At 43.2% G+C, this 72089-nt stretch overlaps 2 protein-coding genes across 2 annotated transcripts; one reads left to right on the top strand and one right to left on the bottom strand.

The window, feature by feature from the left end:
• Positions 1 to 39935: 39935 nt before the first annotated feature.
• Positions 39936 to 50246, bottom strand: rassf9 (Ras association domain family member 9). The gene is made up of 2 exons (XM_041939482.1): positions 50111 to 50246; positions 39936 to 42430 (listed from the first exon to the last, which is right to left on the bottom strand). The coding sequence occupies exons 1-2, from the start codon at positions 50155 to 50157 to the stop codon at positions 41164 to 41166; spliced, it is 1314 nt and encodes a 437-aa protein (XP_041795416.1). The 5' UTR covers positions 50158 to 50246; the 3' UTR covers positions 39936 to 41163.
• A 2318-nt stretch (positions 50247 to 52564) lies between these two features.
• nts (neurotensin) lies at positions 52565 to 57429 on the top strand. The gene is made up of 4 exons (XM_041939822.1): positions 52565 to 52625; positions 53569 to 53630; positions 56318 to 56509; positions 57286 to 57429. The coding sequence occupies exons 1-4, from the start codon at positions 52565 to 52567 to the stop codon at positions 57427 to 57429; spliced, it is 459 nt and encodes a 152-aa protein (XP_041795756.1).
• The last annotated feature ends 14660 nt before the right edge of the window (positions 57430 to 72089 follow it).

Here is a 72089-nt window from a genome sequence, read left to right as displayed (position 1 = left end):
GTTCCGATCTGACCCCTGAACCCATGGAACACTTACCTGAAAGGGATGAACCGGAACCTTCCAAGGAGTTGACTGCTGTTGAGCAAGATCCTTCAGACGTAGCTAAAGCTTTCCCTGAGGATTCTCCAGTAGAGACTTATGATCTGAACTTACCTGAACCCAGAGATAAAGACTCACCTGATCCCGCAGTTGATGACTTTTCTGACCCTGAAAAGACAGACTTACTTGACCCTGCAGACTGTAACTCACCTGATCCTGCAGACTGTAACTTACCTGATCCTGCAGACTGTGACTCACCTGATCCTGCAGACTGTAACTTACCTGATCCTGCAGACTCCGACTTACCTGATCCTGAAGAGAGCAACTCAACTGCTGGACAGGAAACTGGAAACCTACCTGAGGAAGACCTGGAAAATGTCCATCCGTCTACTCAACCTGCTCAGGAGAGCAAAGAAAACACAAGTGATCTGGACCAAACTGACAACCAGGACGCAAGCGACTGTTCAGGAAGACCTGTCAGAGACAGAAAAGCGACTAAAAGACTGACTTATCCTGAGCTAGGAAACCCGTTGGTTACAATAGTTCAGTCTTTATTTCAAACCTTGAGTGATGTGTTTACAGACTCCCTTGAAGAACCTAGCTTTCCAAAACCCCTTAGAGTTATGACAGTATAAATTAAAAATGCACAGGGACGTGCATTAGGTAAAGGGGGGAGGATGTAACCCATGTTAAAATATCATATAAATAAAAATAAATAGTAAATAAAAGCTGCATAAATAAGTTTAAAAAAAAAAGTTTAAAGTGATTCATAAAATGTCAATTCATCATCAGAGTTAATTAAAAATGTTAATTCAGCAATCATTTAATGTTTAGGATTAAAAGTCTGTAGGCAGAAAATAATGTCGCTCCCCTTTAAGGGACCAGCGACATAGACGCAGCACCTCAGTGACGCTGCAGCAGAGACCTGAGGGAGAGAGCAGAGGAAACGAGAGGTGATCAATTAACAGAAAAAGTAGAGAAAAAGTCGATAAAACAGTCGCGAAAACATAACTTATCTGGTCGGGAACTGACGGGGATTTTTGTGAGAACTAAGCCACATCGGTTTTGGTCAGGTTTTTTGCTCGGTCGGAGCAAGGATTGGTCTGCCATGTGCAGGCGTGCACATCCACAGACGGGATTCAAGATGGCGAGCCAGACCCAGACCTTGAACTCATCTCCTCCATCGCATCATTGAGGAAATCCTCTGTGTGTGGTAACTCACTGCCAGAGCGGTAGGAGTGTCAGGAACTAATTTGAACTGAACTGAACAGAACTGAGAACTGAACTATTTTTTTTGGACTGAATCGAACTGAAACTTTCCATTGAACTGAACGCTTGAACTCACATTAGGATTTGAACTTAAATTTGAAGTGTCAAAACTTTTTATTTTCATATGTTCATATTTTGAATGTGATTTGAAAAACTGTGGTCCACTTTGATTCACTTGGGTTTTGAAAGTATTTTCTTACCTGTAAAAGAAAAAAGGGTTAACTCAGGAAGAAAAATAGGAATCCTAAAATAGGTACAACCTAGGAAAAAGAGACTGGTCTAATTAAATTAGATTAGCTTTATTAAAATAAACTAGGTGAACCAAAGAACAAAAACAAAGAGTGAAATATATATATTTTTTATTTATACTTACCTCATTTTTGGGAACCTGCAGGGTATTTTTGGTTCTATGTATTGTGTTTTATATGTGTGTTTGCATTCAGTAAATTGCCGGCCTTTTCTACTAAAAGCAACGGTCTCTGGTGTAATTATTTTTGCTCCCCACTCCTTAGAGCCTAGAACTGGTCCAGTGGCGCAGTTAGTGGTGTGATACCGGTGCTACACAATATTTTCACTAACATGCTCCCTGTGCCAGTTCTCTGCAGGTGAAAGTGTGCCAGTGTGCATGTGTTTACAGGTTGGTTCACTGCTCCCAGCTGGAAAAAAGGCTCAGTGTTAAAGCATAGATCAGCAGCCCCTCAAACTGTGTTCATAAGCCAGCAGCGTGCAACAACGCTGGTGTGTTCCTCTAAAAGGCTGCAGTGGTGTTATTAGTCTAAACTTCAATGACACACCTGCTGGTGTGCTGCAAAATGCCTTACATTTGATTTTGATATTAAAAAAAGAAATGCATATTTCTTATTGTTTGGCATGCATTGGTAGCATTTGTACCAATTTACCATTTATATGCATGAAAAAGTCGTTTCAGTGCGACTGCAATGAGACCATCTGCAGGTTTAAAGTCCATGCAGTACTTGCACCCAACACATTCTGCTCGTCACCGCAACTGAATGGTTTTCACTGCATGACATTTCTGACAGTCATGAAAATAGTTCTTGTTTTGTCTTGTCCATCTGTTCCGTGCTGCGTTTTATGTGGAAATTTACACTTCAGATGAGGCTCAGTTTTCCACTGTTTTCGTGTCAAACAACACAATTATTCTATTTATCTGTGGTCCATAATGGTCTCATCGGGGGCTCTCGACGACAGCTGGTGGTCATCATTTTTGCTGAGAGCTCACTGACGCGGTGCCATTTCTTGCTGAAATCTCAGCTATAATGAACACTTGCTGGTCTGGAGGAACCTGCTTTAGATGTAATTTCACTGAGAGATAATACATACAGTACATTTTCAGCACACTTCCCATCTCCTCATCCACAGCCAGGAGTACATTTTAACACCATTTTAGCCCTGCGAGGCCGATAGCAGCAGTCTTCTCTCTGAAGATGAGTATCTGAATACACTTAGATCTCAAACAGGAGATTTAGCCAGTGTCTGAAATGAGAATTAAAGAATTCGTTTAAAGGATAAGCTTGGCGATATTAACAAGATAGATAAAACCACAAAGTACTGTTGGTGTTCCTCTGTGCCATAGAGCTCTATTATTGTCATTATAAAACAGTTCTGGTCCTTGATTGTGATTGGCAGAGCCACATTTTAAGCTGTTGTAAAACTCTATAAACACACACCTGTGACTGCATTACGTGAGTATTACTGCTTCAAACTGTCGGATTTTGGTGTGAGTTTTGATTTACTGGTTGGGCAAAGTGTGGGTGAGTGGTGGAAAGACACGGACAGGACAGAGGAGGAAGATTAAAAAAGAAAGGAGACATGATGAAAATTATTGAGGGGGAAATTAAAGAGCTGGAAAAGTCCAGAAACAGAGCTGGCACCGCTTTTGGTTCTTAAACCAGGCACCACTGTGAGAGGTGGGAAAGGTGAACCCTATGGTTAAGGAGCTTTTAGGCACTCTTCTCCATGTCTTGCCTAACGACGCCCCTTAGCTGCTCTAAAATCCCTGTAAACCACGGCTTCTTGGTGCTTATGGCTTTCCTAAGCCACACTGAAGCACCAGATGACATGCTCCTTCATGGCAATGAACACACACACTGTAGTTTATTTTGTGTCCTGCTACCATAAATACTCAAACCGAGTACCAAATGTGTATTAATCCGCTGCTGAAAATAGTCCCAAACAAATGCAGTTCATTTTATTTATGTAGTATCAACAGAACAGAAGTTGTCTCAGTTGTGAGGAGGCTGTGTGAGACGGTGGGTGTTGTCTTTTTCCCTCACCCCCCCTGTGGATGTACAAGTCGTGCCTGATCTTGTGATGTTTGCTGGAATAACTTCAGTGCCCAGCTGTTTTTGGAAAATTACTGTGCTGTTTGTTGAAATGAAACTTTATTTTTGTGACTTGATTTTACAGATTGATTTCAGGCCTGAATGTCACGGATCAGGTTCAGAGGCCCAAACGTGGACAAAGACACAGCAGACCGTTGCGTCCAAATGAAAATATTTATTGACAATCACAAATGTAACACAGGGAGTGGTGGTCAAAACTACAAAACAAAGCTACCTGTGCTCACTAGCAACTAGGCGAAAAAACTACCAGAACACAAAACTAGAATGGAGAACTGAACAGGTAACAAGGCTAATAAACTAAGGATCCTATAAAGTCGGAACTGAAACAATCAACAAGAGATCAGAGCTTACTGACAGACAGATACGGGGAATGAGAGGGAGTACACCCAGGGCTGGGTGGCGTGGCAGTGTGGCTGTTGCTGGCTTGTGATACAAGGTGGGTGAAGGCAGTTTCCAGGCAGGTGAGTGTGGCAGGAGGGATCTTCAGGTGGCAGAGAGGGTCGGCATGGAGGTTGTTTACGGACTGGCGTCGAGTAGTGGTCTGCAGGAATCTTTATACAGGCTGGAGAATGCTTCAATGAGGTGACCACTCCCCGCCGCGGCTGGAAACAATCCTCTGATTGGGATGAGCTGCACCTGCCCTCCACCAGCGTGGCAGTCATGCTCACACTGCCAGGGAAAGAAGGGAGGGAGAGGTACTGCCACTAGATGGTGCCAGAGGTGGAGGGCATGACAGTACCCCCCCCTCTACGTGCGCCTCCTGGCGCACGTTGGAATCGATCGGGCCGTCGTCTCCGCAGGTCCCGAATGAGACCAGGGTCCAGAATCTGACGTCTGGGAATCCAGCTTCTTTCTTCAGGTCCATATCCTTCCCAGTTGACTAGAAACTGGAGGCCGCGACCCCTGCGGCGTACATCTAATAGGCGACGGACTGTAAAGGCTGGAGCATCGTCCACCATCCTGGGAGGTGGAGGGGGCTGGACAGGGAGGGCAAGAGCAGAGTTCTTAACAGGCTTGACCTGTGAGACATGAAAGGTCGGGTGAATTTTCATGGTGGAAGGGAGTTTCAACCGAACCGCACTAGGGTTCACAATCTTTTCTATAGAAAAAGGACCAACAAATCGAGGAGCCAGCTTCCTAGATTCAACCTTAAGAGGAAGATCTTTAGTCTTTAACCAAACCTCTTGTCCCACAGAGTAAACAGGAGCAGGGGCACGGCGACGGTTGGCCTGGTGCTCCATCCTCTGGTTGGAGCGAAGTAGTGCTGCTCGAGCCTTAGCCCAGGTTCTTTTGCTTTGCCTGATGAAGGCTTCCACAGAGGGGACAGAGTCTTGCTCCTGTGAGGGAAACAGTGGGGGTTGATAACCCAGGGAACATTGGAAGGGGGATAGACCAGAAGAAGAATTAACCAACGAGTTATGTGCATATTCCACCCAGGATAATTGGTCACTCCAGACTGAGGGGTTTTCAGAGACTAGGCACCTGAGGAAAGTTTCAAGAGACTGGTTAGCGCGCTCAGTTTGACCATTAGACTGGGGATGAAAACCAGATGTTAGACTCACAGTAGCTCCCATAGCTGAACAGAAGGATTTCCACACCTGAGAGGTGAACTGAGGTCCTCTGTCAGAGACAACATCTGAGGGAATTCCATGCAGCCTCAACACATGATGGATCAACAGGTCTGCAGTCTCTTTGGCTGATGGGAGCTTCGGCAGGGCAACGAAGTGGGCAGCCTTAGAGAAACGATCCACAATGGTTAAGATGGTGGTTTTACCTTTAGAGGCTGGGAGTCCAGTGATGAAATCCACAGCGATGTGGGACCAGGGCCGTGAGGGAACTGGCAAGGGCTGCAAAAAACCAGCACTAGGTTGGTTAGAGGTTTTGTTCCGGGCACAGGTGGGGCATGCAGCTACGAACTCCCGAGTGTCTTGCTCCAACGTGGGCCACCAGAATCTTTGTTTCAGAACATCCAGGGTCCGGGAGGCACCTGGATGGCAGGTGAGACGGGAGGCATGGGCCCATTGGAGGACCTGGGAACGGACAGAATCTGGAACAAACAGAGCATTATTAGGACCATTACCAGGATCAGGGTGTTGGTCTTGGGCTTGGCGAACCTTGTTCTCTATCTCCCATGTTAGGGAGGCAACCAGACAGGTTGGGGGCAGGATGGGTTCTGGGTCTCTGGAGAGTTCGTCACTAGAGAACTGGCGAGAAAGAGCATCAGGTTTAATATTACATGAGCCCGGGCGGTATGTTAGTGTGAATCTGAACCTTCCAAAGAACAAAGTCCACCGGGCCTGTCTAGAATTCAGTCTCTTGGCAGAGCGAACATATTCTAGATTTTTATGATCTGTCCATACAATGAATGGTTGCTCTGCCCCCTCAAGCCAGTGACGCCATTCCTCTAAAGCTAGTTTCACAGCTAATAATTCTCGGTTTCCCATATCATAATTTCGTTCAGCCGGTGATAGGCGGCGGGAAAAGAAAGCGCAGGGATGAAGCTTATTGTCTGTGGGGGATTTCTGCGAGAGTACTGCTCCTACTCCTGTGTCAGAAGCGTCTACCTCAACCACAAACTGAAGATGGGGATCTGGCTGAATCAGGATGGGGGCCGTGGTGAACCGCCCCTTAAGGGAGAGAAAGGCCTGGTTAGCTTCAGGGGTCCATAGAAAGGGACAGGATGTGGAAGTCAAGGCTGTGAGGGGAGCTGCGACCTTACTGTAGTCTCTGATGAACCGGCGATAAAAGTTAGCGAAGCCCAAGAACCGCTGCAGCTGTTTCCGTGTCTCGGGCTGAGGCCATTCAGAGACGGCTGACAGCTTAGCAGGATCCATCTTGATTTGCCCCTGAGAAATGATGAATCCTAGGAAAGACACAGTGGATGCATGAAACTCACATTTCTCAGCCTTCACAAAAAGGCGGTTCTTAAGTAGGCGTTCCAAAACCAGATGGACATGTTGAACATGCTCCTCTTGATTCCTGGAATAGATCAGGATATCATCCAAGTACACAAACACGAAGCGGTTTATCATGTCTCGGAGTACATCGTTGATTAGGCTCTGAAAAACAGCAGGGGCATTCGTGAGTCCAAACGGCATGACCAGATATTCAAAATGTCCAAGTGGGGTATTAAAAGCAGTTTTCCACTCATCTCCCTCTTTGATCCGAATGAGGTGGTAGGCATTTCTTAGGTCCAATTTGGAAAAGATGGTGGCACCGTGCAAAGATGTGAAAGCAGAGTTTATGAGAGGAAGTGGATAAGTGTTCTTTACCGTTATGTCGTTCAGTCCCCGGAAGTCAATACATGGCCGAAGAGTCTTATCCTTCTTGTCTACAAAAAAGAAACCGGCTCCAACAGGTGATGAGGATGGACGGACAATTCCTGCTGCTAGAGAGTCTTTGATGTAGGTTTCCATGGCGGCCTGTTCAGGTTTTGACAGATTATACAGTCTACTACTTGGCAGAGTAGCTCCTGGTAATAATTCTATTGCACAATCATAAGGTCGATGGGGGGGCAAGGATAAGGCATCCTCTTTGCTGAACACAGCAGCAAGATCATGATAAACCTTCGGAACATTAGTCAGGTCAATTGGCTGGGGAGGAGGTTTTGGGTTTTCAGAGGCTGGAGTTAGTGCAGAACGGAGGCAGTTAGCATGACAAAATGGACTCCAGGATTTAACCTCTGCTTTGCACCAGTCAATAGAGGGGTTGTGCTTAACTAGCCAAGGATAACCCACAACTACTAGAGGATGTGTATTTTCAAGCAAATGAAAAGAAAGTGTCTCTTGGTGATTACCTGCCATTACAAGATTAACTGGAACCGTCTTCCTCCGAACCATGGCTAGGGACAAACTGTTCAGAGACCGAGCCTCCAGAGGTGTCTCCAGGGGAACAGAGGGTATCTGAAGTTGTCTGGCAAGCTTGCAGTCTAAAAAGTTCTCCTCAGCCCCAGAATCAACCAAAACAGATACAGGAACAGAGTGGGCCTGAAAACAGAGAGAAGCAGCGAGTTGCAGCCGTTGAGGGGAGGTTGTGGAGGTTTGGCTCACCTGTATGCTCCCCGTTACAGGTGAGCCGGGTCTTTTGCTGTCTTCTTGGGGCAGGAAGAGATGTAATGTCCTGCTGCTCCGCAGTAGAGACAGGAATTTGTTGCTCTCCTCTGGTCTCTCTCCTGCTGCGTAAGCCGTGCTCTGCCGATCTCCATGGGTTCAGGGGTGGACTCGGGTGGTTGCAGGACCTGGGGATGCAAAGAGGTGGGACTGGGACGCCGAACTGGGACTGGATCTGTTCGCTGGATGCGCTCCCGTCGTCTCTCCCTCAGACGATTATCCAGACGAATAGCTAGGGAGATCAGTTCATCCAGATCCTTTACCTCATCACGTGTGGCGAGTTAATCTTTTAAACTTTCTGTTAACCCTCTGCAGAACGTTCCTTGGAGGGCTTTGTCGTTCCACCCACTCTCCGCCGCCAGGGTCCGGAACTCCATGGAATACTCCGCCACACTCCGTGCTCCCTGTTTCAGAGAGGTCAGACGATTCCCTGCCTCACGTCCGTGAATTGGGTGGTCGAAAACCTTCTTCATCTCTGAGATGAACTGAGGATAGGAAGCACAAACGTCACCTTGTCTTTCCCACACAGCAGTGCCCCAATCTCTTGCAGATCCTTTCAGTAGCCCAATTAAATAAGCTATTTTTGCTTTTTCGGTGGCATACGATAAAGGCTGAAGCTCAAAAACCAGAGAGACCTGTGTTAAAAAGGCCTGGCAAGAGCCTAAATCTCCTGCGTAACGTTCAGGGACTGGAACAAAGGGTTCACGGAGTAGCTGAACTGAGGCCTGTGGGGCACCGGCAGCTGCTACGCCAGAGCTACTAGCGGTAGCGGGGGGATTAAATGGAGAAGCTGAGGGCGTTAAGGTGGACAATTTACCTGTTAATTGTGAGACTTGATTTATCAGTGTGTTAGTAGTTGTGATGAGGTTTTTAATCAAATCATCGTGCTGACCTAGTAAGGCTCCATGACTATCCATAATATTCTGAACCACCTCATTAGTGGACGCGCCATCAGCGCTGGTCCCATTGTCCGCTGAGCTCATCATGGCCAGTCCGTACTGTCACGGATCAGGTTCAGAGGCCCAAACGCGGACAAAGACACAGCAGACCGTTGCGTCCAAATGAAAATATTTATTTACAATCACAAATGTAACACAGGGAGTGGTGGTCAAAACTACAAAACAAAGCTACCTGTGCTCACTAGCAACTAGGCGAAAAAACTACCAGAACACAAAACTAGAATGGAGAACTGAACAGGTAACAAGGCTAATAAACTAAGGATCCTATAAAGTCGGAACTGAAACAATCAACAAGAGATCAGAGCTTACTGACAGACAGATACGGGGAATGAGAGGGAGTACACCCAGGGCTGGGTGGCGTGGCAGTGTGGCTGTTGCTGGCTTGTAATACAAGGTGGGTGAAGGCAGTTTCCAGGCAGGTCAACCAGAGGCAGATGAGTGTGGCAGGAGGGATCTTCAGGTGGCAGAGAGGGTCGGAATGGAGGTTGTTTACGGACTGGCGTCGAGTAGTGGTCTGCAGGAATCTTTATACAGGCTGGAGAATGCTTCAGGTGACCACTCCCCGCCGCGGCTGGAAACAATCCTCTGATTGGGATGAGCTGCACCTGCCCTCCACCAGCGTGGCAGTCATGCTCACACTGCCAGGGAAAGAAGGGAGGGAGAGGTACTGCCACTAGATGGTGCCAGAGGTGGAGGGCATGACACTGAGTGACATAGACGGGAAATATGTCATGACCTGTGCTGTGCATGCCGGCTTTTTGTTAAGTTTCCCCTTGTGTGTTGTCTTTGTCTGTTTTTTGTCACATCCTGTTTTATTTTGAAGGTTTATGTTATGTTTCTTTGTTTACTTTACTTCCTGCCCTTGTGATTGTCTGATGTGTTTCACCTGTGTGTCATTAGTGTTCCTGCCCTGTGTATATAAGTCCGTGTCCTCCCCCCAGTCTTTGTCGGGTCGTTGTCTTCGTCACCTTGCTGTCTGCGTTTCCCTTGCCATAGCCATAGCCATAGCCATAGCCCTAGCCCTAACCCTATAGTGAGTGTTCTTTGTTGCATTATCTTCGTTCATGTCCGTGTTATCCCTTGGTTTGTCTGTGTTCATGTCGTGCCGTGTTCCCTGTGAGTTTTCCTAGTCTAGTCTAGTTTTGTTGTTTTGTTTCCGCTAGTTCTAGCTGATTTTCAGTTCTTTGTTAGATTGTTCTTTGGTTTTGTTTTATTTCTTAGTGATATTTTCCTCCGGGTTTTCAGGAGTGATTTTTGTTTCTGTTGTTTTGTTAAGTTCTTAAGGTCTTTGTTAGCCGTTTGTTTCTTCCTCCTTCGGGAGTGTTTTCTGTTCTTTATTTTATACATTGATAGTTGTTCTTAGTCTTGTCTTTGTCTATAGTCCTGCCACAGTTTATGTAAGTAAGTTTCTCATCTAGTCTTTGTCTATAGTCCTGCCATGTTTTGTGTTAGTGAGTTTCTTGTGTTGTCTTAGTCTTTTCCCCTGCTCCGTTGAGCTTGCGTGTTTTGTGTTTATTCATCATTTCCCGGTGTTGTGTTCGTTCTCTGTGTGAACCCATTTACTCTAGTGTGTCTTTATTCATAGTTCCCTGAGTTTTGGTTTACTTGGGTTTTCTTTGTGTTAAATAAATTTGTTAATTTATATCTACACCCCTTGTGTCTGTGTTTGGGTTCAACCCCTTAGTTCCCCTAAATTCCCACCTTCCCTGACAAAATATACAGCAATGCCACAATTATCCCTTAAATGCAAAATACTTGAATAAGTAAGACTTATTCAAGTATTTTATTAGCTTCGTGTACAGTGTTAAAAATGACTCTCCCTTAGCATGCAGGAGCTGTTGTGCAGACAGATAATAGTGCCTTTAAAAACAGTCAGATTTAGTGGTTTTCCTCACTGGAGCAGACCGGCTAAAATGCACAACCAGCATGAAATGTAAAATATAAATGTGGCCATTGTTGCACAGCTGCTTTAGAAGCGCTTTCACTCTGTGACAGATTTATGGAGCTGCTTTATAAACCTCTTGGAAGTCATTCAGGAGCAGCTTTTGAAACCTGATGGCAGAGAGAGACACACATGCAGAGAGAGAGAGAGAGAGAGGTTTATATGGTTTCTATCTCATCTCATCTGTGGCTGACCTCATTGTTTTCACAACATCTCCACTGCATCTTTAAAGACCAGCTGCTCGAGCCAGAAGAGGCCTGCATCCAACTGCGGTGGAAGTCAGAGGCTGTAAAACCTGCAGAACATGAGCTCCGACAAAACGACAGAAAAACAAACAGTGATGCTGCTGGAGAAAAGCAGCTAAATTAAGTTGAGTTTGGAAAGGAAACACTTGAGATCAAGGTAATGACTGTTTTTTGAACCAATATTACTGAACTGAAAGCCTCTGATGTCGTCTGTCCTGACAGGAAACTTCATTGTTCCTCCATTGGGGGGAACTAACACTTAGTACTAGAATTTACATTTTACAAGCTATGCAGTATTTTTGACTACTGTTCAAAACCACCACTGCTTTTTAGGTGTTTCTGTGCAGTGTTAGTATCAGCATATGTTGAAACTTGCTAAGGTTGAGTAATAAATCACTGTTAACATCAAGTCTGCAGTAATTTTTGTCAATCTTAAATTATAGTTGCACAATAAAGCTCATTACAGTAAGTGCTGAATAATTTGAGAAGTCCGCACCTGGTTACATCATAACAATAATGTCATTTTGACCAAAATTACACAGCTAAAGCAAGTGGCTTAGATACTGTGGTTCACACATGAATGGAAGTCAATGAAGGCCCAGAGTGGTGGAAAAATATTTTACGGATAACTTGCAAAGTGGTTTTCAGCATGTATGTAGGCTATATGTGATCTGTAGTAAGTAACATGGCTGAGAGACCTCAATGCACTGGAGTGTGTTTGTTGAGAAACACCTGCAAAAAGACGAAACATCTTCATCACATGCATCACATTTAGAAAAACTGCAGCAAACGAATAAAACGAGCACATTACAAAACAGACGGATGCTAAAAGCTGACAGCTAACAATGCCCTAGTTATTAATAAATGCAAGGTATTAGGTGATTACGTTCAATAATCCAGAAGTCATGCAATCAAAGTGTTTACAAGACATAAACGTCTGCAGTCATGTGAGGCTGTAGGCCCAGCAGTGCCTTGAGCTAAATGCTATCAGGCTAACACGTTCACTATTAGGATGTGAACATGCTAATGTTAACAAGTAGGCTCGGCTACATTTACAGTGGTCACCACTGAGGTTTAGCGTTTTAGCACGCTATCTCTCATTAGTTACCAAGTCAACACAAAGTACAGCCGAGACTGATTTTTTATGCGTTTTTGTCATAAATATTGCACAAATGAAAAGGCTTCGATCCTCTGTGAACAACTAATTTCATGGCAACACGTCCAATACTTGTTGAGTGTTAAAGTGTGGAACAAGCCAACAAACCATGTGTGCATCAGTGTTAGATTGCACATACCTGGACGTTTGGAGAACATTACCCTCCTTTGGGTGGGACTCTTTAAGAGGCTCTACATTAAGACTAAACTGTCTCCAAATGGACATGTTTAGACTCCACATGTATGACACGTAAGCGCCTGCAGAGGAGCCGAGACGACAGCGGTTACCGAGCTATGAATTAACACCCTTTCAGTCTTGACACACACTGAAAATTACAACGTAATCACATGAAGTGTTTCCTCCCCTGCCTTTACTACTCAGCAAACAATTAAATGAATTAGCAGGAACGCTTTGCATAACGCACATCTGTGTGCTTTAATTAACCTAATATCTGACAAAACACATTGCCTGATTGCTGCTCTGATTTACGCGCAGCCTTTATGAGCATGGACACAAACCTGTGAGCGGAGGAGATCGGGAACACGCTGTCGAAAACCCTTTTGATTCCAGTCGTCCTGTTAAATCTAAATAATTAGGCTTTGATGAGAGACGCTCTGGTTTTATCCCTCAGAACAACAGAAAAAGTTGCCTTTATCTTGACTTTGATCCTGATTAACTGACAGTTTCCTTTTCAATGGCAACCACGATGAAAGTAGATACCATCTATGGCCAGAAACATGACAATTCTTTCCTCAAATATAGTCAAATCCACCCAAAAATGAACTAATTGACTTTGTTTTTGGCTGTGAATTGCTGTTGATAATAAAAGCATCACAAGAAATTTGCCTTATTGATGTTTACAGCCCACTAGTTTCTCTAGCGAGCAGCTGAGAGACATTAAGCTTGACTCACAGTGATTCATCAGATAATCTTGTATAATTTAACTTCCTGCAGTTACGACACTGCTGATTGTTTTCTCGTGTCTTAACCACCTTCACGTGAGATATACGGAGTACTTCCTTGTTAGCCGATTCACAGAGTAAGAGTTTTTTTTACTGTGAATACAGTGAGAGAGTAAAGCGGGTGCTGTTGTGTAAATTTAGGCTGCACATGTATCCAGAGTGAGACCTCGCCTGAAGCCGGGTTGTTTCACCTGAGACAAACTGTCAAGAACATTTACGGCTGTGGTGGAAAGGTTGCAGCGTGATGAGGGGGCTGATGGTGCTTTTCATTTTAAAAATGACTCCTGAAATCTTATCTAAAACTCATGAGATCGCTGACTGCCGTGACTGTTGGAGAGAAGGAAATCTATTTCATCGCGGCCTCCATTTCATCCAGTCTTCATTACGTTGAGTGTAACAGTCGCAGCTTTAGCATTTGTCTCGCTTTTTAAGATAAGCTCCACGACAGGATGCCACGGAATAGAACAGCGTATGCGTGTGCGCACTAACCAGATTTGTCAGGCAACACTCCATTTGGATAATTCCATATTTTCATTTAACAAAGAAGAAATGAGCATCTGCACCTCTGGAGATATTTTGGGAAGAATAAATCTATTACCGAGACATCTTTCACGTTGAGTCAGGGTGTTATGAAGTGAAGTTTCTGCCGTTCTATCTTTAAAGGTCTGTTAATGTCATTTTTTGTGACTGACGTCTTGATGTGGCAGGAAAAGCACTGATGATATGTGAAGAAAACGATGATGCTTCTGTCCCAGTGAGCATGCACATTAGAAGAACTGGATTATTATTCTTATTATTAATTACATCTTTGTTTTCCTCGCAGTCTTATAATGTCATGGATGAATTGTAACAGCATGACTGCAACCATGTGACTGTGAAATAATCCGAATGAGCTGCAGACATTTACTCTTGGATTATTTTATGACATTAGGTTATCAATTTGTCTGTATTTATTCATATGATTACTTATTTCTTCACGTCATATATTGGTTTTGAACACTTTAAGCACAGGAGCAACACAAATCAATACCTTTTCTGCTTAAGAGAAATAGAGACAGCATAGCTGGATTAGCTCTGAAAGCAGATCTAAACACTTCTTTAAAATCTTAAAGACTTTAAAGCGCTGGGAGTAGTTCAACCTGTCATGTATCCTGCACACTATTATACCCATGAAGTGCTTCTGTGTGTTAGTGATGATGTGACAAACCCAGATGAAGAACTGACTGCACCAGAGGAACACCTTTAACGTCTAAATTCACCCAAGTGTGCTTCTATAATACACGTAAAAGTATGCAGGTCAGAGCTGGAGTGATTTAATGCTTGGACAACTTTAAGTTACCCCTGAAAGAAATGTGCAGTCGTGCATTCATGAAGCCGGCACTGAAGCTTAAACAGACACCTACATTAATTGTTTGCTCTGCGTGAATTATTAGGCCTATTGCTCACAGGTGATGGAGTCTTTTGATTAGATTTAACGGGGAGGTTGTTGTCGGCAGTCAGTCTGCAAAACTTGACGTGCACAAAGTTTATTGTCCGAAGCAGCAGAGGCTTTGATATGCACATGCCTCGATCGCATCTCAGTGCTCCGAAATTTGCCGAACTCGGAGCCAAAACAGAAGAAAAATGACTGCAGTTCGTCCAGAGGGAGGAGAGCGAGGCTGTCGAGCTGTTGTTCACGGTCAGACCTTGAGCCTTTGTTCAGAAAACAAAAGCAGGCAGTTTGGTTAACAGCTCAGGACAACGTGAAGGGCATCAGAACATATACTATTACAGAGCCACTTTTGCTGAGTGCGCACAGTGTTGCTCTTTGGGTCGCAGTCGTGCTCAGCAACAAATTGCAGGCTTTCAAATCCAACACCCTCTGCCTGCAAACGTGTGTTACAATGCATTGATCAGACGCCACATCCACAATGATGCAAACACAGAGCAGTCTGATTTCCAGCTGTTGAAGACTGAATGCCAATCAGTGATTTACAGGCTCTCTGGTGTGATCGAACATTTGCCCCGCGTCACTCAGCTGATAAACCTCGAGAGACCTCAAAGCGGCTGCGAGTGAAGAAATTCTCTCTTGGCTGGCATCAGCGCTGAACGACTCGTGCAACCCCCCAAAGGCAAATCAGAATCCTAGAATATGTCTGGACCTGCACACCAGTTGTGTGATCTACTTGGGCCGACTCCCGGCTGATACACAACGCATGTTCACACGGTGAGGCACGCTGTGTTCCATGTGCTTCGCAGGCAATGCCTGATTCACACATTCACGCAGCTCGAACATATTTTCTGCCTCTCAGACTTTAGCGTTTGCCGAGGACGGAGTCGAACGAAGACAAAGCCAAAACTAATTTGTCACCATAACACCGAGTTAATCCCACCACTTAGTATCAATTTTCTCCTACAAGAACTGCATGCGCTTTCTCAGGTTGCTAATAAGGTGGAAGTAATAAGCTCCTGGATACTGTTTTAGCGTGCCAGTCGTGCGTTATGAAGACACACTGCATCAAGCTTTCATACCCCCGAGTGGCACAGAGAGACGCTGAGAGCTCCAGTCGCACAGGCAACCGTAAAACTTATATGCGCAGTTGTATAATTAGAAAGATGTGCTGTTCTCTGAGTGTGAACAAACGTATAGGAGGAAGATAATTCTCGGTGGAGTTCAGAGATGCTCAGCCATAGTGGGATGATGATCACTGTAGTATGTTCATTTCTGATGAAAACACAGTGATAAGTCTTGAAAATAAAGACCTTTGAGGCTGTCCAGACTCAAAAAGACGCTTTAACATGAAAAATAAAGGTGCAGGAAAATGCTTTTGAGGTGCAACAATATACTTAGTTTGACTATTTTCCTTTAGTGCTATCCATCCACCCAGTTTTGTGTGTTTTGGTGTGAGTTGCAGAGTTTTGCCGATCAGCTATAGAGATGTCTGCCTTCTCTTGAATATAATGGACCTGGATGGCACTCGGCTTGTGTTGCTCAAACCGCAAGAAAATAAATTAAAAAAAAAAACTCAGCAGCAGTTTCATGCATTGTAATGTAAGATAGCAGTATCTCTTAGCTATAAACTAATCTCCAAAAGCTAGCAGTGCTAGCTTCTGTGCAGTGACGTGGCAGGTGACTGTAGTTCACGACTCCCTTTTGGTTTCAGGATTGAGACTGAAAGCTTGTTATTTGGAAACTCCAGCTGAGAACACAACTGTGAAGCTTTCACAGCGTCACTGCAGCTGAAACCTCCTCGAAAAGTCAAAGTCAAAGTCAAAGTCAGCTTTATTGTCAATTCTGCAGTATGTACAGGACAAACAGAGAATCGAAATTGCTTTACTCTTCAACCCTTTGTGACAGGACATATATTAGAAAAGAGATAAATAAAAACTGTACAATCTAAATAAAAACAGTACAAACTAAGTAAGTAAAAACTGTACAATCTAGATAAAAACTGTACAAACTAAGTAAAAACTGTACAAACTAAACAATGAATCATTGAGAATGTAACAGTGCAAATGTAAACGGTAGTGCAAAAAGAATTAGCTTAACAACTGGTGGTGAATAAGGTGACAGTGTGTTGTTTTCCTGAGGGGAACAGAAAAGAAACAATTTAAAAACTTACATGACACAGTCGACTAGTTAGAAACCGGATTTGACCTAAAAAGGTTGGACTTCAAATATTAAAATCTAAGATGATGCTTCCAGGATTGGCTTTGATTTGTTGCCACTGTCATCATCAACTGCACACTCAAAAATCAAGCAAATCCACACCTAATTGAGTCACAATATTACTCAAAACCACATCTGAATTAGCATGTAGTGAATTGGGAGACGCAGCTTTGTGAACACTGATGTGAGTCAGGCCTAGCAAACTGCATCAAACTCTATTATAAAAGTAGGTGTTGAACTAATCCTCTGCTCAGTGCAGTCGAGGGGAACTGGGTACAAAGTCGCGCTCTCCAGCTTTCTGACTACAGGCTCTAATGCAAATCTCAGGGTGCTTCGGTCAAACGCTGTTGCAGAAAAGCTGGAAAACCATTAATTCCTGTTGTAGACATGCTGTGGGAAGCTGGGATCTCAGTGCAGACGGTGTAAAATGAGGCCTCTGTCTTTTTATGTGCGATAGAGTTTCTCACCTCTTACTGCCATTCAATAGGATTAGAAGGCGAACCGGTCGGTGGTTGCTTGTTTGCCCCCCACCCCCCCCCCCCCCCCACCCCCCCGTGGAGCCAATTCTCGCTCTCTCCCAAGACGTATGGCCACTCCAAAGCCTCGGGCTGAAACATAATCTGGAGCTCTGCACAGCAAATCACACGGGCTCTCCGGGAAACAATACACCCAGGTACTGTGCGGTGGGGAGGGGGCGGAGGGGCAAACACGATAAAGTGGATGGTACGAACTGTAATGGATACATGCAAGATTTTGACAATTTCAGGATGGAAAGGTAGGAAGGACCATACAGTCACGGATCAAGTGGAATTATCAAACAGGCTAATAGCTTTCTGCAGACGCTCCTGGAAGCAGCTCCTTCTCACAGCAAAACTTAAAAAGTGTGTTCGGTTTCAGGCCAGCATGATGCAGTAAATCTGCCTGTGCTTAATGAGTCTTTATTTTTCTTTGACGAGCCTTTTAACATTGCAGTTCAGAGAGCTGCTTGCTTGCTCACAGCTGGTCAGACTCTCTGGAACCTGCTCTGAAGGTGGGGCGCGCAAACAAGGATTAACTTTAAAACAGGGGTGAATCGTAATTGATCGTACAATTCTGCTGTCACACAGCTCTAAACCTAGTTTTAGGCTGCGGCTCTTTCTGACAGGACCTGTCAGTAAGCTAACAGCTCGCTGTCACGCTGAAGAGAAGGTCGGCCCTCGGTCTGAAGAGCTCCAGGAGGAATACTCCTTCCGTCATTACCCACCAATGAAAAAGCTGCGTCCATGACGTTCATGGTGTTGAAATGTGCGCTCCGTAGGTGTGCTAATCACTGAAATAATGATGGAGATGCCTATGGTGTGTGGATAATCACATACATGTGCGCGTGTATGAACCTGCAAAAACACTTAAGCGTTCTGGTTCAGGCTTTGAAAATCCCCCTTCTGTTCCTTCTGCAGAAATGTGTCTCTTTGTTTTGCAAAGTTTAGGTAAAAATGTGCTAATCTTGATTTAAATTAATGCCTCTTGGTGCAAACAACTCCTAAAATACTGTATTTTTCACTATCATAAACAAATTATGCTTTTAAATTGATCAGTAACACACATGCAAAACAATCACAGTACCACTCAATGCATCTTTGGATGTTCTTTTCTTCCTGTTGGATGGGATTTTTTCTGTTTCGTGCAGTGGTGGCAGCACATTTATCATGAGAGGTGACCAGCAGGTAAAGCACAGAGCAGCAGATGTTTTACAAATCACCACCCAAAGGAAGGCTTTGCTTCCCTCTCTGATGAGCAGAGGCTGTTTTTGTGGTGCACTATCTTACTTAGCTAGACATCACAGGGACAGAGTGCGTAGGGGTTAGCTACAGAAAGGAGAGATAAGTAAGAACAAAGCGAGCTGTCCCATGGTGTCAAAACAAGACCTCTCACTTCACCCCTATAGACGCCGTGGCCGTGAACCAGACACCAGATACTCTTCAGTCTCACTGAGATTAGGAACAGAGACAAAACTATCACACAGCCTGCTTTGGCACCAGACGGGGCCTTCGGGCATGCCGGGGATGTGTTTGTTAATATTTGGGCAAGATTCTCTGCATTCCAGAGGAGGTGGAAATTTGGGAAAGAAAATGAAGTGACCTCAATACTGGAGTTAAGCAAGATGCAGCTTTCTGACATCACATGGCGGCATACATCATAAACATGACAAGAAACACTACAAATTCTACCACAGTTGAACCATCCTCCCTTTCATGAACCCTCTTTTGTGGTTTTCGGATCCTTTGTAGTCAGCTGTTGTCCTCAGGTTCGCAGTATGATTTGTTTTTCACACGTAGGACCTGTTTGGTGGAATGCAGTCTCAAAATTGGGTGCAGTAATTAGGCCAACGGTATTTTCACTAATCATACAGTTCATCTGAGTGTGCACGTTTCCTTCTCTCTGTATGTCAGAGACAGAAGACCACATTTGATGCTTTTAAATCCAACAAACAAAACAAAACAAAAAAAAACAGGAGAACGTAAATCTGACTGACAATTTAGTCGTACTGGTTCCGACCGGTGATTTAAAGTGATGTGTCAACGCAAGCAACAGCGTATTGTCAGAGACAATGGAGAAAATTCTGATTAAATCTCCTCGCCCTACAGTCATTTCATCAGGCCTTTTATGGTTATCGCCGTCTTACAACAGTGCAGTGATCATATCCAGCAGAAACAAACACACGGCTCTTTAATCTCGATCAAGCGATGCCTGCGTTTACTTGAATACAGACGTCTGTCGACAAGTGACAATATTCAGGCATGAACCGCATGCTGTTTGTGTTTGAAAACCAGATACCACTGACTAATCACAGTTGAGCAGAGGGCAGGTGTAGCAGTCTGTGTGGATTTGATGTGAAAATACCTTTTTTAAAAATGTTGCCTGTTGTTCTCTACATGCCTCCACTGTTTCTCTCTCTCTCTCTCTCTTTGCTCTTGGTTCCACCTCTTTATTTTCTGCTGATTCGCTCCTCCTGCAGCTTGTTGATGTTTAAGTTACCTCTGATGGGCACTCCAGGTGTGGCTGATTAGCCAATCAGTGATGGGAGGTATAAGAGAGACCCATGACCACTGTTCAGTTTGTGTTTGAATGCAGAAATGAAACAAGCCCTTATAACTTTGTGGTGTACCAACTATTTTTCCCCCCCTCCAAGTCAAAACTAAAGGCTCTTTGTACTCATGTTTCCTTCTAAACTCTTCTTTTATTGCTTGGTACAAACACAGCTGTCTGGATGTACTTGGAGTAAATGGAGGCGCTGGAGAGAAGAGAGCATTTCACAATTCAACAGTCAACATTCCTCGGCCATATTTATTCTCCTTCTCCAGAATTTTAACCCCTTGCACCTCATTATCATATTCTTCACTGCACATGTTGTGGTGAATAAAAATTCTTGAATCTCTGACCCCCACATCATTAGAAATCCCATACTGTGCAGTCAATCCCACAGAACTGTATTTTAAATTCTAGTGGAGATCCCAAAGTTTCCAAGGATGCCAAATAATTATGGGAAATGTGTCAAAAATGGTGATGATTGGTGCAACCGTACAAATGAGTCTTGGGTTTTGAATATTTCAAATCCCTGCTGAAGAGCTGGAGCAACACACAGAATATATATGAGACTGTAAGATGATTTTTTTTTCCAAAAGCCTGACAACCTTAAAGCTATTTAAAAGCAAAAAGAGGCAAAAATGAATGTGAAAGGGGTTAACCAGCTACATATTCGTCATGTCTACTTTAAATCTAGTGCCGCCTCCAGTTAATTAAGATTTTATACAATCTGAATATCCATGAAGCATGTTCACCCACTTACTGTAAACGTACAGGAATTCAACAGTGTGATGTGAATGTGATTTTGTAATAGATGCCTAGTGTGGGCGCTCTGTCTCTAGCAATCTCCATCCGAATCAAGCTGCTGATTGGCCAGACCTCTGGAGGATGTGCTCAGGATGTAGATTAGCACCTATGAAAGATAAGTGTGGAATGCAAATGCAAACACCCTGTGATCAAAAGACTATATTCCTTTTTTAGTATATTGAAATCCTGTGGAAAACATGAAGGAGACTGATTCATAATTTTTATTTTTACATATTGGAAAATATCAGATAAATGTGAATGTTGAATTTAATTGTGTATTTTTTTTTTTTTTTTTGGCTAACGTATAAAAATACCAACCCAGTGTCACGCCAAAGCCACATGGGTCCACCGTGCAATAATAACTATGCACTTTCAAAAGACAGGTTTGGCTAAAATTAGGCAACAAAACCACTTGGTTAGGTTTAGAAGAAGATCGTTTGGCTTAAAATAACTACGTCCTTTACACAATCAACACAGACTATTGGTTTCACACGGGGATCGAACCCTGGTGTGAAAGTTATGGACTGGCTTGCTCTTTATCACTGCATTTTTCCTGTGCTTTTTTCATTATCGCCCCCTGCTGGTACTGCACCTACATACAGGTGTGTACTTTCACGCATAATGATCCACCGGACACGTTGTCCTCTAGTCGATTGGCCTACTGAAATCCAGTAGCCTAATGCCAATGTGATCTCTGCAATAACTGGATTTAATCCAAAAAGCAAAGTAAATCATTCTTAGCTTTTCCGAAGTCCCATGTCTGAACTTCCTGCCTTTGTTAACTCTGTTAACCAGCTGCAAAGCATTTTGGTTACAACATGGTACAAACATGTCTTTTGAATAAAATCTTAACTTGTCCATTTAGTGACCAAATTAAATGCGTAATTCATTGTTGGCAAGCATTTCAAAGTAAATGGGAAAGAAGCTAAAGCCTGCTCAACAAGTTGCTAGATGTTTCCAGATGATGTTGTGAGCTAATTTGCTAACATGTGGCTATTTTATGCAGCCATTTACATATGCAAGATTTAAAAACAAAAACAAAACAAATGAGGTCAAGCTAAATGTAGCTATCTTTGGCTATATTTATTTTTAGCCTAGCTTTGGATTGGTGCTATTTTTTGAGAAAAAACAGCCGCCGAGCTGGTAGCTTGTAGCTAGCTAGTGCTAGCATGTTTGCAGTCCACATGCTGACAACAGCAGCTTCCCAACAAGTATATCAATGGCAACTAGGCCTTGTGGGTAGTGAGACCAAATAAAAAAATCTCAAAATTGGATTTGGACAAACTCAGACTTGCTGCGTTTGTGTGAAGTGTTTTTTTCTGATAGCGTCAGCTAAGTGCCTGAAGTGGAACGTAATATAGGAAAACATAGGCTATATTAAAGCACAGAAGCCCGTCACAGCAGTGAAGGATGGTGTAAAAATGACGTTTTAATGCGAGGCCAGTCTGTGGGTGTGGGTTAGCTACCAGTGAAGAACAATGGAGGGTGTTTCCTGTTGGAATCAAAGCACCTCTGCTACCAGTTTCCTCTGATTACTGAGGGAGTGTACATGCAGTGTTTGCGTGAAATAGACTGAAGGAGCGCTGCAGAGAGGCACTTCACACCACCACAGCGGTTAGTTACTTACAGTGGCTATATGCACCGAAGAGGCTCAGCATTGAGCTTCTTCCTCATAAGGGCCAGTGGGGGCCGTGAATCTGTCAGCTCGCTCGCCGCCTTCGTGCGTAATTCCAGAAACAGGTGCTCCCTACGTCTGTCCTGACATCATATCCCAAAGAGCAGCAGCATCGGGCTGCGCTCCAGCCAAAGAAAGCAGAGCAAAGACAATGTGAGCGTGAGAGGTGAAAGCACATGTGGTGGACGGTCTCATTAGCAGCTTGATTCCACATGCAGAGTGCCAAGATTATTTGAGTTAGTGTGAGTTGCATATAGATTAAGAAGGTTTATTTGACATTTCACAGCACAATCTGTGGTGTGGTAGATTAGGCTACTAGCGAGAAGTCAGATTCCTCAATTATAAACTGTCTGACAACACCGGAATTTAAAGAGTCAAGATTCATGATTGCCTTTATTGTCATTGAGCATAGCATGCCAACGAAATTTGCATTGCAACCCCCATGTTAGAAACAAGATAATAAGAAAGATAAGAAAGATAATAAAGACAATAGAATAAAATAAACTAACATGCTGAGAAAATATGCATAAATGCAATAAAAAATATACCAGAAATAAAAATTATACTAAGACAATAAAAAATATACTAAAACAATAAAATATACCAACAACAGCTGAAATAAACTAAAATGTATATACTGAGTGCAGCTGACAATTTAGGTAAACGTGTGTGTACTACATTTTGACATCCCATTATCTGGTGTACTATCAAATTAATGTTAAATGGCTAAATATAGGTCAGCAAATCAGTTTTGGTCAAATTAAGACTGTAAGACAGTTAACTTATTGGTTGTTTTTGTCTGATAAAATAAAATAAAATTTGCTTCTTGCAAATAAATGGCCTTCAGTGTGAATTGCATTTAATTAGCTGCACATCTTAAACCAGGGGTCACCAACCCGGTGCCTGCGGGCACCAGGTCGCCCGCAGCATCCACATTAGTCCCCCATAAGCCAATTCTAAAAATAGCACTAATCACGAATTAGCTCTGTCTAAAATTTTATTTAATTGTGTTGCTATTCTTTTTGAATTACATTTACAGTGATGTAAATTTAAAAACGAATACATAAAAACGTAAAAAAAAATGTATATCATAAAAAAAGTAAAATATACAAACTCTACGAACCGACGTAGTCTGGGTCGGAGGTCAGTCTAGTGCGCATGACAAACCAGCTTTGCTGAGATGAGCTCGTGAGCGCTGCAAAGATGAGGAGACGAACGCGTTTTCTACCCACAAAAACAGCAGAAAAAAGAAAGAAAACTTCTCATTTTCACAGTGAATGGGAGGAAGAGTTCTTTTTTACTAACGTGAAAGAAAACTGCGTGTGTCTCATTTGCGGTGCGACTGTGGCGACGGCTAAGCGGCACAACGTGGAGAGACACTTCAGTACATGTCACAAAAGCTACCATGCTAACTACCCAGTCGATTTTTGTTAAATCTTACATAATTGATAATTTGTACAAACATGGTTCAGAGTTTATGATTTGATAAAAACTGTTAGTGGCTAGTAAAAATTGAAAAAGATTTCCTGCAAAATGTTGTGGAAGTGATCATTTGAAAATGAAACAATTGGATATTGCATATTGAAATGTATCTGTTTCCTACCTTGTTTAATCATTCTGAATAACTATTGTGATGGATCATATGCGATCAGTGTCTTCACATAGAATATCATTAATAATAATATAAAATTAAAGGTACACTGTGTAACTTTGTTATTTATGTGTATTATCAAAGTGGTAGCCCTTTGCATTACTCAGTGCCCTTGAAGTAGCTCTTAGTTTCAAAAAGGTTGGTGACCCCTGTCTTAAACGTATCCCATACGTTGTATGTTTTTCACCACTAGTAGTATAATGGATGGACATGTATGGCTACGTGGACACAGTGATTCTGTATATACATTCCTGCTGACCTTTTCATTAATGAAACCTGTTGACCAATGAACAAGCGGTTTGCTTCTGGTGTACGTTTCGATCCAACAGCACCACCGTGTGAAAGCTATGTAGCTATATGTCTAAGCTCATTGCACCAAAAAATAAAAGACTCTTGATTCATTTGGGTGAGTCTCCGTATATATGAGCTGTCCAAGTCCACCTGGGTACCGCTTCAGCATTGTTTTTCAATGCGCAGGCTTCTGTGGTCAAGTTAGCAACAATAAACATGCAACATCCAGAACAATCAGAACAATAATAAACAGTTAATCTACGTAAATAACGTACGTTATGTCACTTAAATTAAATCAATCCTCACTTTTAGCCCTGTTCTTGACCCGTCCAACCATCCCACCTTCCTCCAAATGTGGACTTTTTCCTTTACAGTATGTGATTTAATGTGCTTGGAGTGAGATCGGGCTGTTTATAGTATATAGTGAGTATATCTGGCGTCCCTACACGTTGAAAAATGATGCTAAAGGGGTACCCAGTGCTTTAAAAAGACCAATCATCTGTTGGGCGTGAGAACAGCTTGTAGAGAGCTCAGTGTTGAGAGGCATGATCATGGATGCAGTGGTTGCTCTGTTTCTGCTTGATAGGTGGGTGGGATTAATGCTGCAGCTGTACGTATCAACAATCTGTCTGCAGAATGACTCACCCCGCCTTAAAGCAATTGCCACATGTGCAACGTATGTAATTATAGTTTCGTAATTGTGCTTTGGTGGCGAAGCAAAATGTTCATGCACTGACCGCATGAAAGTATGCAAAATACACAAAGTGATGCATTGAAAGGAATGCAGATAGGCCTATACCATGCGCATAATGACCAGCTGTTTCACCTGTGCACCTTTTTTATGTCCGTACATTCACCGGCAGTGCTGTGCTGAAGGCTGCGCTTCATCATGCTGTCAGAGCAAGAGCTTTAAACAAACAGGCGACGCGTAATGCTCAAGGCCAAACACACAGAGGTACAAGCGAAATCAAACTTCTCGCCGTACGAAAGGGCCTCTGTGCCAGAAAGTTCCCAAGATTAATCTGTGTACTTGTCACGTTATCAGAGCGGCCGATTGCATTCCACTTTTAATTCCTCCCGTTGTGATAAACAGGCTTCAGGCGACTATAAGGAGATTTTCTGGCAACAGGAAAGGGTTATGTTTTAAACCTATTGTTCACCAGCAAGCAGCTGGCTCATATTGTTCTACTGTCAGGGGGGTTTGGCGTTGTCAGCCCAGTGTTTAAACTCCTCCTTTGTGTTCGCACAGGCCAGCAGAGGAAGTGTTTACATCTCCTGGACGGTTAGCTTTGTCTACCATACATGGTTTTTCTCACTCCTCCGGCTCTGTTTATCCGACTTCTCCGACCCTCTCTGACACGTTCTGGTGTGATCTCTGCGAAATCAAATCAATAATAAACTAGTCAGAAAGACCGTTGCGACTCATATTTACAGACACATTAATACAAATGAAGCTTTTGTGGAGAACGAGCTCTTGAATTGTATGTGTGAAAGAGATAAAAAGCCTTCGGTGCAGTAATTGCTGTTTACTGTTAGCAGCAACCAATTTTGCGAGGCAATCAACTTTTGTGATGATGCTTCATGAAAGTAGCCCACTTGTTTGTTTACCGCCCGCAGGGGGTGTTCATCTCCGCTGTGAAATGGCTTCAGCAAAGTGGTAATTAAGACAGGAGGTTTTGACTGAAGTCCAAGGGAGGGGACGGACAGACAGGGAAGACAGTGATGTCGACGGTCCGGCAGGGGCTGATGTTTTCAGCATAGCACATCTCCCCGGGGAGATGCTAATGGAAACACTGAGGACACCGCTGCATTTAGAGGGGGAAAAGCCACATTCCTGCAGAGAGCTTCCAGGAAGACAAATCATTTTCCGCAGGCCTCATGGTAATAAAGGTCAGGAAAGTCTTTCAGCACAGTCATAACATTTGGTCCCTAAAATAATTACCCTTGAAGGACGTGAAAATGTTTGAATTGAATGGCTCTGCTCATTTTTTATTCACCGCGGTAGCATGACTCATGTCTTTTGTCTCTGCGCTTAGTTTCTTTGACATCATCACCTGCAATTTAAACAGCGTGGCATCAGTGTAATGACATTTTTAAAGACTCGGGACTGAGAATTAAAGGAACTCATCCTCTAAAGTAATGACGCTCCAGCTCGCAATGAAAATGCATCACTTTCTGCGTCGCGCTGGCGGTGTAGTGTCACGTCAGGCACGGCCGGTCTTTCAGATGGTCTGAGTCTGACTTAAGTAGCTTAATAACTACAGGATGGATTGACGGGAACTTTTTTACCAGCGGTCATGGTACCCAGAGGATGTATCCTGATGATCCCGTTGCGATCCCCTGACTTTTTTCTCAAGCGGCACCATGAAAATGACATTTGTGTTAAATATCTGACAAGTACTTGATGGACTGCCATGAAGTTTGATGCAGATCTTCATGTTCCTGCCACGGTGACTTGCTGGTCCCCTGTTCATCAGGTCAAAATTTGAATTTGTATAATCGTCTGTTTATGACCAAATACTTGCAAAACTAATGACTGAACTGTTTGCTCAATGCTAAATAGCAAACTAAGATGGTGGTAACATAACTACAACATCGATTAGCATTTAGTCAAAGGTGGGCTAAGTAGAGCCTCACAGAACTGTTAGCATGGCTTTACTCTTATTCTTGCTTTTGAGGGAACAGAATGATGCTAACGTAAATGTTTCTTGAGCTTGCTGTAGATTAAGTATGAATTCAGTAGTTGGTCATTAAATCTTCACCTTGTTCCACTACTTTTAGCTTGGACTCCACCCTAAGCTGCTTATCTCTCATGTGCAATTTTCCAGTTTTTCAAAGTTGAACTTCTTGCTCTTCTGTGGTAATTTAATTCCCTGTTGTTCTAAAGCAATGTTCAGCCCATTGTGTCAAAGAAACATGTCACAGGCCCGATGCAGGAAATGCCTGACTGAAATAGGTGAACGTGAAAGGGGAGTTTACGCTGTTCCATTTCCTCCGTAACCGAATACAGTAATGAGAGTGAACACACGCCAGTGAGAGAGACAGAGGATGTTAATCAGGAATTTTAAAGGGCAAAGATCATCAGTAAATTATAAGTGCACAGCCTTTTTCAAACACAATGGACATTTTACTGACGTGGTGTTACTGTCATTTCATGTTGTGTATCCAGTGCAGGTGGTTAAAAAAACAGCGATCTGCACCAGTGCAGAAGATCTGAGCAAATCACTCATCAGAATAAGAGTGAACCGAGTGAACAGACGCACGTTTTGTGTAAATTTCTTTATCTGTAATGCCTGTCAAAAGACTGTTGTTGATAAAGTGAGTTTAAGTGACTGTGTGGGATTTTTGAGTTCTTGATGAATGCATCTGTCAGTCAGACCTCTGCTGCACTATCATTTCATAGTAAATCATTTTACCACAATAAGAGCACTGGCCTGATTTGTTCAAACGTTTTTGACCGATTTCAGAGTAATATTATTCAAGACCATGACACTCAAACCAACACCACTAACCCAAACATACATCAGCTAACCCAAAAACCAGATGACAACCAACAAAACCTCAGATTATTCGCCTTCCACAACAAAGGCAAGGCAGCAGTTTGTTGTAATTCTTGTCTTATGACTGAGACATTAGTAAAATCAGTTTCCTATTGACGTCTTTACGCATATTTTTAGATATACAGGACGTACCACAGTTTGGTCTTGGTCCAGATCTCTGCCTTGGAGACATTTTTAAATGAGGTTAACGTTCAGTACAACACAGGCAAAGACACAGTGATATAAGAAGACAGTCAGATGGCGCTCAGGCATGTGATCACTAATCTGATTTATGACAGACTGAAGGAGAGAGACGAGATGACCTGACCTGTACAACGTCCTGTAGGACCAGTTTAATGGTTAACGCACCGTTCGTCCTGCTGGTGTCCCCACACAGTCTGATATTCAGCTAGTTTTTTCTTTTCACCAACACACACTGATGGAGATAATCCACCACAGCAAATGTGAACCAAGCGTTTGGTTTGAAGCTCTTTTTTATTGCCTGTTTTGCATTGCAATAACCTCTACTTCCTGTCACCTGACATCGCAGGAAGTAAATCCTAACGTTTGTTTGGTGAGGTGAAACAATTGCAGTGAAAGCTCATTGTTTGCAGAAAAAAAAGTCAACATGAAGCTTCAAAAACACTCTGTGCTTATTATTGTAAATCCCAAAGAAGGTCGAATGAAAGGCGTGTGTGTGTGTGGACAAAATACCATATAGTGTGTATCTATTATGAAAAAATGCACATTAGTTAAAAGTGAGCACTGATAGAAGTGTTACACATCAAACATGGGCTCTCACCAGCTGTTTGTGTTGCCGATCATCTTCTGATCTGGTGTTTTTTATTCATCATCATAAAGATTTTCATAGGTTTCATCATAAACATTCTCATAACTAAACATTTTGAAATAGATTTTGAGAGCAAAGCTAACCTTGGCTTAGTTTTAGTTTGAACAGAGGTAAAAAAAAAGTGTGGGTTCAGCCTCAGTTTAGTTTAGGCTGGGTCCTGAGCTCAGACGGGAGCCTTTGAGACACTTGAGAGGCTGAGGCTGTTATGGCCATTCAGTGAAAGTTTGCAGTGTGTGTGTGAGGGGGAGAATAAAGACGCAGGAGAGAGCAACATATCAGTCTGAATCAAAGGGCCGCTGTATCTCTGCATCTCATTTTCTCTGGAAAACACTCGTATGGTTGAACAGGGAGAAAAGACTCTCTGTGGAGGCTCCTCTGTAGTGTCCGAGTGTGTGTGATGGCTGAACCGCCTGATTTACAGTGACCCCCTCCAGACGACATATAGCCAGGCCCCATTGTGAGCACTGACCTCTTTCTCTGCACAAACACACCACTTCCCTCGCTTCCTGTGCCGCCTGCTACCAGTCTCAAGGTGTGAGCCCACAAAGTCTGATTTTTCTTTTGAAATCAGCCTATATGCAGAGCGAGTTTGCAGTTTTTACTTTTCCTTGAGAAAATATGCACGATGAAAAGGTCCTTTGTTCATCAATATACAGCAGTTTCATAGAAAAATCTACATTATTTTTTTCCTTAAGTTGCCCTTTTGTGTCTCTACAAGGGGAATAAATTAAAGAATAAGAGCTGGAAAAAGGGATTTTGTACCATTGTAGGACGGTCAACTTCAAAAGTAGGTGTTGATGCTTCCTCTCATGCAAGTTTAGCACAAAATTTACAATACATTCATAACACACACACACACACACACACACACACACACACACACACACACACACACATTTGTATAAATACAGTCAGATATACTAACGGATATACTGCGTTTATCCTTTATAGCCATGCTAGCGGCATGGTTCTGAGTATGGCGCTGCAGCTCAGCTTTTCTGTCCATGACTTTGGTATCTCAAATTTTGTACACCATGATGTCAACATTTTTATCTTTTAGTGGATTGCCTTGACAACCACTGTATGGTACAGATCCTTTGTCCCTAGAGATGAACCCTAATGTTTGATGATCTCCTGAGATTTAATGTTTCCCCTGAAGATTTCACTGAAATTTGGTTCCAGGCGTCCATGTTTCCCTCGGGATGAGCTGTTATCACCTCTGTGGTGCCTTAACCTCTCATCTCACCACACCATCAGCTGCTCCTGAGCTTGGTGCTAATTAGATAAAATGAACATGCGGATGTGCTAAACCGGGCATGTCCACATTATCCCACTGAGGGCCGTGTGGCTGCAGGTTTTTGTTCCAAACAAGGAGGAGCACACCAGGCTGGACTCATTTAATCAGCTGATCTCAGTCTTCAGCTAATAATTGGATGACCTCTTGACTGGCTGGAACAAAAACCTGCAGCCACACGGCCCTTGATGGAATAGTTTGGACGTGCCTGTGCTAAACTGAAGATGGTAGCTGCTTATACATCAGCATCTAACACACTAAGTTTATCATTCTTCCAGAGGATGTAGCTGTGATTCATTCAACATTTAAATATGATGACTATGCAGTTTAACTGTTTTGTTAATCTATATATCACTATGGAGACAATAGAGCACAGAGTACAAACGATTACACGTCGTTAGACATGAAGAGCTTATTATCAGCCTACAGAGTCATCATGCTGCAGTTGCACCCACCTGACAGTCAGACTGGGATGAAAAATGACTAAATGATTACAATGCGTTGACCCCTTTCGCTGAGTCAGAGTTGGTCCTGAATCAGTCAGGTGAACTATCATCATGTGGTGCGTTTCCTGGAAGGTCGTATTTCTAAATGCCGGGCTGTGAGCTGTAAAATCCCGGTGACTCATTTTTCTGCAGTATTTTAAATATATTAACATAGAATTGTTCTAAGCGTGTGACCCTCCAGGGTTTCATGCTACCTGGGTGAAATCTGTTTGAAGTAAAGGATAAAACTTTACTATTCTCTGGCAGTACTTTCCCATCGAGCACATTTCACCAACAACAAACCATAAAAGGGACGATGCACTGATACTTGTGAGCCCAGCTCTTTCACATTCCTCCCACATGGCTACAACTGCTGCCCTGCAAGCCCTTTTTGACAGAGGAAACATCACAGGAAGCCACTGCCCATGAGTGCACAGGAGCAAACTGGAAAGAGACCCCAGCCCAACGGGCCAGGCCGGGCCAGGCCAGGCCAGGCCCCGCTCCGTCATAGGTCCAGAGCCAGAGGAATGCCGCCTTCTTTGTGTCAGAGTCAACACAGCCTCGGCCTGTGCTGTAAATCCAATGCGGCCTCTCTGCCCGTCAAGACAAAGAGACAGAAAAGCAGAGTGTGCAAAACAAAGCACTTTTTATATGATATTAAAATGAATTCCGGCGCATCCCGTCTCGTTTCTGGAAAGGCGGCACGGAGAAACTTCAGTGTGTGAGAGGGAACACGGTTGCCGAACGTTTCTCTGCGGGCACCTTTTTAAAATCCACAGAGAGGCTTAACTGCCAAGAGGCTGAGTGTGCTTTCAGCTACCATGGCAACAGGCGGCGAAAGACACAGTGGCTACGGGTTGTAAGAAGGGTGTGTGTGTGTGTTTTGTTTTTCTTGTGCACATAGTGGTCTACCCGTGTGTGTGTGTGAGTGTGTACAGTATGTATTTACTGTACAACCCTGAATCAAATTAATCTCACAAACAGACGGGGGCCTTCAAAGTGCCAGCTCTGGAGGGGGAAATGCGTCTGGATTAGTGCTGTCATCTCGCCTCGACATGGCACAGGAAACAAGAGAGCCTCTGCCCACCATCAAAGGCGCAGCAGATCTAACGCAGAGCATGTCGGCCTTCAGTAGTCTGCCACTTCAAACCCTCTCCGAGCCGAGCTTTTTCTTCAAAGTCTCTTCTCTCCGGAGAGGAATATCCGAACGTCGCCGCGCCGAGGACGAGCGGTGATCTCTCAGCATTTGTGCGGCCGAGTTGCTGTCAAGATGTTTTGTTTGTTGTAGAATATGAAAATAGGGTCATTGTGTGCTTTGTAGTTGTAGGAACATAGAAGATGCGCAGGGGGGGACAGCTAAAACTCCAGCAGGGCCTCCACACATGAACTCAGTACAGCTTTGAATATGTCGTCTTGTTGTCTGACTCGGCTGCGAAGGTCGATGTAAAATCACTAAAACAAAGAAAAGCATAAACAAGAGTAAACACCTGGTGACACCTCCCTTTCATATCTCTTTTTTTAACAGGTTAAAATGTTTACCACATTCGGCCGTGAAGAACTTTGTCTGCATAAAATTGTTAAAAATGAATTAAAATTTTTTTTTTCTGTCCCAAGAACCTCAAAAGAAATTGGTAGACGTGCTTTCATATATAAAGCCCCCTCTGACTGGAATAATTTACCGCCATCTATTAGATCTGTCACTTCCCTCCATCTGTTTAAGACTTCACTATTATCTTTGTTTCAGACCCCCTGCTGTTGCTATTAATTTTTTTTGTTTTGTTTTTGCTAATTAATTAACTATTATTTATTATTATTTATTTTTACCTTTTCCTTTTGCCCTTGTGATCGGATTAGGGGCTGATGGGATGTGGTGGGGCGGGCGGGCGGGATTCGGGAGCTGTTGTGCACACTGTAAGTGTATGTTCTGTGTTGAGTGTAAGTGATTGTATTTTATTGTTTGATTGTTTTCATGTATAGGACCCCCTGGAAGACGAGATGATGCATCTCAAGGGGTTATCCCTTAATAAAATTTGTTTGAATTAGGAACAATCTGGTCAGATAATAAACAAGCTAATACAGGGGTCGGGAACCTTTTTGGCTGAGAGAACCATGAACACCACATGTTTTTGAATGAAATTCCAGGAGAGCCATACAATATGTTTAAAACTAAAAATACAAGTAAATGTGTGCATTTTATGTAATTTCAACACTTTTTAAAGTAAGTCTTAAGTCTCTGAATTCTTTTTAATAACATTGTTATGCTGTTGCTAATTAATGATGAGTATTTCTTTAATAATTACTAATTAGTTAGCTGACAGCGGGATTAAGCTGTAGTGCGCCCCTTTGCGCATGCGCACATCGACCGCTATTTTCGACAGCAAAATACGGCAGCCTCACTTAAACAGTGCCTGTCACTACCTGATCTGCGTTGCCTCATCTGCGTTGCCTTTGTGATTGATGGATAGATAGATAAATAGATAGACACAACGACATGTATGTTTGCCACTTTCCCACTGAAATGACTGCGAACCGGCTTTCTAGTCGCTGGCTCGCGCGTGCGCAAAGGATTTGTCTGCGAGCCAGATGCGGCCGTCAAAAGAGCCACATCTGGCTCGCGAGCCATTGGTTCCCGACCCCTGAGCTAGTGAATCTGAGCAAACATTAGCTACGTGAGATGGAAAGGACATGTTTAATCTGAGGCCAAAAATGTAGGTTTGATACCCAGTCATACACCACAAAGATACACCAGGTGATTAAAAACAGTGAGTGATTGGTCTGTGGTTTGTACTAAACAGTCCTTTTGTTAGAAGTTTGTTCTAACGGGACTAGGTCTTAAGGGCAATTGATAATTGTATTGGCCTTTTTGAGGATCTGCTCTTGAAATGAAAATCCAGGAGACAGACCAGACCCACTGCTGTGATCTTATTAGCTAGATTAACCTGACTGCACAGACTCTTCAGCAATGATGCTATAATACAAAACCAACAGTAATTGGATGAAAACTAGAGAAGACTCATCACAGCAGCTTTCAAAGGATGAAAAAAGAAAAGAACGCTGTTGCTCGTTGAGATGCTGTAGAACAAAATCTAATTTGTGCAGAATGTCACGTGTGGTCGACATGCATGTGCTTTTTTTTTTCTGTCCTCTGGTGCCCAGTGAATTTATCCCTTCATCAGCCGTAAATCACATGAGCACAGACCCAATCAGGATTCCTACGCTGGAGAATGGAGGTGAAGACGGAGAGGACCGCAGAGGAAGTCTGGAGGAGCGTGGAAGTCACGCCGCAGGTTTGTGAAGGGACATAAACGAATTCCATGTTTACTTAAGTAGCTAATCAGAGCGCCACAGTCAGGCAATCAGAGAGAGATGGGAAGCAACAGTCAGGTCCTCGACCTCCGCAGGTACAACAGCGTTCAAACGCCATCAAGTACCATCATCCTCGTGCAGCCTGCTGAGCATAAAATGGACCTGAAGAAAGCACCTGTGTGTTTCATGGGAATGTAAAAGAGGTTTGACGATGTGGACTGCTGTGTGAGTCATTTCATTTCCTGCATGGTTTTGAATATATTTTCTTGGTTTGTCTGGGAAGATTCTCCTTTAATGTGATGAAGCACGCAATCAGCCAAGAGCTGGAAGACTCACGAGAGACGGAAGAAGAGGTAAAAAACCGATGGTGCAGAGGCCGAGAGCTCCTGGAGTCTAGTCCCAAATATTGGTCAGGCTCCACTAGATCCTGCATTCACGTCGTTCCACCTCCACATCTCCGCTTTGGAACGAAGGTGTTGCAAATTTTTAACGGAACCTCGATGCCGAGATCATGTGACAAAGGTCCTCCAGAGCAGCACAACACGTTATACTGTGTGACTGCTCTCACAGGCAAATAAACTGAATTAGATATGAGCAATATTCACATTGCATGACACCCTGTGTCCCCTAACGGAGAGGCAGGGAGATATGTTACCCATAATTTCAGGCAAACTATTTGTCCCCAAGCTAGATAACTAAAATCATATGGTGGACCATAACTCCTTTCAGGTATTTTCTAACATAATTAGAATGAAGTAAGCGTGTATAATGCTGAGTCATGATTCTGAAGACGCATGTGAGCTCAGTGCCTCATTCTGTGTGAGAGCTGATCAGAAATGACCACAAGAATCAGATTCACGCAGGAAAAATTGGGAATTGAAATAAAGAGAAATGGAAGTGCTAACAAATTGAAATGTAAATTAAATATTTTTGTCTATTTTCGTCTTTATGAACTTGCTCTTTCGCCTGCAGTGGATGTGAACGATCATGTGACTCACGCTGGTTGAGCGCTCCACCCAGGCGCCCTGGAAAATACTTGTTTCTTTTTTTTTTCCTTATCATTGATGACCACAGCTTTTAGAATACATGTAAGTCAGCTAAATGTCCTGCGTAAATACACAACAGCAAGGGCGACCTTCTAAAGGTCAAGAGGGCTAAATGGTTAACCTATAAACTTGGCGCCATCAATTTGAATTTGTATGAAAGTCCCCACAAATGACTCACTGTGCTGCAGCTCTTAAGAGATTTTACAGAATATACCTTTTTCACAGATCTGAGCACATGGAAATAACCTTTATTGTTTACTACAATGAAGCATTTTAGTGCATCCTTCAAGTGGAAGGAGGCTGCTTAACGACCAATCGGCCAGTTGTTTTATCTTACACGATTACTGCAAATGGTTGTTGCCTTGTCCTCTTTTTAGAGTGGATGAAAGCTGTATTTTAACACCACGCTGAGGAATAAGGCGATAAAGGCTTCCTCTTTATTCTGTGGACAACTTTCCCTGGACATTAATGTAAAGCAATTTAACCAGAGACACTGTGTGACTCCACCCTTTGAGGTTTAGTTCCTCCCGTCCAGCTTTGTCTCATAAGCTTTTATATATATATATATATATATATATATATATATATATATTTAACCTTCTAAACATCAGTCTGTGTGTAAGTGTCTTTCCTCGCTTTGTTTCTGTCTGTCTGCACAGACTGAGATCACCTCTCCTGTCTGTCTCTGTCTCTGTCTGTCCGTCTGAGCGGCGACTCCACCTTCTCCTAATGAAAGGTTGACAGAACACCTGTCGGAGAGCAAACAGTGTCAGCCGTGACAGCAGTGTTAATTAAGAGGAAAATAAACGTCCATGCCAAAAATCAAATGTGTTTACTGGAGCTGGCGGGGAGGGAATCACACACATTAAAGAGCGAGCATCTGAAGTGTGTGTGTGTTTGCATGGAAAGCATTCATTTTGACACTGATGGTAATCTGAATTAGTAAACACATCATGTATAATAACGTAAGAAACCGCATGACCTGGATCATATTTCTAAAAATTCCCCTTTTTTAAATCAGCAGCCAGCAGCCTTACTACCATCTGCAACACACACACACACACCTACACACACCTACTCTCACTTTTCCGTGTTTGCGCTCTCGTTGCTGCCTGGCAGCAGGGACCGCTTACGGCTCCTCGGGCTCTTTTACTATGTGATTCATGCCTCTTGGATGGGATGGCACTCCAAATGTGCTTTGATTGAAGCAATTAAGCCCAAGGCCCTTGAACTACTTTTTACAAGTCCCGACTCGTCCCGCTCGAAGGCAAACGTGACTGCGATTGGCTGACGGGACCGTCGCAGGGCCGCTGCATTAATGTCATTTATCGTCACAGGTGATTTTGACCCATTTAAACACAACTCGCTGCCAAGACATTCAGTGTGGCATCCTGAGTTCAGGAGCAGGGAGGTGAAAGTTACATGAGGAGCAGAAAGGCTGATTTTTGCTTTCAGCGTAATCGTAAAATAATCACATATAATCACAAAGTTAACTGTTGGGCGTGCTGTGGGAACACTACCGAAACAGATGCAGAGCAGGAGTTTGGCACATGCATAAGCTGATGTGTGTTGCTCCTGAAAAACATAATGTGTGAGGACGAAAAGGAGTGTATGCAGCTCTACTGCCACTGCCAGAGTTACTGCAGTGACTGATAAAACAAATGAATTCAGCTTCAGTCCAAAGCTCAGATAACGAATCGTCTAATCAGAGTTTGGAAATTGCTCCGAATGTGATTGGTTGGCCCGCATATTTACAGAAGATATTTCAGCCAAATGTATTTGACCACCTGAGTGGACTTTTATAATAAATATCCATTAACCCTCCTGTTGTCTTCGGGTCAATTTTGACCCGTTTTCAAGTGTTTGCATATCATAACTATGGTTTTCTCTCATATAATTGCTTGAAAATGACATGGATGGTTCCATACTATGCTCTTTGCAAGTAAAATTAATTATGACTATATTCTTTGAATTATGTGTGTTTTATTAAAATTTATAGCATCTGTGGTCTTCCCGGTCAAATTTGACCCAGCCACAATAAGTGGTATAATGGATCATACTGTTGTGCTTTCCAGTACAATAAACGCACACACACACACACGCACACACACACGCACAGACACACACAAACATTTATACTTCATGCTTTATAAACAGTCAAACCACACCGGGTCAATTTTGACCCGGGAGGACAACAGGTGTGACTATTTGCTGCCATCAAAAAATTTTACATTATTTCAAAACAGTGTCCTGACTAAACTTTGACATATGCCAGTCTGTGATAATACATCAATTTATGTGCCTCAGATCATAACCATAGTCAAAATAATCAGAATTTCTGTTTTTTTTAATCAAAAATGAAGTGTAAATTTTTATAAACTGCATCTATTTTATCACACATTACAAAAATAAGTGTAAAATATATGTTGATGTGTTGGAAACAAGTTGACTAAAAAGGTTCAACACAGAATTTGATGATTATTTTATACTTCATGCTTTACAAGCAGTCAAACCAGACCGGGAAGACAAAAGGTGCATAGTAGATGGGAAGACAATACGAGGGTTAAAGGATAACTTTCGTTTTTTACAACCTGGACCTTATTTGTAGCATTAAATACGACCATTTACTCACCCAGACAACTTTGGTGGCATTTGGAGTCGTTTTGAAGAAATTAGCCCCAGAGGAGCGGCGCGTATATCTGTATAATGCGAGTACTCGGGGCATCCATGCGCAGCCTCTATATAACACATAATCTGTGGCGAAACTCGTTCATATTCCAATATTTTGTTATGATATGCTGGTGCTATTCCCCTCTGAGCCGGCGGTCGGCTAGTTTAGCTGTAGTTTGGCACAGCTGTGGTTCGTTATTGCGTATTCGTAGCCGACCGCCGCAGAGTCAGCCGTGTTGTGGCTGGCTGCTTGCAGCGCGCGGCGTTCGGTAATGACATCATCCACGTCAGAGGTAGTTGTCTAGAGACACTGGATGTTGATAACATGCCACCACGGGCTCAGAGGGGAATAGCACCAGCATATCATAACTAAATATTGGAATATGAACGAGTTTCGCCGCAGATTATGCGTTATATAGAGGCTGCGCATGGATGCCCCGAGTACTCGCATTATACGGATATACGCGCCGCTCCTCTGAGGCTAATTTCTTCAAAACGACTCCAAATGCCACCAAAGTTGTCTGGGTGAGTAAATGGTCATATTTAATGCTACAAATAAGGTCCAGGTTGTAAAAAACGAAAGTTATCCTTTAATAGGCACATAACTTGAAGCAGACTTGTCGCTCCAGTTATAGTTAATTATGTCCCTAAACCAACAGATGTGTTCTAAGACATTCATAAGGTCAAATGATGACAATCTCTTTAAAAAAAATCCCCCAAATGATGCGAGATGGTGTTAACTCAAGGCTGTTGAAGCCTGTTGATTTCCAATTAGGTCTTGTCCCTCGCTGACGGTGAAAGCAGCCCAACCCGATCAAACACATTATTCCACACAGCAGCCTTCACGTCACGTCTTCCTGACTCTTATCGAGCTGCTTCCTGCGAAGGTCTGCGCGAAAAGATACGAGTACAGCAAAGGTTGAGAAAATAACAAGATTCATAAATCTCTCTGAGACAATGTGTCTGTGCACTGCGGCCAGTTTGCAGCATATTAAAATATGTCTCTGAGTAAAAACATACACTGTTTAAAGCTTCAGCTCTTCCTCTTCAGCACCACAGCTGATGGCAAATTATGGTTTACTCAAGCTGGCCGGTCACTGTAACTGGGAGGGCTGCACAGAGACAGGTTTGCAGTCGCTCTAATTGTCATTTTGGTCTGTGTAATTATTGTTGTCGGCAAACACACTCGCGAGCTGGCGAGTCTTTGAATTGCTGATCTGCAGCGGAGAGAAAAGGTAAACATTACCTGAGACGATGCAGTGAGGTCACACTGCAGAAGGGAAGCACCGGTTTCTCCTGTTTTTGCTATAACAGCATAGAAAAGCACTGTTTTTTATTCTAAGTTTTTATTTAAAGGCCCAGAATATTCCAAAGGCGCTGTGACACTGAATGGCGGAGAGTTTCTGCTCCTGCCAAGGATTGTAAATATACACCCTGTGCTTTGTTCAACTTCTTTTGGTGCCTCAGCTGTCTTACCAGCGACTAATCTGAGAAAAAGCACAGGGAGATCCTTCGGAAAGACCAGCGCCAAAATCAGCTCGTCTCATTATTTACTGTCATTTGAGAACGGCAGGTGCCTCAACATGTCTGCCAATAAAATAATGAGGTGAACTGAGTTTCCCTCTGGTTTTTAAGGCCCCCCCCCCCCCCGTGCTCCGCCCTCCCCAACCTGTGACGAATAAAACTCTGAATCGCTAATACTCCATTAAAAAGGTGGTGATCCTGTTGGAGAATATTGTTCTCAGGTGGCATAAAAAGAAGAATGTTTGAGACAAAGCCAATATTAAAAACCTTATTTCACTGAAAATATTATGAATCTGCCTTTAAATACTGGTGGAATAATTAGTTTTGCTGCTTAAACTTTGCACAAAGACGACTGGTATACTTTAAATTGCTGGCTGGACGTCTGAACAGCAGACTCAACATTCCTCTCTTTCAAAGTCTGATTTCCATTAGAATATAAATCGCAGCTCGGCGCGTTCCCATCAGCAACAGAACATGCTACAAGTGCCGTAATAAACCCTCGCTCCGTCGACAAGCGCGAGGCGCCGGTGCGAGCGCATTGTAAGATCTCTGGCCTTTCATGCTTGGTGGAGTTACTTAGTGGCTCGAAGCAGTGAAGGAGGAGGGGGTGGGGGTTAAGCAATTAGTGTGTGAAATAGATACCCCCTGCTTTTCCAGCGGCCTGCCCCACTCTGCCCCGAGTACAAAGTGTTAGTCTGTCAGCAGTACCTTGACGAGAGGAGAGTGCTCGCTGTTGTTTGTGCTTGCCTGGCGACCATCTTGTCTGATTATATGCTGCAGTGACTGGAAGGGTGGTGGTGGTGGTGGTGGTGGGTGGGGGGGTCTGTGCTAGCTGTGTCATTTCTCTCTGGTGACTCAGAGCTTTGAGAAATCTACAAAAGTCAGTTCTGTGTTTCTGGCACCTCCTCCCCCCCTCATGGTTTTAGCATTAACACCCTCTAAAACAGCAGCGCTGATGCTAATCCCTGTTTAACGACTCAAATCCTCGATGCTGGGCGCCGACAAACCCAACAATGGAGTCATTACTCTGTGACATTAACAGTATTAGTGTTTATTATGAAAACTGAAATATACATGTTGCTGAATCATGAGCTTTTACACAGATGTAGCCCAGATATTAGAGTTATTTTGGCCCTGGGTATGACGCATTTGATCAAACCAGTGGCAGATGAGCCTCAGGTGGGAGGCGGTTATAATAAAATCTCATCAGTAAAATACAATTACATGATAAATAAATATAATTTTCTCAGTTTTTTTTCTTTTCTTATCAAGCTGGCTTTACAAATTGTGCCTGTGTCATAACAACAATCATTTACGGTGGTTACAGCGGTATATTTACAGTGTAGTCTACATCCGAAACAGTTAGCTGTTTGTTTTAATATAAAACATTGTTAATAGATTTACAGGTGTGTACAAAGAAGTGCAGCTTAATAAATAGCTTGAGAACTTTTAGAAGCATACATTCACCATTATTAAGAAATTAAACAAAAAACACTAAGTCTGGTACACTGTAGAAATGGCCGTGCTAAGGAAATAGTCATCGCCTCTTAAAGGGGCAAAAATGTACACTTAAAAGTCAGAAAACCTAAGCAGTGATGGACTGTTGTGTACGTTGCTCCAGTTCTGTGCATGTGCTATCATCACGTTTGAGGCACAGACAGCATCCGTTGGCCTCTCAGAAACCCAGACGGCTCTTTGAAAACACTTGACGGTATTTCCTTTGTCCATCTAGACTCAAACAAAAACATCATCTTCACCGAACAGAAAGTCTAAACCTGTTTGCCAAGCTGTCACTCATTTCCCGAACCAAAAGTGACTGTCGGCTGCTCAGTTTGTACAAAAAATAGCAAATGTTTTAAAAATGCACATTATTACGTATTAAAATAATGGAAAATAAAACTGCAAATACATAACTTTTAAATTTTGGTTAGCATTGTATAAGTAGAGACGGCTAGCATCTCTTTTTTTGAATGAGGAAATACCTTAAAGTGCAAAAAATGATTAATGTCATTACTGATCAATCTGTTAAAGGATTAATCATGCTTTTCCATAAAATTAAAATATTCCTATTATAACTTCTCATAGTCCAATATAGCGTCCTGAACAGCCAAAATAACTGCTGATTGAACGACCTCAACGCTATAAAAGATCTCCAGGCATTTATCCTTCAGAGGAACCGCTGCTTAGCTCCGTGACTCAAACCTGATGACAACACACGACAGGCACAAACTGCGTACACAACATTCAATTGCAGGGTCATCTGGGTCGCTCAAACGTCTGTGTCCAGTGGGGGAGGGAAGTCGAAACATGGTGACAGCGAGTCCTGGCTGTGTGTGGAGCTAATCCCAGTGTCTGAGTCTGTGTCTGTAGCGTCTAGAGGGGACAGGCTGTGTTTGAGTTTCACCGTCTGGGAGACGCTGCACTGAGTGTCACTGTTCAAAGGGACGGGACTGGACGGCTCCTCTTCTTCTTCGTCACCAATCTGCAGTGAGCTCAGGTGGGCAGCGAGCTGCCAGCACTCCTGGTCCTTGGAGACCAGCGTAGCGTCATAGTGCTTCAGCTGCTTGTCTATTTCCGCAGCTTGGTTGTGAATTGACACACCAGTGAAGAGGCTGCGCTTCAGTTCGTTCCGCAGCCTCTCGAGTTCAGCAGCGTAGAACATTTCGTCCGTCTCCGCAGGGGTCCAGGAAGCAGCAGCGGCTCCCCCCTGTTCACTCGTCTCGTATTGGCTCATAGGGAAGTTGGCCCTCCTCAGCTCAGCGTCAATATCCCGGGACAGCTGGAGGATGAGCTCCTGGTGCCTCTGAACCTGCAGCTCCAGCTGTTTGACTCCATCGCTTGTGTACAGGTACTCCTGCAGCTGCTCGTCGCTGTGAGCCTCCAGACTCAAGTCACGAGCCTGACCCGGCGGACGCTCAGACTCAGGTCCCTCCTGCTCTTGAAGATCAAACCGCTTGATCTCCAAATCCAGCTCCCTCATGCGCTGGATCTGCTCTCGGATGGTGTGGTCCTGGTTGAGAATAAGTTGCACCATCCGGTCGATCTCGTCGGCACCTGGGGAGCTTTTGCTCTCCTTGTGCAGCTTTTCCAGCTTCCGGAAAGCTTTCTTCACCATGCGCTTTTGCCTCTCCACCGGCAGAGACTGGGTGTACTGGGCGCGGCTGTGCTCCCATCGCTTTGGCTTGGCGCCCTTGGACTTTCCGCTCTTCTTGGTGGGCTGAGGCACAAAATCACTGGTTTTAACTAGAATGAACTGGATGAAGGGTCTCTGGTCGCCCCAAGCATACCAGAGTCGCAGGATTCTGGTGAGAGGAGGCAAGGCTCTCTCAAAACCCTTCCAGCGCTCAACGAGACAGAAGTCTTTGGGTTCTCCGTGCAGGAGCCGCTTGCTCTCTGGGATTGACTTGTGGTCCTCCAGTAAGGCCTGAATCATATCTGCACATGTTGTGTGCTTTGTTACTCCACAGACAACTTTCTCCTCGTTGCAGACAGTAACCTGAATCTCCTTTCCGACCACAGGCTCGACATCTTTTGTCCTGGGAAAGAGACAGAAAAACAATTTATATCGTAACTATGACCTTAGGATGAAACATATGGAAGTCTTATCCTCTGAACATACAGGCTTCCCCTCATGTTGCTTTAAGATCATTGGTTTGCGCATCATTTCATACACATTTTACCAAATTCAGACCTACATTTTTGGTATCTTTGGAAACTTTTAAATCTCAGCCAATTAACAATGTTTGGCTGCACAGCATCTCTGTAATAGTGCTTGTTTGTTAAAGGTTAAAGGTTAAAAAATGCAAACACTGACATCCACAACATACTGGTCATTTATCTCATTGAACATTTTTAGTCGTTCCATTGACGTGGCTCCATGAGTGGCAATGTTGGTCAGCTGGTCCACCATTGTGATCCAGACTGACGTATCTAACAACCACTGGACATACTGTACATGGTCCCTGCAGGATAGAGCCTCCTGACTTCGGCTTTACCTCCAGTGCTGTCATGAGGTTGACTTTTCAACTGTCTTTTCAAATAATTTTTTGAATTATTTTCAGTGTTCAGTCATAGTTTGGTTACGTTTAGGCAACAAAAAAACTGGGTAAGGTTTAGGAAAACATCATGGTTTGGCATCAAATGGACCCTTTCACAATGTTAACGTGTTACAAAGGCTTTCTGGAAGAAATCCCTGCATGTCCTGCCATCATTAGGTCAAAATTCCCATCAGCCTGAGCTGTATTTTGTGTTTTGTGCTAATTAGCAGATGTTAGCACACCAACCAATTAAACCAAGCTGGTGAAAACAGTAAACACCCCAATTAAAAAAAAAGTTGGTCAATGATTGTTCATGTAATAAACCATGTTTACAAAGAGCTGCAGTTCGAAGTACAGCAAGCACACATTCTCTCATTCATGATGTTCTAAGTAGTGTGTTTTTTAAATAGATCCTGCTTTGATGGTTTTCAATTAGGTCAGTGAGCAGAAAACTACATTCACTCATTTCGTGCTCCCTGGCTTGATTCTATTAGACTGTTACTCATCAGAGATGACCACTTAATGGTTTGGTTCTGAGCTATTTAACCCCAAGGCCCTCATTACCTTTTCGTCAGAACTGTAAAACTTGCTCAAAAATTGACCTCTGATGGGTTGATGGTATCCATTTTTTATGTGCTTAATGGACCACCGGTAATATCCAGGACCTAATATCCAGTCATTAAACGATGGGCACCGGCAACGCAGACATACACAACACGAACAAGTAATCAAATAAGTAGATAACATTGCCAGACGTTACAATTTGATTTCAAGATAAAGAATGATGCATCGTGTTATCTTTTATATAAAGATAAAATGTTAGGAATATTCTACAATTGATTTGATTAATTAACTCTGATGTACTGTAGCCAACTTTCTGTCTCAGTGAATTACTCATAGTCAAAGTTAAAGCCTACACTGAAAGCAAAAAATAAAAAAAAATAAGCCATATATAATATTCCTGTAATTACAGGCAGGTCAGTCTATTAGAAACCAGAGAAATATTATCCATTTAATATCACCAAGAGAGTGAAGCTGCAGCTTCTCTTTGAACACTGAACTGCAGACTGATTTTGGGGGTTTAAGGAATGCCAGTCTGTGGTTTTGCAACCAAACAAGCAAAACTTCATGAATCTGTTAACAGTAAATCAGAATCATGGGCTGGTTTCTTATCAAGTTTCACCTACAGTCCACAAAACTGAATTCTGATTGCAAACTAATGACGCCATTGAGAGGGTTTAGCTGCTTGTTATCATTATCTGACACAAGTGGAGTGGACAAAAACCACAAGGCCAGGATGGTGTTTAAACAATGTGTTTTAAAGGATTAGTGCATAGCCTTATCTACAGTGTATTTACAAAAAAATAAAGCAAACTCTGAGATTAAGATCTAATACTACAGGCATGTTGTTGCTCTCAGATCTGAACCTTGCATCGTGTAGCTGCTGTGTCTTTATCTGTGGAGCCCACATTAACTACTGAACATCACAAAAATACACATCCTCTGAAGATGTTACAGATACTACCCGCCTGCATGCCAACACAAGCAAGTGAGATGTATTAAGAGTTCTACAAGCACGGCAACTTAAATGCTGCATTATCTCGCAGATTTTACAGTCAGATACGTCTGTGTTTTGGTTCCCACACAGCATGAAAACACACAACTGGAGCATTGTGTAAACTGGTGGTGGTGAATAAGGTCTCAGGAATGCGATACGTATGCAACAATGCAAGAGGCTGGTTAATGGTTATGGAGACCCTTGGAGAAGAGAGGGGCAAAGCAAATACCTGAGCTATGCGCAGGCCAAACAAATCCTGCGGGCCTCTGGCAATCAAAGACAACGGCAATGACGACTTTGACCTGAGAGTTTCCCACCAGCACCGACTCAAAGAAACCCTGCAAGAACTACTGCGGCCCAGCGGAGAAAACACTGGGTGGGCACAGTAAGGCCGCACAAATACAGCAGCTCTGCAACACAACATGCTTGTACCGCTTATTTATTTCAACTCATGATCTCATGGTTTGGTTTGCTGCACTGATTTCCAACCTGGGGATCTAAACCCCCCAAAGAGGTCCCAAGATAGGAAGGAGGAGTCAAGAGATTACTAACAGTCAGTACTAAAACATCTTTGAATACGCTGTGAGGTATTATAAACACTAACACTGGCCTAAGCATGTGGCAAACATGCGTCTATTGTCATATTTGAACGTACAGGTGAATAAACACGCTCTCCAGACAATTGGTTATTTCAGAGAGGGTGACCCAAGCCCTCAGCTGTGCAGGAAGAGGGTACAGCAAGGCAGGGAAACACCTGTATTTGTCCTGGGCCACAATTGCCAACGCTCTGACAACATCCTGCCGCCGCAGCTCAGTGGACAGAGGGAGGAAGGGGAAAAATGGATTCCACAGAGCTCGCTATGGTCTGTTTTCAACTCTGCTCTGATGTGAAGAAAGTGCTGACAAATCTATGACTGTGTGCCGCTGTTATCCACATTTCAGCTGCCTAAAATAAAACTTTTAATATCTTTCGGGGTTAAAAATGAAGTTGAAATGTGTCAAAGCTGCTCTGGGTACGGATATAATGACAATGACTGAATTGATCTTCAATGGGGAGAGCAAGCTAGCTAAACGGCTAACTGTAGGTGGCAAAAATAAAGCTAAACATTAAAATTTAAAATATCTCATTCATTCACCGCCATGATTTTCATGATGTTTAACAGTCAGCAGTCTATAGCTTACCAATTACGTAGCTATAGGCTAGTTTGAAACTAGAAATGCTCCTATGCTAGCTACCTAAATTTAGATTTAGCTTTAGAGCTTGTGTTGACTTGTTGACTTTTTCAATTAGCTGCTGAAACTTAGCTTAAAGGTTTTGGCTTCATTACTCAACCAATGACAGTAGTTCATCTTTATGAGTAGCCCACATGATTTACAACAAGGTGCAGAAAAACATGGACGTACACCATCACCTGTAATGTGACTGCTAGCTCTCTGATGCTAGCAGCATCAGGAAACTAGCAGCTTTCTTTTGTGCCAATTAGCGAATGCTATGAGCTGAATTTCAAAAGAGAAACTGGATTATTTTGCGCTTTGTTTTGGGTTGAAAGACCAATTGACGACAAAAACAGATCACTGTGAGGGCAAACACTTTGACGAGACCGGTGGTGTCTCTGGGAGTGCCGAAACCTCGGACCCTCTCCAGTCAGCTCCCTGCCAGGACAAACACGAACACTGCACGCACCATTGGGCTGATTGCATGGCAGATAATATGTTCATAAGGGCTGTCACTTTGGGCGCCATTTGATATTCATAGCTTGGGATTAAGACGTGGTTCCAGACACAACAAATGAGGGTGCCCTCATAGGTCACAGCTTTGGGCGCTAAATGACAAAGCCCCCGCTGATAGTGTGAGAAACTCAAACCTTCTGATTGAGAATCAGGACGTGTGATTTAATTTAATAAAAATATTTGAATATAAGCTTGTTGTCATAGTGATGATGGATGCTGTGCAGTGGATAATGCAGGACGGGTACCACCAACATTTCACACTTCAGTGAACCCAAGAAACCTGAGCAGACCTGCTTGACCGCAGTTTGAACTTAAAAGCTGAGATGCCCGGTGAGACTCACGTGGGAGGAAACCACATTTAAATTACATGAATTTTCAGCACAGGTTTCTGCGTGGGTCCATTACGTTACAGCAACCACCACGGTGGCATGGCTCTTCCATTGTTAAACTCATAATGACAACCTTGTAGACATTAACACCTCCACTCCGTGTCATAAATTTACAAGCTACAAGTTACCACAGAGGACTGCATGCTCGTGGTTTGAATGAGTCATAACCAAAGACAGAATTATAGCTCCCCGGGGTCTCAGCGCGGTTTATCAGATCAATAGTGATACGATAAAGTGATGCAGATATTTACAATAGAAAGAAGGCTGTAATAACATATCAGCAAACAGATCCTGTAGCTGCCGAAGTCAACAGGTTCTGATTTTCTTGCTATGGAATGAAATTCTACATCAGCTTGGTGGTGATGAAATTACAGCTTTGCTCTTACAGCTGAAAAACAAACTGTACTGAAACCGATGGATTCTGAGCGAAAACCTAATATAAATGTAAATCATTCCTAATCCAAAATCTATTGAAGGGTAGTTCTCAATACATAACATATTTTCTCATGTACCTGTGGTGGTAGCCAGGCAGATAACCTTGGTTTGATTTCCCACATTTTAAAGATACTCTTTCCATCTTTGAAATTTCTGTTCGCCACCTTGAGTACAACAAAATTAGATTGGAATATGTCTGTGGTGCTCACAGCAATGAAAAAATGAAAGAAATTTAACAAGACTAAGAGCCTCAGAGCCATGCTGCTGGCTCTGAGGCTGTAGTTGAGATCTGCATGCTGATGTCCTCACAGTGACAATGCTAACATGCTAATGTTTAGCAAGTACTGAGTTTAGGATCTTAGCCTGCTAACATTTGCTAGTTAGCAATAAATACACATATAGACAGAACAACTGAGGGTTAAGGGAGCATCATTCATTTTGGATGTGTTTGGTCGGAAACCAGCCTACTGCACAAATTAAATTTTTGACTTTATGAGACCTAATGAGAAAGTTAAGGGATCACTAAAGTTGTTTCAATCCTGAGACGAACATTTGTACACAATTTAATGACAATCCATCAAATAGCTGTTGAGACCTTTTGTTTAAAACCACAAATGTCAGCCTTATGGTGGCGCTTCAAGAGGAAAAGTGAGGGGATCAAGAACGTTTCTTTATGACATCAATCCAGCAGTAGTTGAGATATTTTAGCCTGGACCAAAGTGTGGATTACTCTGGATAATCAATCAATCCAAATCAATTGAAGGAAATCTGAGTGTCTGCTGTGGAACATGACACATCAGATTACAGACACGTGACCTTTGCATTGTTTCTCATACAGTTAATGTTAATGACTTGGTGAATGTTTACTCATCATGTTTGGAATAGGGCTCATCTGCCCGTCACGGAGTGCATCCAGCTGAAGTTAAAAGATAATAATGACCGTCACTGAACAAAAACAGAAACCTCTGTATGTATTTTCTAATATATGTGTGCCTGGTGTGTGTAGTAGAAGAAACCGAGTCTGCAGCAGAGCAGATACTTGGACAGGAGACGCTTCCTCTTGCTCTTATCTGAAAGAGGATGAGGGAAACGGCGAGGAAATAACATTACTTTTCTATCTGGATCTGTTGATCTCCTGGATGACTCCCACTCTGATAGGCATCTGTGAGCAGAGACACAACACACCCTTCCCTTCTCCTCACTTCCTCTGTGAAACCACCCACCCTTCTTATTTTTCTCCCCCCCAGCGGGCCTGTGAATCACCAAATAAGCTTTTGCTCAGTGAAAATAAATGAGTTATTCTCTTTCGACACAACTGAATGATTTCATTGTTTGCTGTGGCTTGCTAATTTGGGTTAACTGAACTCTTTCAGCAGCTAATTGGTCCTTTGCACAACGCTGCCATGCTGCAACCGTGGCTAAGAGCGGAAGCGGTGGTGGTGGTCACTACTTGCTGTTGGTTGCCAGCCAGTAACATGTCACCATTACATTTTCATTATAGGACAGCGACGCACAGCACTCACTGATGACGCACTGTGAACCTTTGATGGTACAGGGTATGAAAACAACTGTTAGCAGCTATAATTATCACCACATTCAAGTTTTATCCTAAAAGTTTGTGCAAGTTTTGACGTTTCCACTGACTGCAGCTTCATCTCGTCATTCTTCAGCAAACATCCAACTGAATGTGCCAGCGCGAGTAAAAGCGAGTGTCTGAAATCGAGCGTTTGACATATCTACAGATCTAAACACTCGAGGTAATTATAGGTGCCGCAATGGTAATTACTACATAACATGAAAAAATGAGATCCACTGGAGACAGCCTCAGTCAGACTGTTTGAAGTTATCAAAGATAATTCATCTCAGCTCGCTGTGTGATGTGAAAATACATCCATTTTGCTGCTGGTGCCACTGTCAAAGAGTTTTTACAGTAATTTAATATAAAAGCCTCTTTTATTTCTGAACTTAATCCAAACCCTTTCTGCTAAGTTTGGTGGTAAATGAGAGTCTTAATGAGTAAAGCTAATGAAAATAGCTCTCTACCCACATTTAAAACCTTCCACATCGTGGTCTTGGCAACCTGAATCCTGTTTGCACCCTGCAAGGACTGGATCATGACCTAGATACTCCAAATGAGAACCCTGTTTACCAACTCTGCACAACAAAAAGTCTGCAGTCAACTATCCAAATAGAATTTCTGTGTCAGTAATGCAGGACAGCTTGTGGCTCGGTAAATCTAATTTTCCCACCTTTTCAAAGCCGAGGCTGGATCTCAGCTGCAGCACGGGGCTCATCAAAAGGCCGAGCTAGCCACTCAAGGAAATTGCTGAAGCAAATTATACGAGTGTTGATGACAGGAACTCTCTGAACCTGAAGTCAGGAGGCCTCTGGTGTCCCAGATGAAATGTGCATTAAAAATAACACCTTTGCAGTAATTACAGAGCAGGAGAAGGTGAGGTCGATGCACAGTGCAGTGCACTCCGACAGGAATGAGCACCACCGTAATCGAAGGGCGTATTTTACTCAAACTTTCCATAAAGGGGAATAATACCTCACACATACCGGCAAGAAAACACTTCTTACACCAGTTTCTTACAGCGGGAAACAAATTATGGGCCAAAAAATTTGACTATACAGATAAAAAAAATGTAATACTGTCTTAAACACTGACAGTTAAACCTCTTCAGCAATGATATTCCCTCATTATTGTTATTAATGCTGGTTGATGCTGGTTTTAAACAATATTGGAAGTGTGTTAGATGGTTATTAATACTAAAAATCATATAATCTAATATTCAAGGGAAGTTTATAATGTGTCCTTGTGCTTCTTAATGGTAATTTGTCTTACTTGTATTATGTTCCTCAGTATCACGTGCTGCTATATATTTACCTGTAATATTACTGCTCAAGTCCTGCATTAATCATTTAGCAAACTTGCAGCTCGCTCTAAAGCAGATGCGCACCGCGCTGTGCGTAATTGTCGCTCCTCCACAGCGCTTTCCATTACCCGGAAAAAAAAAGCATTCAACAAGTTTCTCGCCAAGAAAACTTCCCTCATCAAATTACCTGTTCTTCAGTCGAGCCTTTAGGAAGTTTTTTCCAAACGGAGCCATGACACAGGGGCGCACGGAAGTGGACCAGCGATCCGAAATGCGTTACAGTCCCAGCATGGCAGGACGTCGGACACTGTGGAGAGTTTGAGGAAAGTTGAGGGGTGTCCCAGCTGCGACTCTGAGGAAACACCTCCCTCCGCCTGTCGGATGGGGCGGACAGACTGCACCGAGATTTATCGGTGAAATTCTGCCCCCTTTCACCTGCAGGAGCAACCCGAGAAACCGCAGAGAGGCATGAAAGAGAAAAGTTACCGCTTGTTTTGGCAAATCAGACAAAAGTCGCGGTGTTCAGTGAAAAAAAAAGTCACATCTTAAATCTGAATAACATCCGGAATGTAAAGGAAATATCGTAAAACCATCGTAAAGTGAGATAAAACTCACTACTAGGTAGCGAGATTATTTGATAGTGATGGTGCAGGAATCCCGTCAGGAATATAAAGGGCATTTTGGACACAAGAAACAGCCTTTAATGTGAAAGTAAAACATATTTCTTTAAGTATCATTTGCACAGATATAATAGAAATATCCAACAGGATACTGCTCATTATACAGTAAACGCACACAGCTCTGCACTGGTTTTGTTCATGAGGCTCCTCACGTTTCATTGCGCTCTTTGATATGTTGGTAAAGTCGTATGAAAATGTGATTACGGTCTCAGGGAGCTGCAGAACAGGACATGCGGAGGAAAGCTGAACCTCTTGGGGTTTGGGAACTGGCTCTCCCTGCTGGTCTCAAATGACAAAGATGAAATTCAGGCATGAGAGGAAGGAACGCAGCCTGCTTTACCTTCACTCTGACTGGTTTTCAGGCTCGAAATAACACACGTGCTGTGGAGCTTCTCCACCTGAGACATTTACTGTGCGTTAAAGTGATATCATTCTCTGTGGGGGCCAGTTAGTGTGACTGTAAGTGAAACTAACAAATAATGCTGCTAATAATAAAATGTATGTGAGTCATTTCTGTTCATATGAGGTCGAAGCAACAGCACCTGGAGATGTGAGGAAGTCTCTAAAGTGATATTACTTAATGAACACAGTGTATAATATTCATCCCTTGCTTGTTTTAGGTTTGGCTGTAAATACACATCAGATATTTCTCTGTTCCCTGTCAGAAATATATCAGATTAATAGAATCAAACGTCAAATCAAAACAAAAGCAAATCAAGATAACAGTAAAACGAGATGATCTCAAATTGATCCTTGTGGGACTCCGTCGTCAAGTGTTTCGTTTGTTAGAAAATTTGAATGACAAAGTCACATCACAACAGCTTAACTTTAACTCTGAAGTCAAGGAAGTGCAAGTCAAAACTGAATCGACGGCCATTTTTCTTTTCTCTGCTTTCTTTCTTTCTTTCTTTTTTGCAGCAACAGAGAGCAGGTGCACAGAGCAGATCGCTTAATTCATACTATTTAGCGGCTTTAAATGTGAATAATAATTAAAAAAAACAGAAAATGAATATTGTTCTTTTAACTCTTAACATGTTAGAGGTGTCCATGAAGGAAATATAAACATATGTTTTGTGAAAATGGACCAAACTCCATCTGCAGATGAAGCTCATGCAGTCTGATTTCTTTTTAAATTGGCCTTTAATATTAATAACAGAAATGATGTCAAGGACAATTTAAATAAAGAAAGTCAAGCAAAGAAAGTGCTTTGCTTCTAATGTACTGAGACAGTTTAACATATCTTGTGTCTTATCACTATGATTCATGTCTTGCAGGCGCTTGTTTGGTTTGTAAGTCGAGAACAATCACCTGTTGATCGGAAAAGAGACATCACTTGCAGCAAAAGATGGAGGTGGTGGAGCACAGCTTCCCCAAATAGTGACACAAAGAGTGAGTCTTTGTTGTGCATCCTCCCACATCACCCCTGCAGCCCCGTGTCTGGCATCAAGTGCAGAACAAACCTCAGACTGTGTGCATTCATGAGGTGAAATCACCAAATCTCCAAAAAACCTTGACGCAAAGCCCTTCCGCCCTGTGATGCCAAAGTGACGTCTGATGAAACGATGACACAGTGACAGGAGGGAAGAGGGAATATGAAGAGAGAGATGGGTGGATGGACGGAGGAAGGGGTCCGCGTTAGTGGGTGGGAAGGTGGGGGTGGAGATGAGGAGAGACTGATTCTCTGACATCACATTGGCTCTTATAAACTGAGGGAATGGAGCCCACGGCACTTCACAACCAACCAGAAACCTGCAAGGAAGGGGAAGCGTATTTGGAGCTGGAAAAGGAGAAGAAGAAGAAGAGGAAGAAGGAGAAGAAGAAGAAAAGGAAGCAGCAGCATCAATACAAATTCCCTCTCGAGCCTCTTTAGCCAAGTCTGACCCTTAACCTTATGGACTAGATCCCTTCTCAGGTGCATTCTTCAGTGTGGGATCCTTTTTCTGGTTCGTTTTCTCATGAAGATGCAGGCACAGCTGGCGTGTATGCTTCTGCTCTGCTTCACATGTGGTGGACTTTGCACAGGTGAGGCTCTTTCAACAGGTTGTGCACTGATGCATTGTGTGGTGATTTCATGCTTTATCACCGGCTTCTTTCGTAGCAACAAAAAACAGGGAAAATCCGAACCAAGCATGGAACGAGTCCAGCTGTTTGCCTCTCACGTAACTTACTCCGCGCAACAGGTGCATCAGTTTGGCGATGGTGTTGCAGGTATTGAAGCACTGAATGATGGAAATATCTCTGTTTTTAAATGAAGAATTTGCACTTCAAAGCTTCTTCTTCATAACATTATGGTTGATTAGGTCTTGCTTTAATTTTTCTGGTCCCACAACTTATTAAAAGGTTGTATGACTTCAGGAGGCTGTGCTTAATAACTTATTCATTCTAAGACTTTTATTCTTCTACTTTTCTAAGATGTTTTTTTTACCAAGTCACCTATAGACCCCTTTCCTGCATTGATCTGGTGTAACCATGCCTAATGTAAATGTTTCAGAACCCATTTGAACCCTTGTTTATATATATATATAAAAATTGGAGATTCTGAATAAACCACAGCAGTGTAAACCAACCAAATCTGATTCTGAAGTCAGTGAGCCGGAAACATGTACAGTAAGATGGACAATTCTGTTCATGCAGAGAAAGAACTTTGCAGTCTTTGTAAAAAAAAAAAAAAATCTGTTGGCTTGACAAAGCTTCACAGGAGAGCTTGAGTTTTGTAAAGCAGTCCTGCGTCACCTGTTGAACGCTTTAATTTGTACCAGCGAATAAGAACGTGGGCAGAGTTCTGGTGCTTCATGGTGCTTGAGATGTAAATGCTGCAAACTCCTCTTAGAAAAAAGACTAAACAGTCTAAACGTCAGCTGATAAGGAGAATTTTATACTTTCATATCTAATTGACATTTTATTCCAGCAACTCTTAATTGGATCTGGTTAAAACTCATATTCCTGTTTCTCCTCTAACTGACAGATGTCAACCAGGACCAGCGAGCGCTTGAAGAGGAGCTGCTCAGCAGTCTTTTCGCCTCTAAGGTACGGGGTCCCTCTTTTGCACCTGTGACATCAGAGAGTGTCTGAAAAGCTGCATCCCACCTGGTCAGTCAGTGACCCTTCAGCTGACCCGGCACACCAGCTGCCCAGGTGTTCTTTCATGACAATCTGCATCCATGCTCCAGTCACAGCCTCACCTTTTGTGTGTGTTCATGCCGAGTTGGAGGTAAATGATAAAACTTATATATCTGGACTGGCCTTGTTTTGATTGAAAAATTAGTCTTTTTTAAAAAACAGTTCAGGGCAAAATAAACGCTCCAGCCGCTGCAGCTGTGGCTCAGCCATGATTCTTAACACGGTTATCCGGTGGTGTGAGCTCAAGGCCGGGCAAAGCCGAGGGGTGAAGCTGGTGAAGGCGGAACTAGAGGCAGTGGGAGATGGATTAATAGGATTCAGATGGACATGACAGCATCATAACGACACATCTTCCACCTCCCTCCGTCTCTCTGGTTAATAACCACGGCGCTCGAACGGAGACGTGGCGGTGACAAACCGGCCATGTGACTCACTGCTGCTGGAGCTCGGAGGTTGTTCGGGGGTGATGGTTGTAATAATAACTTGCTGGTTGCCTGAGAGTGACAGAGAGAGCCACAAGTATCTTCAACAATACTGTGCTTTCAGGATTTTTTTTTGGCGACAGCTGAATTGATTGACCTGCTTGTGTACTCGTCTTTTTATCTGATTAGATGAAGGAGGTAGATTTCCTCTCTGGCTCTTATTTCTCCACTGAACATGATTGCATTATAGCACAGCCAGGGTTCATCTGTTCGTCCGGCTGAGTATTGGAATTTAGATCGAGTTTTCCAGTAATTTTAAATCGCTCTTTGTAAGGACGCTGAGGGGATTTTCTAAAATGTCCCATAAACAATGTTAAAGAAACAGTCTGCCTCTGATTTTTGACTTGGCTGCAGTAGCTAAAGCCACCAGCAGGCCAGCTCATTAAAAACAAGGGACCCACTGGGATTGTTAGAATATCGGCCCCTGGAATTAACTCGTCATCCCACCCCTGGATCTTATTGATTCGCCTGCATTAGAGGAGAATATCCTGATGAAGCTTCATGTAAAACAATCCTTCATGTGACCTTTCAGCTCAGTAAAACCACAGCTGGCCCCAGTCACTTAATTCATTTAAAACTAAATGAAAACCACTTAAATCCTTGGTGCATGGATTATTTCTAAATGTCAGTAGCTGTCTATGCTCGGTCTCTGGTGTGTTGTTCTTGTGATGTCTCCGCTGCTTTTATTCCACGTCTCCCTCCTGGCAGACAGAAGGAACCTGTGTTTGACGTGACCCCTGTCTTTAGACATCGGAGGACGCTGTATTCCTCCGCTGCTCATAAACGACGTGAGCCCCGGAGGGCTCGTGGCCATTTGCAATAGTTAGAAGCAACAATATCCCCTCGTCCGCTGAATCTCTCCATCATCCTCAGTGACACCAAGTGGTCTTCGCCAGCCCACGCACAGGGGGGCCCCGGGGCCCTCCACCATCTTAAAGCACACAAAGTAGATTATAACACAACAGGCTGCAGCTGGATGAGGTTAGATGTGACTGATGTGACATTCTGGAGTCTCAGAATGTTAAGATACATCCGTCAGTGTGCAAAGTGGACGTCTCAAATGCAGCATCCTCAGTGCCTCTTTAAGGGAGCCAAAGCTTTTTAGTGCTTCAGCTGTAAAAACAGTGTGGAAAACCTCTAGAATAGCATTTATGCACGCGTCGATTGAAATGCATTGTGGTGGCGGCTCGTTAAGGCAGGCTGAGCCTTTGCATCTGCTCATAAAACTCATGAATATTGATTTGGATTTTTGGTCTTTCATAGCAATAAAGACAAAACTTACGACGTAAAAGATGAGATTTTACACACATGAGAGCGAGATTCAGAACCTGAACACAATACAAAGCCAAAATCTGAATGAATAGAACATCTTGAGGACACAAAATAAACGGCTGCATTCATGAAGAGCTTTTATCCAAAGCACTCATTCACACACTTACACAGATGGCAGCGAGCTATCATGCAGCTCGTTCACTCATTCACACACTCTCACACGCAGATGGCAGCGAGCTATCACACAAAGAGCTGTCCTGATCATCGGGATCGAACTACCGACCCTTTGATCGTTGGAGCGCCTGCTCCACCTGCTCAACAACAGCGATGATTTGTCTGAAATCACAGTCTGCATGTTTGGGGGATGGAGCGAATAATGTTACTAACTACAAAAATCACTATTCAGGAGTTTCTCCACTTGCAGCCAAATATCAGCAGGATAATAAGAAACACATGTACCAATTATAGCATTTATAATTGATTTAGCATTATAGCAGGTATTGTAAGTCTTCTTGTTATTGTGTCCAGCCTATTTTTGTCTGGGTCTAATGATTGAATCAGTGCGTTCATGACAAAAAGCCCTATGTTTAATTTTGTGCAGAAAAGCTTAATGTTGAGCAGAAATATGCAATCAATAGACCAGAAAATCTGTGTTTTTATCTTTTGTGGTGTCAGTTTTCACCTCACCTCCGCTCACAATGATAACAAAAACTTCAATTAAGCCATCTCTGCACGACGAGGCGCTAAGTTATTGGCAAATTTTGAAAATTCAATTTGAATCCCAATCCTTTTCAAACCTCCCCCCTCTGCCCCTCCCCCCACCTTGTTGCCCCTTTGCAGATGAAACAGAACAAGCAGAGCGCCCCCTACTGGCGCGTGTCGCTGGCCAACCTGTGCAGGATGGTGAGCGGCCTGCGGCAGGAGGTGTGGAGCGGCGAGGAGGAGGAGGACGGCGAGGGGAGCCTCCAGCTGCTGGAGGAGCTGTACAACCTGCAGCACATCTGCCGAACGCTGCAGAGCCGGGAGGAGAGGGTGAGACACACGCACACGCACACACACAGTCATGCTTGCATTATTTTTGAGTATTATGCAGCTATAGAGATTTAATCTGCAACTCCAGCACCATAATGGAAATAAGCTGTTTTTTTATCCTTGACATGTGGTGTGCATGCATGTATTTCTGTACATATATATTTGCATTTATAGTACAAGTACTCAGTGGTTTGAATGGTTGCTTCTGTAGTATTTTTTATTGTATTTATTGTCATTTAGTATTTTTATTGTGCTTATCTCATACTGAATATCTGCAAAACAACATTGTAGCAACTATGAGAGTAAAAAGTAGTTTCCCCCTTTAAATTATTTTAGAAGGGAATTAATTTATAGAATATAAAGTAGCAAAATACACAGTACCAGTACCCTTATTTTGTACTGGTAGTAAAAATAAGGCAGTAAACAGCAGGACTAAAACCCTAAAAACACGCACACACTCATACATGCAGGCTGGACACAAGAGCCCATCCATCCTCTCTCAGAGTAAACGCACCTCATTAAACCGCCGTCCTCCTCGTCTCGTCCTCCCTCCTCTCCATCATTTTCTCCTTTTTTTTTTTGTTTTTTTCAAACGTGAACGCAGCGGCTGCAGATTAGCGCCTGTTTTTGCCATGCATGAGCGCGCCGAGCAGAAGCACTCGTTCAATCACAGCTACAGTGGCATTAGCCTGCCGCTCAGCAACAAAACATGTGTTTGCCTGCCACTTCCTCTGCGTCGTGCGACACTCACCCGCCGCTCTGTCTCCCCCTCACAGCTTCTCCATGACTCTCTAGAGTATTTAGAGGAGAACAGTGACAATCCGCTGAAACGGAAATCACCCTACATCCTGAAGAGGCAAGCGACGCACACCGCCAAGTCCCGGAGGCCGTACATCTTAAAGCGAAGTACGATTTACTGACAACCATCCCGGAGGCCGAGGTGACGTTTGAGAGGACCACACCGTGCACTCTCTGTGAACATGTGATTGTGTTTTTTTCTCTCTTCCTGTAGCTGCGGTGTTTTTTCTTTTCCCGTTGTCGTTTTTAACCAGTCCGACCCTTCGATTGTATGTCCAGCATTGAGGCCTGCCTGTATTCTGCTCCTCAAGTGTAGGTCTTGAAAATAAAATCCTGAGCATCAAGCAAATTGTGTATCTTTGAGAAATTATATTTATTTACTCTATTTCTTCACAGCGCACTGAGTCTATTTTGTTTCAGGATACGATTAAAGGATTCATGATACAAAACCGGTGAGATGTGACTCTTTTCTTTCATGAAACTCATTCACCAGCAGCCACATTAAGCTCAACACACCATCCTGCTGCCAGAAATACTCGCTAGAGTGCAAATGTGTATTAATCCGCTGCCGAAAATAGTCCCCAACAAGTGCACTGTTTGCTCCTGTTTGAGTAGAGCTTGCTGAAAACTACAGTTGCCAGCTTGTTGAGAGATGGTCAACACACTGATCTGAGAAATCTAAAATAACACCAGCCTTTCCCTTTAAAGTCAGAATCAGCTAACCTAAAAAACCCCAATATATATCTGTAAGATTTGGAATAATCAGAGGTGGTTGGTGGCTGCTGGTACACACTACTTTTTTCCCACATTTCTTACTTGTCCCACATTACTGCCTGCTGGTGTTGGTCATCCTCCTCCACAGTATTTCTGTATGAAAGAGAATTTGAGGAAGAAGAAATTTCCTTCCAAATCTGTAAAATGAGGCAACAAAAGCTCCGTAGATGCCTCCAGTCTGATGGTGATTATCAGTACTTCATTCTTGTCTGAATCGAAAGACTCTTGATGCTAAAATTCTGCAAACTGCGCCTTTAACATCAACACAGCACATGGCGAATCAATGTGTGCTCTCATTAGTATGTGTGGCGTTGAACGTTTTCTAAAAGGGCACGAAGGCACTTCGACTTCAGCGGATAAAACAGACTTTTACTGAAGCGAATGAGAGTCTTGGCCTTAATAAATGGCAGTTTCATCTCCAAATCAAAGTGCTTTGCTGTCCTTGTTTGAGCTCGGCTCTTAACCCTGACAGCCAGAGAGGCCGGATGAAGCCCGGCGCACAGAGAGGAACGCTTTGAACGGCCTCATTCGTTCTCCAGAGAAGGTTCGCTGCAGGGAAAACATGAGCGCTCTTTCCCAGCAGCATTGTGTTTGTAGTTTTACTTGACAAACACTCGCCGGCGTCGGTTTACGCTGTTAGCCGCTGAGCAGGTGAGCCAGCGTGTTTGGATTTGAGTTTTTGAGGAAAAGCGCTTCTCTCGCTCCCCACTCGAGTGACTTTAATTAAAACAATACATCCTTCCTGATTGTATCTGTGAGTGTTCGTCTCTCCCTGAAGACCACTCATCCAACAAGGTGATTATCTACAAATAGCTTCTTTTGTTCCATCTATTAAGCTACATTTACACTTGTCAAGATGTGCTAAGTGATAAATCAGCGGGCACAAAAACTGGATTTCACTCACGCTGTGATCAGCCCTTCAAAGCCGGATGAAAGTGGTCAAGCTCGCTCGGAGTCCTGCAGAGTCTGCACTCAGTCCAGCCACAGTGTGCTTACAACCGTTCAGCCTCACAGTAACAGCTTTAAGTACTTTCGTCCACTTTTAATCCGAATGCTTGCATCAAACATACAAAATCTCAAAAACACCATCATCATCTTTTAATATATGCTGACAAGCCCCTAAAAATAAAATCACAGCAGCTTGAATTAAAGGTTAACATCTCAGGTTTTCCTCACTTTAATAAATGAAGTGGTGAAACACCTTAATCAGAATGCGAGAGCAGCAGACGAGCTACAGTACAGAGAGATCTCAGGCTTTTCTTTGCTTTTTAGGGATCGAAGTCAGTCGTACTACCCACTACAACCCACTTAAGTTACTATTATCTCTAAGGGTCAGTGCGCCCAAATCCAAAAAGTCATTCTCACGGTGGAATTGAGCCATGCTGAGTCTCACTCAGGCTTTACACGTGTCCAGAAACAATATTGCGAACGATCCACCGAGCTCAGATATTCAGTGGGACTATATCTTTGGTCGAAGACGGGCTACAATGAAAACTTTAAATGTAATTTGAGCACCAGAAAAGAAAATGACATTCACCTCTGCTGTATTGGGGTGACAGCAGACATCTCAGGGACAGGTACCTGAAAGCATCAGCGGGGAAAACTTAATCTAACTGCATTGCTGGATATCGTTGGATTGGCGGTGAATCAACCCTTTACTATGAAAAGGTTAGAGTCTCTCTGTGTTCTGTATCAAATCAGTCCACTTTCTTGTGAAAATAAAGAATAAATGACCTCGGAGATGGAGTGCTGCAGAAGAGAAAGTATGTCGTTCAGGCACAAAATAAGCAATATTAAAGTCTGCAAGTGTCAATGCATATAAATTGTATATCTCGTTCAATTCAGTCTCGGGTAGACGTTCACTGTGTCCACTCAAGTTTCAGAAGTTGCTGCTGTTTAAATTTTCCCTCAGCAGTTACTGCTAAGGTGCCTTTGAGTCAAACACTTGTAACTACAGTGAACGCACCAGTTGGCCCCAGCTGAACTCGAATGTGGCGGATTGTTCATGTGTAGCAGGAAAAGGGCAAACTTTGCATAAATAAAGGTAGAAAAAAAGAGAGAGAGAATACCAAGGAGAGCCTCCATTATTATTCCCCTCATGTCAGTGACCGCTAACATTGTATGTGCCCATCACAAGCAGCGGATGGCAGTGTTGTTTAACTAGTCCCGTGGCCTGATTCACAGTGTGAGTGACTGCAAAGTGGCTCAAAAACACGAGCATCCGTTCAGGCAGGAGAGGAGCTTACAGACAGATCAACACAGGCAGAGAATGGCAACTGAATCAGAAGCCTGGAGGGAAAATCCCCTCAAATAACTCTGTCAGTTTTTATCTTTGGTTACTGTACATGTCAATGATGCCATGATCACAAAATGTAGTCGGTGGCCATCACGAAGCGTTCAGCCTGTAACAACAAACATGAAACATCCGCTTGGAAAGAGCTGAAGAACATCATCATTCTGGTAGTTTTGACAGTGAAAAGGTCAAAGCAATCTGTAGCTGTATGATGTTTCTATTTGGCCTTTGAGACTAAGTTGACTGATCGAGACCTTTCAACTAATTTTCGACATGCACACCCAATTAGAGACAAAACAGCTTTGTTAATTGAGCAAATTTGGTTGTGGATGATGCAAAACAACCCCAAAAACAAAGTCTACCATTCTGCAGGTTTTTCATGCACAAGGGAGATCATCAGAGAGATTTCCTTCCTCCCTTTCTTCCTTTCTTTCTTGGCTGCATTATACTTCCAGATAACATCAGGCACCAGAAGGTAACTTCACAAAATGTGAAAATTCGGTTATTTCCCAGTAGAGTTACAAGATGTGAAGATGTAATAAGAATGATTATTTGCTAGAAGGCACCACATGTCATTTAGGAGTATTTGAAAAACCTGAAAAGCCTTTGAGTCTTTGAATACTCAAGGTGACTAAAAATCTCGCCTAAACACAATGAGAAAGCAGGCAGAGACTGTGATAGTAATAGTAATAATAATTTTATTATTATTGCTTGTTGGTTAGCTGATTTTGCAACGTTTAGAAGTTATGTGACAAGCGAATTAGAGGGATCATCAGTGTGAACGTTAAAATCTCCTACAGTTATGAGCCTGTCAAACAAAAACAGATCAATGAAGGCTGGAGAAATCGCTCATTAGATTAGATTTGATTAGATTTTTATAAACCTTGGACCTTGGGGCATTCAGGAATTTAGCTAGGAAGTTAGTTCAGCAGGCACATCTCCACCAGGGGGCAGCAGTCCCTTGATTTGAGCTGAGTCTCAGTAAAATTTCTGAACTGTGCGACGTAACAAAGTCATTGAGAATAAAATATATGAAGATTTGACTGACAGTGATTGGGTGTTGAAAAGACAAACACATTATGAGTATGAAGCGGTGCAGACTGTCTGCGAGGCCGACGTGACAGGTTCAAGGTGAGGTCAGCGGCGGAGCCACCAACCAAGGAGGCCTGGGCAGATGATGGATGGTCACCCGGCAGGACAGCGTGCTCCATCCCCGCTGTCCTGTGCTTTGAATTTATTTCTCAGCTGAAGGGTTTTTGCCAGTCTGGACCAGGACCCACAGCTCTGAGATTCAGGTAGTGGAGCAGGCTTGGGACTTGGGTTAATCCTCAAGGACGGGCCCCATGGGCTGGCGTCTCTGTTGCTGCAGTGAGAGGAGCTATTTGGCGGAGGTGCAGTTTCTCAAAGACCACCAACAAGGCTCAGGGACGACGTCGGGCTACGCCTGTGTCAGCGCCAGGTGGGAGCCAATAGGAGAAAAAGCAAAGGTGCCAGTCCACAAACAACAATACAAGTTGGTGGGCGAGACAGACCCAGGTATTGATTATTGTTCCTGAAGTGACCTTCAAACAAACATTCATGTATAATGTTTAGCTTCAATTTTGGAGTCATCATGTTAGTGATCATTAGGGCGGCTGCGAGGGGGTGAAGAAAAAAGAAGTAAACACAATGAAACGGTGACATGAAAGTGACGGTAACCTTATGAGAAAGTCTATATTACTAAATTTAAAAAAATGTTCTTTTAAAAGTTGCAATGTTGCCTTCATTTATTTATTTCATGTTCATTATTTTAACATACATTGAGGTAGAGACCTCTTACAGTGATGCCACAGCGAACAAAAAACAAAAGAATCGAAAATGATATCATTAAAAGGCCAAGTCAGTAAAACGATAAATCCTTAGGGGTGAATAGAAACATTTCAAATTAAAAGTAGATGAATCGACTAAAACAAGAACAGCTGGAAGTGAAATATATTAAAAATTAAAAGGGCCCTTCAGGATGAAAATTAGAAAATGCAGTTTTTCTCATTGATCACCTGCAACCTGGAATAACAACTATTTAAACATGTCTAAGTTCAGTAAAAGCAGCAGGCGCCTGCAGTGTAATCCAGTCACTAAGTGTGTTTGATAAGAGGCAACATTAAAAAGACAAAACAGTGAGGGCCTTATAAATAAATAAAACCAGTGTCCATCACATCTCATCTCATCACAGAGACCCAACCTCAGCATACAGCTCACAATGGTGATCATTATAATTATCACTAGTAATACTTCTTATATAAAATGAAATGTCACCATAATACAACACTGACAGGAAAAGTGCCTTTTCCAGAACCTGAAGTCTAACCCTTCACTCTGTTAGGTGCACACATGCAGGCTACATACCAGCAGGTGGTAGTACAGCACAACACTAATCCAGACTTTGGTCAATAAGAGTAAACAGAGGCAGGAAATAACAGAAAATCTTTCAGGAAAAACCTTTTTTGTATTCTGCCTCAATGATATCCAGTCAGAATCCAGAAAACTGGTCCTGGCCTTAATTCTAACAGACACTGTATTATTTATCTTCCAGTGTTTGCCACAAATGCTTCATTTTTGTTTTCAAGTATGCTCAGAGTGCCCACTAAAAACTGACAGTGTGAGGCCTCCAGCTATCTCAGATTAGCTGTAATGTCAAGGAGAACTCCAGTAACTTTGCTTCGGATTGGGCCCAGAGCATCGAGCCGCTTCGGCGGAGCTCCAGACTCTCAGCCGTGATGGTAGCAGTGATTATAATGATAGTCTTGATCCGCACAGCAGCCCGCTTGTGCTCATAAATAGCCACGTTTTTACAGTTTTTCTAGAAAATACAGTTTGAGTCCATCATAAAACTGAACCCTGATTGGATGGCAGCTAATTCTGGAACAAATCCACCAGGTGAGAGGGCGTCAGGTGAAAATACTGGGCACCTGATTTCACTGTCAGATTGATAGATCTATAAACACCAGACCGGCGAACCAACTCCAGCCGGCTTTCAGGCATCTGAATTGCTGATCTGTCCGATTATTTTCAGAAAGTCAGCAGTTTACCTGGTTGGAAAAATCACTGCAGCCAATCAGAGCTTCGTAGGTGGGATTACGCCCCTGAAACGGCATAAAGACAGTCAGATATGTCACCACTGAATCATGAAAGTGATGGAGTTCCGATAACTGGACCACTTTATATTTGGAAAAATAAGTTGAAGAGTACGGTTATTTACTTCCCCTTCGGCCAAACACAGTGAGGACGCATCTCTGGCTTCACAACAGGACTGCAATTTATCATTATCTCAACATCGGAGCAGATCTGTCAGTTTTTTGCAAATTTGCAGGCCGCCTCAGCAGATGTCTATCAATATAACGACTCTTGTGACCCTGAAAAAGTTCAGGCTTAGTACGCCTCCCACATCCACAGCACAAATTACACCCTGCGTGAATTAATTCAACTCCATTAAAAACCTTCATCGACATCTGCTGCTGCAGCGATGCTCGGGCCCGCTTGTCTTGGCCTTTCTCCAGCCGGACGCCTCTTCAATTTAACTCCAATTTGGAGTTGGTGGATGTTGGCTGACAGTTTGAAACTTCTCAGTGGGATGCTGATGAGCGTCTTCACTCCCGCTAAAGGAAAGTCGTTCTCTCATCTGGACAGCGTTGCAAATTGCGTAAAAAGCCGGTCCGATCAAGATAATGGCTTGTGAAGGAATGAGATTAGCTCCCTTTGTGAGAAATCTGATTGTGTGGATGGGACAGTGGCATAACAAGTGTGACCTTGTTGCAGGGGCCAGCTGAGAAAGTAATTAGGCCTCGCATATGGGCAGCTTTACTGAGGCCCTCAGCAATGGCAGTGGAGGGACAAGCCACGTCCGAGCTGTTTTGTGTCACAGGTAAGGCTGTCAGTAACCAGAGGCCACTATTCACAACTGATGCTAAGAGTCGGACTGCAGAAAGACACAAACTGCAACGAAAAACAGAGACTTGAGACTCGGTTCAAGTTTAAATTCCATGATGACACAAAGAAGTAGTGTTAGCGTCAGCGTTCGCCATCCAGATTAACAACCGGCTGTGCATGCTGTTGGCTGAAGTGAGATCTGATACCCTGGTTTCAAATCTCTACAGCTACAGGTCAACATCTGTGCAGATCAACACAGGGAAGCGTGTTGGGGTAACCTCCCAAGCAACACGTGGTCGCGCTCTGTGCATCAAACAAGCTGATTGGCTGATTACACAGTCAGGAGTGAAGTGGACACGCTCATGTTTCACAGCCATGTTAACATCTCTCATCACCATCTGTCCAAGTTCAATACACATGAAAGAGAAGGTTTCAGCCTTCAGCGTTAGATGAGGACGTTTTAAACATTGATCTTAGTTACTGCTCTTAATCATTGCTCAGGATATATTAATATGCTCCTGTGTTGTGCGGTTGGGTTCGGTCAGGCTGTTTCAATGCTGCTCCTGATCCAGACAACCAAAGTTCTTCTGCTTTTATGCCCGTTCCTCATAGAAACATCAGAAACATGCAAAAATATCCACCGCCGAGTGGGAGCAGCACATATTCCTATACTGTAACACAATCCAGCCCCAGAGTCGATGTGTGGTAATCTGATTACACCTTAATGTAGGAATGTGCAGCAGGGAAGCAGAGAACTAAAATAATGAAGATCTTAAAACAGGATCCTCATCATTTAGTTTAATGATACTGTCCTTAATTGGCCATATTCCAAAAATCTTTTAAAGCAAATTAATGCAAACCAGTTGATACACAGTGGTCCTGCTGGAGCTTTCAGGTTCCCCGGAGCTCTGGTCAGTTACTGCATGGTAATCCAGTGCTGGTCATCGGCTGATAACACACCACCAGGGCAAAGCAGGTAGACTCTTCAATAAATCTTCCTGATTATTTGCCTTGAGTTAATTAAACCCAGTGTCTCCTTTGTTTCTTTGGTAATTGTCAATATTGGAACAGTGATAATGCACTCCGAGGTGCCCTGATACAGGAAAACAGTGGACTCGGTTGGAGAAAGTAATTTTGCATCGTGGAAATCACTGACTCCACCTCATTTCCTCATCTACCTGCATCATTACACCTCGCCATGTGTCGGCGCTTATTAAACAAGCCAGAGAACTGCCATTCTCTGCACACCAGCATAAGTTATGCTAACCGTGCGCCGGCTGCCACGGCTTCATTGTTGAAGGAAAATGATGTCAGAGCTACCTGACATGTCAGCCAGTATTTCAAGAGAGGAAATCAATCCTGCACCCACAGGAGACGGCGAACAAGATGGCAGCACCGGACAGAGTCGATGAATGAAACTGCGGCTCACTCTGAATATCAGGCTGGATTTTTGATCACGCAGTAGCAGCGCTTGCACTGATACAGTCATTTTGGCATCTGGGATGTTGAACAAACAAAGCAATGATCAGATATCCCTCCCCCCAGAGCAGCGAGACTGTACTTGAAACCTATCTGTAATCTGCTGGCCTGGACGGCCTGCTGGGTATTACAGGATTTGCTTGTTTTGCGTCTTTGTGAAGCTCTTTCAGATTTGTTTGATTTGATTTGGAGTATCCCACCGTGGGGGTGTACATAAAGAGTGAAATAACAGGCCTTGGACACCATCAAAGCACCCTCTGCAGTGCTCTATGCCTACGTGCCTTATCGTATTGAACGTAAAGTGCATGCTGATGTCTCTGTGGTTGACGTGACCGTGGATCATCATCTTCAACTGCCTCAACAAGTCCGGTTACTGCTCTGCTGGCACAGCGCTGGAATTAGTCTGGTCCCATCTATATCCGTTTGAAACTGCTGACAAAACACATGTTTACATGAGCACACATGCACAATATGAGTCACTGGCTCACTACACCTCCATCGCGTGGAGAAGCGTGTAAAGTGAGGCTGATTGCCACAGACAGATCCCCCACTCTGCTGCGCGCCCTGACATTATAAACAGGCCTCACGAGGAAGACGAGCATCGGTAATTGTTGCGAGGGGTGGACAGACAAGCAGTCTGTGCAACGAGCCTTCAACTGGCTGACTGTGTCTCTTTGCCTGCCTGTGATAATTAAAATGACTCAACCTCCCCCCCTGTCACAGTCACAGTGGTGGCTTCGCAAAGCGAGCAGCAGAGCTGTTATTGCTCGTCCTTCAGCTGAAAGAATCGCGTTGGCCGGAGAGCTGAGGGCTTTTGTTCTGAAAGCTGGAAAATCTGGTGTCCAGCCTGGGCGATTTTTAGCAACGCGCCCTGGGAAATGAGTTATCTAAGCAGCGCATGCAAGAAACCCTGACATTAATCTTTAATTAAAGGCCTTTACAATTTTGGACGACATGCCCGGGAGTGCGAGAGTAACTGTAGGGGGATAGATATGAACAGTGGGCAGCGGGGACATATTATATCTTGTGGTGAGCTCATTTTGTCTCATCAAAGTCAAGGATCTGTTGATCCGCGGAGACGCCGTGTAGCTTTTCTTTCAGCTGTAAGGTAGCTCGGCATTAAGACAGTCCTGTTTTCTTCCTTTGCTGTTTGTGACAGTAGACAACAATCCCTCGAGGTGATGGCAGCGAGGCATGCGTGGCTGCTTTGTCATCTACACGATGATCCAGATTGTTATGCTTTCCGCAGCTCTTGATGAGAGGATGTCTTCTCATAACTGTCTGTGTGAACGTATCAAGGTGGCTGCTTTTGGTTCACACGTTTTTATTCCCCTCTCGCTCTCTCTCTCTCTTTTTTTTTTTGGTAATTGGTTGTGGATCTCTTGTTGAAAGAGCCAAGTGATAAACCTGCTGGTGGAACCAGCACGCCTCTGAAGCTTTTTCTTGTTTTGTGACAGCTGCTGCCTTTGTGATGTTCCACAAAAAGCCCCCAAGACACAACCTGTTTCATTCTGGCTGAAGATTCACATGAAAAAGACAAGTCTCCTGTGAAACAAAACGGGACTTAGGTAATTGTTTTGATTACTTCTTCCCCTGTTCCCGGTAGGATGAAGGAATTACAAAGCCGGAAGTGGGGGTTTAGGGAAGAAGGGACCGAGGGAAAGTGTCAGCGCGTCTCCCTATGGCACGATTTGTTCGCTGGCAACAATGAGAGGCAGATGGGAGGATGGTGGTGTTGGTGGTAGCAGGTGGGGGTGTCACACCTTTGTGAGGCAAAGCAATTGGGAGCGATTAAACCCTCATTTGCCGTAGGGACCATCCACTCTGAGGAAGGAGCCGGCTCCAACAGCGCCTGCAGCCCTGTTCCTTTTTATCTCCACTCCTCATGAAGACCCTGTAAATGCCATGGGAGTAGTTAAAGTGAAGCACACAGTGTTCTGCTGGGCTGGTTCGCTGTTAATGCTCAACATCATGACAGCAAATGAAAAGAATTTCTCTGGGTTGTCTGCACTGGATCATCTATGCTGTAAGAGTGCGGCTTAACCCGTGTAATTACGGAAACTACGCAGTTATACCTCGTCCCTTAACTGCGTGGAACGGCTCAAACCTCCATTCTCTAAATGTGCGGATTTCAGTTTGCATAGCTTTGATTTTCCACCACCTGGAAACAAACAGTGACTGAACGCTTGATGAGCTTTATCTTCACCTTCAGCCATTTTCAGCCCAGATTTGACAGATAAGAATACATGCTTTTCCATTCCCATCATGAAACTGGTTCAATACCCAGCGGCGCAGACCGGCTCAGGCCTCGTGGTATCCACCATAACCGGCTTCTCATCAGCCCGAGAGCACCTGAACACTGAGGGGCCGCTCCATCACAGGGAGACACACAATCACAAGTTCCTTTGCAGGTTATTACGAGTCATTCATCACCAGCTCCCGCTTCGTGTTCCCCTGCCTTCAGCGTCGCTTCAGCTTCGGTGCTTTTAAACCCACGTGCGGAACCATTTGTCTGTTCATTGTGCTTCTTTTCAGCTTTCCCAAAATGTCTTTTTATCTCTCCACATCCATTTCGCCGGCTTAGCCCCGCCTCGGCCTGAGCACCTGGCTCAAGTGGGTCTGCGAAACGAGCAGCACAAAATGTACTAATCAAAAGCTATTGACGACGCTTTGATGCTGCACTGGTGTGTGCTTGAAAACATATTACGCCTGCACCTCGAGAGAAGCCACGGCCGAGAAAAAAAAAACCTTGAATAGACGGATAGTGAATGTGGGGGAATTAAAATCCAGGATTCCCAGAGGCGCAAGAGGAGGACGGATCAAAAGGCAAATGAGGAAATCCACACAAGCCATATCAGCCTGGTATCGTGTGGGGTTCGCCCTCCTATGCAGGTACACGCTGGCAGCACCATGGCAACCACAGCGATTGATTGGCCGATGTCTCCCGCCGTGCACAGTGCAGGTCTTGTTATGTGGGATATTGGTTTTTTACTTGCTGCCTCGGCCCCTTCATAGCGCGCATTAGCTGTGGTTTCTCAGGTGCCGAGCCGTCACGTACGCTTACCTTCCGTTTGGTTCTGGATGACTTTGAAGGACAGGAGATGGAGCGAGGCGGAGATGGCTGTGACAAAACGCTCAGGGTCTCTGAAATGGTGTTGGTGCTGTGAAAGCCTGAAGGTGTTAAACTGAGCATGAGACTTGACTCCATTATCAACAGTGACTATCAAACCTGTCATAAAACCTTTAATAATTCAGTTTACACTACTTCCTCCTAAACTTTTCATGATATGTTTACATATTAATTCAGTTTTGCTCTGTATTTTGTATTTCTTTAATAAAAGCATTATATATAATGCTTATATATATATAAGCAATATATATTAGTATACATATATAATATATATTAGTTTATTTTATGCAGCTTAGTTCTATATTTTTATCTCACAATTTTTTTTTATATTGTGATTTTGTATTGTATTGTATTTTTGCCTCCTGGTTTATAAATGTTTTTTGCATTTTGTACCTGAAAGTTATTTTATTTTGCATGTTCCTGTGTTTCCACCCTTTGAGCTGCTGGAACTGTAAATTTCTCCTTGGAGATTAATAAAGTATCTATCTATCATAAGCATTGTTATGAATTGCGATATGCCAACTGCGCTTTATAAACACCCAACTAGCAACAGAAACATCACTGATCAATTAACAGATGAAATGCTCCTCTATGGGTTGAGAGGATCCATTAAATCTCCTCCATGAGCCCATTTCAGAACAAATGGGACTTCTTCCAGCTGAAAATGAAGTTATTCATTTGAGTTTGGCGAAATTTTGGAAAGTTTCGCCTGCCAACAATGAGCTAGCGTCACTGAAACGCCACTGGGAGTGAGTCTGGGAGTGAGTCTTGTCAGTGTGTTTCCATCTAATTCTTTGCAAATAAATCTAGTAAGAAACACTTTTAACCTCAGGCTGTTGTTGTTTGGTTTTCACGCCTCTCTCTTTTTGACAGTCTTCTGGCATAATCACCATGAGGCTCAGAAAGCCATGCCACTTATTTGTATATGTGTCTCATTCCTGACTCCTGGGAGTATTACAAATTAAACCAAGCAGTCAGAGCTTTTGACTTGTGACCAGGAAGGCACCAACCAGGAGTCATCTCAGCAACATCGGACAACAACACTCTGATACATGCTTTTATCACCAGCTGCTTTCATGATCGCAACTCTCTTTTTACTGGTCTCTGGATCGAAAATTACAGATGCTCCAGAACACTTCAGTCGGGGTTTGGACCAATACAACACATCGCTGCAAATGATGTGCAGCACCCAAAAACACCCAAATGTATGTTTTACAACTGATTTGAATGTCCTTTGACTTATCTACAACGCTACATAATCCAGCACCTTCATATGTCAGCGACTGGCTCTCGTTTTATGCTCCAACGTTTCTTCTAAACGCCCCTGAAGTGTTTCTGTTGCTATTATTGCTCTTTTTATTTACTATTAATTATTATTTTTTCAGTTGATTTGTTCAGAATTATTATTATTATTAAAAACAGTTGATGATTTTAATGGGAATGAGGGGTGACACCATCCCCCTTGACTGGAATGCATCCCCCTTGTTAACCTGCCATCCCCCGTCTCCTCCCATAGTAGCAGAGAGAGATGCAGGGGCATTGGGGTTGTTCATTTGAATAAGTCTCAGTTAGGATCATTGGCCTCGACCGTATTTGACTGTATTTGTTTATTGATTTATAATATTTTCTATCAACTATAAATACTCAGTTGGATGCCATACTGTAGCTAAATGCAGTACTTTATGGAGGAGTGTCCCCTTCATGTAGCGTGGTTGTGTTGTCTGGAAATGCAGCGTTTTTCTCTCGCTTTTTTCTCAGAGTTTGTGTGTTTTAGGCGTTTAATCAATTTGTTTTGGCTTTCTGGAGCCTGTTTTTTCATTCGCAGCGGTTTCCGTCGTTGGATTTGTTTTGTATATGTACATGAATTGGCATTGTTTCTGACGGGTTTCTGCAGCGTGTTCGCCCTCATCGGCAACATACAAACAAATATCTTTACGTGAAAGGATGAAGATGAATGTTGGGGTTCTAGTTATGTAAGAGCATAACATTGTATGTCCTAGTACTGTAAGAAAATACAGTCCTGTATAATGCTGGTATAAAGCCACTGAGTTAGCTGCATTTATTTATCTTTTTGTCTGTCTGTCTGTATTTTTAATGAATCTGCAGGTCGTAACGTGCCTCCTCTGCAGTTCAGCCGTGGATGAACGGACAGCTTTTACTTTAGATACTTTTGAAAAATGTGACGTTTGTGAAGGAAGTTCTGTTTCCCATGCTTTCTAAATGAATTTCAATGGATGCTCATCCTCTGTGGACGTTAGAGATGCTGCCATCACTTGTAAGAACAAGTTGCCTTGAATCCAGAATATGTGTGAATGACATCTGTGCATTTACTAATTTATGACACTTGGAAGCGGTGTGATCTCCGGAAATGCTCAGAGCACTGGAGGTTTAACAGACACTTATCATATATGAGCCTCGTGTGTCCCTTTACACAGGCGATAAAAGATATATAGGAACTTGCATTGAGTAAACTGCTTCGTCAGCTGCTCTCCTGCAGAATCACTTGTTGTTTGCTGTGCTTGTCAGCCATGTTCCCAGGTGTCTGACAGTGTGTATTTGTCAAAAGGGGTCATGCATTTTCTTGCAAAAAAAAAAAAAAAGCATGAAACTTACAGTATCCCCCCTAGCACCATCCCCACACCTTCATTAAGTATGCTGTTAAAACAGCAAAAAGCATATGAATATTGAAATGAATAATGTATAGTTTTTGCTTTTGGCTACAGCAACATCTGAGTCAAACAGGCTTGAAAGTTTCAAGGAACTGCAAATGTCAGTTACGTTTTTTTTTTTTTTTTTAAACTTTACATTTAAAATGTACGCCACAACTGTACGTTCTACTTTTATTAATAAACATTTTGAACAGTGAAACAAAAATCATCAGGCAAAGGAAACAGGGACAACATTTTCGATTCAGGGTCACGTAAACAGTGTTTTGTTTCCCTCCCGGCATTCAAACCAATATTCGAGCTCTGATGCCGCAGACACATATTCAATATTTTGTGCTCTCTCGAGCTCTCTTGCACACAGCAGTCAATGCACCACAGAGTTGGCATTCATTCGTTTAATCTAATTTCATTTTAAATACAATATATACAATACAACATTTGAAATGATATGTGTAAAAAAATATATGTCATCTTACAATACAGTACCATTTAGAGAACCATGGAAAGTAAAACAGACACAGAAGCGACATCTTA

This window comes from Chelmon rostratus, chromosome 6 (genome assembly GCF_017976325.1).
Source record: "Chelmon rostratus isolate fCheRos1 chromosome 6, fCheRos1.pri, whole genome shotgun sequence".
Taxonomy (NCBI): domain Eukaryota; kingdom Metazoa; phylum Chordata; class Actinopteri; order Chaetodontiformes; family Chaetodontidae; genus Chelmon; species Chelmon rostratus.
Note: the sequence above shows the minus strand (reverse complement) of the source record. Positions and strands in the feature narration are given on the sequence as shown.

What these genes read in the sequence shown, in the direction of transcription:
- nts (XM_041939822.1), top strand. Translation starts at nt 52,565, where the DNA reads ATGCAGGCACAGCTGGCGTGTATGCTTCTGCTCTGCTTCACATGTGGT. An exon ending in ATGTGGTGGACTTTGCACAG is followed by an intron (nt 52,626 to 53,568) that starts GTGAGGCTCTTT and finishes TCTAACTGACAG; the next exon opens with ATGTCAACCAGGACCAGCGA. An exon ending in GCAGTCTTTTCGCCTCTAAG is followed by an intron (nt 53,631 to 56,317) that starts GTACGGGGTCCC and finishes GCCCCTTTGCAG; the next exon opens with ATGAAACAGAACAAGCAGAG.
- rassf9 (XM_041939482.1), bottom strand. Translation starts at nt 50,157, where the DNA reads ATGGCTCCGTTTGGAAAAAACTTCCTAAAGGCTCGACTGAAGAACAG. An exon ending in AAGGCTCGACTGAAGAACAG is followed by an intron (nt 42,431 to 50,110) that starts GTAATTTGATGA and finishes TCTCTTTCCCAG; the next exon opens with GACAAAAGATGTCGAGCCTG.